At 44.0% G+C, this 69992-nt stretch overlaps 4 protein-coding genes across 10 annotated transcripts in view; 2 read left to right on the plus strand and 2 right to left on the minus strand.

Moving 5' to 3' along the window:
* Window positions 1–296: 296 nt before the first annotated feature.
* LOC111159669 (testis expressed 52) lies at window positions 297–6363 on the minus strand. The gene is made up of 3 exons (XM_022522224.1): window positions 6292–6363; window positions 4657–5207; window positions 297–597 (listed from the first exon to the last, which is right to left on the minus strand). Exons 1-3 carry the CDS (start codon window positions 6361–6363, stop codon window positions 297–299), a joined length of 924 nt encoding a protein of 307 aa, XP_022377932.1.
* A 679-nt stretch (window positions 6364–7042) lies between these two features.
* On the minus strand, window positions 7043–19958 carry LOC111159814 (forkhead box M1). 5 transcript variants are annotated; one of them, XM_022522437.1, is made up of 9 exons: window positions 19898–19958; window positions 17127–17675; window positions 16402–16547; window positions 13989–14180; window positions 13092–13220; window positions 12372–12416; window positions 11659–11728; window positions 11296–11471; window positions 7043–9052 (listed from the first exon to the last, which is right to left on the minus strand). In XM_022522437.1, the coding sequence occupies exons 2-9, from the start codon at window positions 17626–17628 to the stop codon at window positions 8030–8032; spliced, it is 2283 nt and encodes a 760-aa protein (XP_022378145.1). In that variant the 5' UTR covers window positions 17629–17675; window positions 19898–19958; the 3' UTR covers window positions 7043–8029. The 5 variants fall into 5 exon arrangements, with proteins under 5 accessions (XP_022378145.1, XP_022378144.1, XP_022378147.1 ...); XM_022522436.1 differs by having other exon boundaries at window positions 11659–11731; XM_022522439.1 differs by having other exon boundaries at window positions 16396–16547.
* Window positions 19959–20206: 248 nt separating this feature from the next.
* Window positions 20207–27826, plus strand: LOC111159767 (RAD9-HUS1-RAD1 interacting nuclear orphan 1). Of its 3 annotated transcripts, none has more exons than XM_022522357.1 (3): window positions 20207–20266; window positions 24888–25139; window positions 26639–27826. In XM_022522357.1, the coding sequence occupies exons 2-3, from the start codon at window positions 24972–24974 to the stop codon at window positions 27236–27238; spliced, it is 768 nt and encodes a 255-aa protein (XP_022378065.1). In that variant the 5' UTR covers window positions 20207–20266; window positions 24888–24971; the 3' UTR covers window positions 27239–27826. The 3 variants fall into 3 exon arrangements, with proteins under 3 accessions (XP_022378065.1, XP_022378067.1, XP_022378066.1); XM_022522359.1 differs by having other exon boundaries at window positions 24888–25097; XM_022522358.1 differs by lacking the exon at window positions 20207–20266 and adding an exon at window positions 20885–20978.
* A 38410-nt stretch (window positions 27827–66236) lies between these two features.
* Window positions 66237–69992, plus strand: part of LOC111159750 (tubby like protein 3) — a 30422-nt gene continuing 26666 nt past the window's right edge. The window contains exon 1 of the mRNA XM_022522334.1: window positions 66237–66286. Coding sequence (XP_022378042.1) covers window positions 66254–66286 — 33 coding nt within the window. The 5' untranslated portion in view covers window positions 66237–66253. The remainder of the gene's footprint in view (window positions 66287–69992) is intronic.

Here is a 69992-nt window from a genome sequence, read left to right on the forward strand (position 1 = left end):
ACTTCTTCCTCCCCACTCCTCATTCTGTCCCTAAAAACTTGATCTCCCTCTGCTGTCCCTGCTCTACCTGACTCAATCCTCCCTTTCGCTATGAGAGAGTCCTCCAAGGAAGACAGAGACTAATTTAGGGTTTCAGTAGAGTTTCCAGGATCCTGGGGGACAGAGGTGGCTTGTAGTTGGAGGGACGGTGGTGAGGCTCTATGCCAGTCCTCCAGCCACCCCAAAGGCTTCTTGCTGAAGGTACGCAGGCAGAGAGCACTGTTGCCCTGCACGGTCCTCGCCCAGCTGGAGGCTCTTTAGATCTGTCCGGGCCTTCTCTTCATCTTCCTTGCTTCTTTCCTGGTTTTATCAGGTGGTGCCTTGGAGAGATGACAGAGGGGCAAGGCAATCCGGTTCTCTATCAGGGTTTGATACTTCCTCACAAGGTCCTGGCTCAGGGGCGCACTGGGCAGCAAGGCCAGTTTTAGCGCTTTTTCCTGGTAATGAGGCAGAGGGTTCGGGCAGGGCCAGCCCCTGGCAAGATCACTGGGAAGTGGGTTGGGCAGGAGCTGGAGGCCTCGGGGTTCAAACCTTCCACCAGCTGACATGTGCCGGTACCTGTCGGGGGGAAAGGGGTGTGCAGAGAACAGAGAGGTCAAAGAAGAGGGGCAGGCGTTGGTGGGAGGAGTAAGAAGGGAAACACGATGCTCTTCTGATAGCTTAATAAAAGCTTATGTTCACAATGCTACAAAGGTAAGCCCTCCCAATTTATAATTCTTCGTGATCTTCTCAAAAGAAAATTTTTTGAAAAGCCTTCGTATTAAACACCAAACTGTGCTTAAAAGTTCTATAGACTTGGGGCACCTGGCTGGCTGTCAGTAGAGCATCCCACTCTTGATCTCGGGGTTGCGAATTCAAGCCTCATGTTTGGGTGTAGAGGTGACTTTAAAAAAATTCTGTAGGCTTTTTAAAAGATCAGAATTATTTCAAATTATAATGATGAAATGCCAACCAAGCAAGGTCCCAAACTATTATTTTTCAAAATAAGAAACTATCATCCCTGGGATCCTGCTGTTTTATTTTATTTTATTTTTTGAGAGAGAGAGTGAGAGTGAGCGCAAGCGAGGGAGGGTCACAGAGAGAGGGAGAGGATCCCAAGCAGACTCCGCGCTCAGTGTGAAGCCCAGGGTGGGGCCGGATCTCACAAGCCCGAGATCATGACCTGAGTGAAGACCAAGAGGCAGACATTACTGATTGAACCATCCGGGGGCCCCAAGTAGGGGGAACCTGTGCATTCTGATAGTGGTAAAGGCTGACCAACTGTCGTCATTCACGTCCGTGCCGTAAGAAAAGAACGCGTTTATGCCCTGCAAGCGTATTTGTCATGCACATCTTGGGACTGAGGTGTAAAGCCATGTTTAGCTAACATTTTTCTGTTACTCTAACATAAGCTAGGGAGTGAGCTGGTGGGAGGGAATCCCCTCTGTCTCTCTTTATTATTGGATATTGGTCTATGCCAGAGAGCGTGCACACCGTGTGAGTGTTGGGCATTAGGATGGTGAAATTATGTTGTTTAGGGGGTCAATCTCCTATTCCTCTTCTTCTTCTTCTTTTAAATTTATTTTTCAGAGCGGGAGAGAGAGAGAGCATAAAGCAGGGAGAGCGGCAGGCAGAGACGGAGAAGCAGACTCCCCACTGAGCCTAAGGGTCTGCCTTAGGCTCAGGTCATGATCTCAGGGTCCTGGAATTGAGTCCCGCACCAGGCTCCCTGTTCAGCGGGGAGCCTGCTGCTCTCCTCACGCTGCTCCCACTAGTGCTCTCTCTGTCTCTCTTTCTCAAATAAATAAAATCTTTAAAAATAAAATAAAATAAACAACAACGGTTGAATGGTGGCAAATTTCCTGTGCTTCAACATACTTTGCAGCTCATCCAGCAGATGCTTGCTGTCTTTGGTTTACAGCAGACATACTCAGGCCTGGCTGCACATTAGAGTTATTCCTAGGGAGCTTTTTAAAAATCCCTGTGCTCAGGCTGCCCCTCCACCCAGGCCAACTAAGTTAGGATCTCAAGGGTGGGGTTCTAACCACAACAATTCTTTTTAAGAGGCCCAGGTGATTGTAATGTGCTATCAGAATTGAGAACGACTGGGTTTATGTATCAATGTTCTATTTCTCAGCAATGTCATGGGCGTCTTAAAGCTTAGACCTGTCTGAAGTCTTTTCTGGGTCTCTCATGCTCAAAATGTGCTCTCTTGCTGATCTAGAGACTTTTTTTTTTTTTTTTTAAGATTTATATGAGAGAGAGTAAGAGAGAGAGCAAGCATGAACAGGGAGAGGGGCAGGGAGAGAGGAAAAGAAAATCCACAACCACATGCCATGCTGAGCACAGAGCCTGACATGCGGCTGGACACGGGGCTTGGCCCCAGGACCCTGAGATCACGACAGAGCTGAAACCCAGAATTGGCCCCTTAACTGACCTAGCCAGCCAGGCACCCCGCATGTAGTGACATTTTATTTTATTTTTTAAAAATATTTTATTTATTTATTTGTCAGAGAGAGAGAGCACAAGCAGGCAAAATGGCAGGCAGAGGCAGAAAGAGAAGCAAGCTCCCCCCTGAGCAAGGAGCCCGATGTGGGACTCGATCCCAGGACCCTGGGATCATGACCTGAACTGAACGCAGCAGCTTAGCCAACTGAGCCACCCAGGCATCCCTCTAGTGACATTTTAAAATGTATTTTAACCCCTTAAAAGGAACCACTCAAAAGGAACAACAGGACGAGATGGGCCCTTGCTCTCACCATTCCGGCTTGTTTCCACCTGGTGAACTTGCACACATTCTTCAAGTTTCAGCTCAAGGACCATGTCCTCCATGAACAGCAAAACCTTGTCTGGGTCTCCTTCCTTCCTGGCTCCAGGGACTGGGCCTCCAGCAGCAAACAGAGGGAAACAAGGATCCTCCTCTTACGGGGATGATGGACTAATGACACGACTTACTGAGCCCCCTCTCTATGCCAGACACCATGCTTTTGCATCTTCCAACAACCCTGCAAGTTACCAGGTACATCTCCTGTACATATTGGGGAAAGTGAGGCACAGAGAAAGTCAAGGTGGTGTGGCAAGTTTGTGATGGAGCTGGGTAGATTGCTACCTAGATCTGGGTGGCTTCTAAGTCCTCACACACACTCACTGACTGCCCGGCATTGCACTGAGCTCTCTTTGTGGATAACTGTGTTTCTCTTATGCTGTCTTTATGGAACGTTATATCACATCAGAAGTAGCGGTGAACATGTCCCATTCCCCAGTCGGGCAAGAGCGCAAGTGGTTGGGAATGCAGCTCTGGCTCTGAGCTGTCTAGGTTCGAATCCCAGGTCCCCCACTTTACTGGCCGTATGAACTTGGGTGAGATAAGTGACTTCCCTGTTTCAGATGCCCAATCTGTAAAATGGGGTTGTTAGTAATAGCTTCGATTCGGGGTCGTGGGAGGTTATAAATAGTATAGCTCAACTGATTACAACATCTGGCACTGTCATTTCACTGAAATTTATTTTTATTGTTAGTTTTGGGGGGAGTGATCCAAGTCTCAGCACCTTTGTATGCCCTAGTGTTAGTTAGCACATACTAGCAATCAACAGTCCGTCCCGCAAGGGCTGCGGACAGAAGCCAAAATGGTTGACATTTTTTGAAAGGATTAAAAATCTCCACAGACTCCCCTCCAACCCCTCACTGCTTCTGTTAATGCCCTTGGGGTTGGAATTTGAGATACTCTATCCTTATTCCCTGCCCCCTTTCCTGCCTTATCCCCTTGGGGACTCTGTACAGGAGATAATCATGCTACGAGTTCCCAGTTCCCACGGTGGGCAGGGCGGGAGAGCTGCCGGGCACTCCATTAACCCCTTCCGCACTCCTGTCTCCACTCGGACCAGTCAACCCTCCATGCCCTTCTTTGTATCTTTCTGAGGGCTTCCTGCCCGTCCAGTCTTCTCCTGGTACCTGCACAAAGCCTTTCTGCGGGGACGCTCCAGCCCACAGCGACCCCTCCCTCCTCTGCATTTCTGTAATAACATCTTGTTTTTTGTGTGGTGCTTTCTTAGCTCCGTTAACCCATTTTATCTTCTCCCATCGAGGCAGATGTGGTGTTTACGGCCCTCATTTTATCAGTGATAGAATTGGGTCCAGAAAAACTAAACACATTGCCAAGTCTGGACTTCAGTCCAAGACTCTGACTCCAGCTCTCAGCTCTTTCCACTAGTAACTGATATTCTTACAACGCTCGCTGTCTCTGTCACACTTTGGACACGTGGCGTGCGTGGGCTTGCGTGGTCAGCTGATTTTCCAAGCCTGTGGGTAGGTATCTGCCTTTCCTAAGCTCCCTGGAGGGAAGGACTGGATGACATTTGTCTGTACACCCAGGGCCTCGCAGGTGTTAAGCACCTAAGTGTACTTGGTGCATTCTAGTGAAATGGCTAAGCGACCACCCCTAGCTGTCCTTCCCTTGCCTCCACACCTTCCAGCTACATTCAGAATGGATGACCAAAGGTGGGAGGGCTAGAGTACTGAGGTAGACATCAGAGACAGGGACCAGAGAGAGAGAGGGTCACCTGAACATGAGTAGATTAGGTGAGGCCACTCTCACCGCCACCCACCCCCCCACCCGGCCCAGGAAGGGGCTCCTCTTACTTCTTGAAGTTCTTTGGGGGCAGGATGTTGCCCTTGGTGTCCAGTGGGGGTGCCCTGACTTCACTCCTCAGCTTGAGTTTCTCCAGCTCTCTCAATTCCTGTACCGTCCTGACAATCACCTGGTTCTTCCTGTTCTCATCCATGAAGATAGGAGTACAGTGGATGAAGGTCAGGAAGCTGTTCTGGCCCATCCAGGTGGGTGGGGGGATGGGGGGCTCTGCTGGGGGGCAGCCGTGGGCCCTGGAGTCCGTCAGCCAGCGCCACACGTTGCTATCATAGGGCCTGTCGGGCCTGGTGGGAAAGGTGGCAGGCAAACGGCCCACATCAAGCCACGTGTGAAAGCCCCACGTGTGCTGTGGGGCGTCCTTCCAGGGGTAGATGAGTCGGCGACGCACCTCAGACTTGATTTCTGTGCAGGGCGGCGGCCTCAGCACCAGCCGGTGTTGGGCCTGCTGGGTGAAGCCAGGACACTCCCAGGACTTGTTGGGGATGAGGAACTCACGTTGAGCCCACGTTTGGGGGGGCAGGAGGGGCTCGCTGGCATGGGCCATCTAGGGAGAGACAAAAGGGAGCCTGGGGGACTACTCTGCTTCTCTCTCCCAGGAGCGGCCGCAGAGACAACAAGAGGCCGACCTCCTCAGGCCCCGGATTCTCATCAGGAGCCTGGTGGTCTGGCCAAAAACTTTCTCCATTCCTGCCCTGCCTCAGAAGTTCTGTCTGCTCTGTAGGAGTCCCCTGGGTTTCTCATCTTCTGCTCTCCCTCCCACCCTCTCTCCTCAGCTTCTGTCTTCCTGCCCTTCACTCTTTACCTTACCCGTCCTCTCCACTCTGGCTGCCCGTCTCCCCCACCTCCCCAGCTCCTGCCGGGGACTTGTGCTCCTAACAGGATACACCAGGCCTGAGGAAACTGTGAGGGGGAAATGCCCCTTACCAAGCAACGCGGAGAAGGGAAATCTTTCTCCAGAGAATGCAGCCCAGAGGCTCCTCTCTCCCGGACTCGTCCTGTTACTTGTCTGTTGTGGGTGCATTTCCCTCACTTCTCATCCAGACACAGGCAAGTATGGAAAACATCTAGAAGGCTGGTTCCTTCCCTTTCCTGTGTCCCACCTCCCGTGAAATGAACACAGTAGCAGGTGTGTCCTGACACTGTGCTAAACACATCCACAACTCAATTAACCCTCATGATCCTAGAGCAAGTGTCGTTAACTGTCCCATTTCAAGGAGGCAAGAAGCAAGACACAATGTGGGTAAGTAACTCACCCAAGGTTGCCAGGTCGGTGAGTGGCAGAGCTGGGACTTGAGCCATCAGCCTGCACTACTCAAAATGCCTCTCCCTCCTTTCCACCCTAGGACTTTATTGATTCCCAAAACTCACCTGTCTCTCGGGCCCACTCCGCTGTCATTTCTCCATGACCACCCCAGGAGGTGGGGCTGGGAGATGTGATAACCAGGCATCTCCTTTTCTCTGGGCTGAGCTCTGTGTTCACAATACCATAGGGCTAAGAGAAGAAGACGGTAGGAGAGCTCTGGGCCGATCTACTGACCAAAAGAAAGTATGGCCCACCCCAGGGGGACAGCCCTTAGCCAAGCAGGGTGTAAACAGAGAGGCTGTGGAGATGGGGCCCCACCTCCTACCTGCAAGAAAGGTTTTTGGACATGGGGTGGATCTTTCTGCCCTCTGGGTTGTCTTTGTGGGCTACTGGCCATTCCTCTTGTGGGGCCGATTGCCAGGAGGGGCCGCTTTGTAAGGAAGACTTTTCCCAGCAGCATTGTTTGCTATTGGGGTTGCTATGGTGATGCTTCCTGGGTGATGACACAGGAGGAGGACTTACCCCTCCACACCCCCTCCACCCCCGTGGGAGGGACTCATCAGTCCCTTGGGCCCTGGCTGCTCTCAGGGAGACAGGCAGGGGGATAGGACTCCTCCATTTTTAGCAAAAGATGGTGACCAGAGGAGCTTCTGGGGAGGGAGGTGTCTAGGAGGGCAGGAAGAGAAAAGCAGGGCAGGCTGGCCTCCACGCCCTGGATTGGGGTAGAAGTCCTGAGCCACCTATATCTCTGCCCATTCTTCCCTACTGCTCCGGGAGGGGAGGGCCCTGCCCCTCTATAGGCCTTTCCTTACAGAGAACGCTAAAGGGCCAAGTTAACCATCAGGTTCAGAGGTGCTGAAGAGGCTGGCCATACAGGACCAGGTTCTGTGCTAGGAAGGATGTGTGCCTGGGCAGGGAGTGCCCTGTGTGGGGCAGGCAGTGCTCTCCTTCACGCACTTCGTGCTGGCTGTGGGCCTTACCTCTTCCCTGTCACCACCATCTCCATTGTCTCCCACAGTCTCCTCCAACCCCTCCCTACGCTTCAGGGACCAGACACCGACACACCACAGAAACCACACTTCCACTCTGGATTTTATTGACAGTCATGGTAGTGTTCTTGAGCTGGCTCACATGCATGAGGTCAGCTGGGGCCTAGGGTGGCTCGTAGCAAAGCCGAGGTGTGAGCTAAGGAAGCTAGGCAGGGCAGGGCCCTTTCAGTCTTCTCAAGCCTTGGGCCAAGTTCTTGGCAATGGCTAGTCTCTCTGGCATGATTAGGGACATTATCAGAGAAACGTCTCATGGGAGCACATCTGGGCACCCATTCTTTGCTTCAGATGCATCCACTCCCCCACCCCCAATTCAACTCCTGACCCATGACAAGAGACCTTTTTATTGGGATTTCTTCTTGCAGGAAAGCGGACTTGGAAACATGGGAAGGTGGGAGGGATGGGCAATGAGACCCGAGGAAGCAGATCTGCTTGTCTGGGTGCCTACAGTAAAGGGTCCTTGAGGCAGGTCTCCTGGGCCTGGGAGAAACCCTGCACGGCATGTCCTCCCTTCTCTAGGAATTAAAAGCAAGGAACAGAAGCAAATTGAAATCCCTTGTCATCCCACCCATCTTCTGGCAGTCTCTAGATAATGATCTAAGGAAATAAGCTTACATTTATAATTAGAGGATAATTTGGAGAATATATACTATTTACAAGGGCCACGCTGCAAGGAGCAGAGAAGGTGGGAGACTGTTGGGCTCAGGTGTAAACAGTCTGGGGGGTTTCCTAATCTTTTTTTCACCCTTGTTTTTGCTCTTCCCACCCTTCAGCTCCTAGCAGGGAGAGTGAGGAACTGGATTCTCTGAGGGAGCATTGGTGGCACAGTGACCAGTCACCAGGACCTCGCTGCTTGCAGAGGGCTCAGTAGTGGCCATGGTGTGACCAGGTGAAGTGGAACTAGAGGAGTGGATGGTCCCTGCCTGTTATCCTCACTCCCCATGAGGCTTGGATGGCCCAGCCACACGAGCTCCTGGAAGTGTGGACAGCTTGGGCAGCAAGGGTAAGGCCAGGCCTCTACCGCAGCTCAGGAATGAACTGAGCCCAGTTGATGCTGTCAGGGCCCAGAGGATCTTCCTCCAGGCCAGGAAAGCTGATGTCCAGCAGGATCTTGCTGAGGCTGTCATTCATTGTGTCCAGAACCAGGCCTTCTGTCAGAGAACGGTTGGCTACAAGGCTGGTCACCTCTGGCCCAGGGGAGTCTGGCTTGGGGACTTCCATATCTGAGGGGGAAGAGGTGCTGAAGGGGTCAGAAGTGAGGTCAAAGGGCTCTGAATTGAGGAGCTCTCGGGGTGAGTCAAAGAGGGGGATACTTTTCAGCGGGGTGGTGCTAAAATCCGTCAGCCCCAGGGAATCAGGCAGGGGGCAAAAGGCAGCCTGGGTGGCTTGTACTGGGCTGAAATCTAGCCCCCCTACTTTGGCTGGGGGTGTGAGCCTCCAGGATTCAGGGGTCACGGGAAGGACAGATTTGCTCGGGGTGGAGGAGATGGGCAGCATCTCCTTAATGGGTGTCTTAAAAGGTCCTCCCTCCTCCTGGGAGTAGCCAAGCTGGGAGGCAGGCCCAGAGGACTCTGCAGGCAAAGGGAGATCTGTGGCTCGCTGGGAAGCCCCAGGGCCCTCGAAGAACAGCTCAGGCTCGTCCAGACAAGGAGGCAGAAGGTGCTGTTTCCTTCGAGACCGGCTCATCTCCCTCCCCTCCCTTCGTTTAATCACGAGCATTTCCGAGACACACCGGGCTGGGGACTTGAGCCCACCGTAGGACTTCTTGGGCCTTGGAGTGGGAGAGTGGGACGAACCCTCCCAGGAGTGAGACGATTCCTCTTTGACAGACGGGTATGGTGAGGGCCACTCCTCCAAGGGTGGGCTCTCTACTTTGATGGGTCTCCCCAAGGGTAGCATTTCCTCCCCAGGCTGGGGTTCTTCCTCCTTGATGGACGGAATTGGAAGCAGAGGAGACAGCCCTTCTCCAAGCAGGAGCTTGTCCTCTTGCACAGGCCCTGTGGTGGGCAGAGGGGCCACCCCTTCCTCGGCTAGCAGCACCTGAAAGGAAAGCAGGGGTGTGGTGAGAGGGAGCTCTCCAGGCCTTGACACTCACCCCAGTCACCAGGTGGGACACAAGATCATGACTAAAGTAAGCCACATGTTGGTACTGGTCCTCTCTTTTGTCTTTTTAAAGTCTTACAAATTATGAAATCTGAGAATGTATGATGAAGGGCATAGTTCAATTCTGGGGGTCAAAGGTAGAATGTTGTTTAAATATGGCGTTGGTACAACTAGTACACAGCTGAGAGACCATAAAATTGGATGCCTGTTCCATACCATATACAAAGACTTCAACAGAAAAATTAAAACCATACGAATCCTGAAAGAGAATCTAGGAGACTACATGTACAATCTGAGGGTGGGGGGCGAACTTCTTAAGCAAGACTGGAAACCCAGAAGCTGTAAAAGAGAAGAGAGACATAGTTGACTATATAAAAACTTAAAATCTTTTACTGTGGCAAGAGATTCCATAAACCAAGAGATAAACAACGAAAGTTAAAAAAAAAACCCAAAAAAACAACTTCAGCACCAAGGACAGAAGTTAATATTTTAATAACAAAGAACTTTCACACATTATTAACAAAATCCCCTAGAAAGATGGGCCATGCCTCAACATAACAATCTCGTGGTGAACCGTTCTAAGTGACCCAACATAATGAGAAGGTACTGGCACTTACTGATAAGCAAAGGAGAGATAAAATGAAACAAGGAGATATCATTTACACATAGCAAATGGGCAAATATGTAAAAGACCATTAATACCAATTGCCGGCAAATATACGGATCTTGTCACATATTGCTGGTAGAAATGTAAATTGTCATATATTTTTTTGGAAACTGTATCTAGTAAGATTTAATAAAATGGAAAACACCTTTCCCCTGGGCAATCTCTTGGTTTTCTAGCCCACAGAAATAAAAGCACTTGTAAGAAAGGTACCTGCAAAGACATTTATTGCTGTGTTGTTCATAGGGCAAAAAAGCCAGAAACAAAATGTACCCATAAAAGTGGAATGCTGGAACATTTATGGCCTAGGCACACGGTGGATTATTATGTCACCATTAAGAATCAATGAATTAGAGCCAATGTCAAGTAACTTGGAAGACTCTCCCTGTGGCAGGAAAGTGTAGCGTGATCCCATTTTGAATGTTCTGGGTGTCGTATGTGCATATATAAAGTGATTATGGCTGTGTGTGTACCTATAGTACGTGAAGAGCAAGGACATATGACAAAAGCAAGCACACTATGCAGTTAGCAGCGGGTATCACAGGCAGCAGGGGGATATGAGTGAAGGTCGGGGAGGGGAGGCAGAAAGAAGAAAAGGGGAAAAAAAAAGACTGTAAATAAAACAAAAACAGTATATGGGCTATAGTCACATGGATACATTTAGGTAAAATTACATATGGTGGTATGTATAATTTTATGTATATTTAAAAAATATTTTTTCAATTAAAAAAAAATAAAGCAAACCCAAGTCTCTCTAAACTCCAGAGCCCATGCTCTTTCCATCTCAGTGAAGGAGGCAAGGGGGCCCTTTTCTCTGCTTTGTTATCAGTCGGCTCTTGCTCACAAACCCTTCTCTCCAGAGTCCAGACTTGGTAGCTCATCACGAGATGGTCTTCACTTAACCCTCCTCACTTTCTCCCCAAAATAGGTCACTGATGCTCAACCAAGGGGTGCTAACCCCACCCTCTCATCCTCTAGGGGACATGTGACAATGTCTGGACATGTTTTAATTGTCATACTAGGGGAGGCTCCTGGAATGTAGTGGGAAGAGACAAGGGATACTGCTAAAAGATCCCTCAGTGGGTAGGACCTTACCTGTCCATCCCCAACAAAGAATTATCTAGCCCTGAATGTCAACAGTATGGAGACTGAGAACCTCCAGAGCTAGACTGACCCAATCGCTCTACCGTTACTATGTATAAACTGGCATCTCCTGCCTCCACGGCACTGCCCATCAGAATGCTGTTGCTACACCTGTTTGCTTACCCAAAGGTAGTTCTAATAAACTCATCAGGTGTCCATGGGCTTCTGACATCGCTTACACCGTAATCCAAGTTCTTCTTTAGCTCTTACAATGCTCTTGAATTCTCCTTTGTCATACAGAGGGAAACACCTTGTCTACCCAACTAGATTTATAAACTTCTCCGGGAACACTTAGCAGAGGGCTTGCAAACTATAGGTTCAACACTTTTAATGGACTGGAGTGTCTCCTCGGAGCAAAACGGAAACCACTCACCTTGGGGGCGATACGGACTCGCTTGCTGTGGCGGGCAAGCTCCGAGCTCATGAGGGAAGCTGCCAGGGGCAGTGGCACCTTGACCGAGGGCTGCAGCACCAGTGATTGGTTCACTGGGAACTGGATGGGTACCAGGTATGAGCTGACCCGTGGGAGCAGTGGCTTCATCTTCCGCCCTAGGAGGACACGGGAGAGATCAGGAGCAGGGGTCCAGGAATACAGCCCTTCTCAATCCCAGGAGCTCGCTCTCCTTCTCTGGGCTCAGCGCCCTTCAAGCTTGGCCACAGACTCCCGCAGCCTGGTTGTCTTTAAAATATGCCCCCAGAGCAAGGACTAGCTTGATGCCCACTGTCCCATACTAACGTGCGCCCAGTGGGAGTTCAGTTTTGATGGTCACATTCCGGCGGAGTTCAGGATTGGGTCGTTTCTGCTGCTGCTTGTGGCAGAGAGGGAGAGAAAGAAACCTGGGTTAATGAGGCAGGGGGAGAGGGCAGGAGAACCCGCCAGCTGCTCTGGTACGGTGCACTGAGCTAACCGACAGCCCAGAAAGTAAAGGCCGGTCTGGGGTGGATGCAAGTGAGCACTGTCTCCAGAGCCTGGTTAGTGGGAACAGGTGGATGGCACACAGACCTACCATGGCAGGACGGTCCTACCACCTCATCCATGTGTCCTCGCCACCCCCAGGGGATGCTAAAGCATGGAGCTCTACTAGTGGCAGAGAAAAGCCAGGTAGGAAAGGAAGAGGGAAAACTGCTGCTTGCCAGGCCTACACCATGCACTTGAGGTTGCCGTCTTGCACGAAGCCTGTGGCACGTCCTCTTGCCACACCGTGCTCTGCTCCATGACCTTCGTTGTGCCCATTGTGGGGGGTAGGAGAAGTGGGCACGAGCTGGGAGGAACGGGGGGATGAGGTGGCGGCCGTCAATTTCCTTACTCCCAGGAGCTCAGGGTGCTCTGTGTTTAGGGCTGGCAGTCACACAAGCCACATAGGCTCCCTTCCCCTGTCCACTAAAGCCATGCTGCACGGTGAAAGGAAAACAAGGCCAAGCCCCGAGCCGGGAGGAGAAGAATCTTACTGATTCCAAGTGCTCAGGCGATTGTGGAGACCCTGGGTCCAGTGGCTGGTGGCGGTCAGGCATTGTGGGAGAGAAATGAGATGAAGTTACCACCAGCGTGGTCAGTCTGCCCAGGTTGGGAAAAACAGCTAGTCCTGTTGGATGCTGAGGGTCCCAGGGGACAATGTGCCAGCCCAGGGGAACAGGGATAGCTTGCAAGCTGCCTTGTGGGGACTCTGAAATCCCCAAACAATCACTTCTGAAAAGATGTTCTGGTAGCTGGTTTCTGGTCTCCAGGCTGAAGAAGGGCTCTTTCAATGCAAGGTTCCTAGACTTTCTCTGTAGGAATCACCTGAGAGGCTTGATAAAAATGCATATAACTGGTCCCATCCCAGACCCACTGAGTCAGAAGCCCCACGATCAGGGCCTGGGATGCTCTATTTTAACAAGCAATCTGGGCAATTCTTACCCACAAAGCAGTTAAGGAAACACTGCCGGGGGAAGTCATCCATTTGGATCAGAGCAGCCCTCCCCGAGACCTGGTATAGCCTAAAAGTGTGTCATTTGGTGTATGCCAACCGTATTTAATTCGGCTAGTTTTATATAGTTCGTCTCCGGGCTGTCTGGCTTCTAAGTCTGCCCTGGCCAGGTAAGCGCATCACAAGGACAACTTGTTTCCTTTTGAGATGGATACTAGGACAACCAATTCTGGCCCTATTTAGAGGGAACCAGGATACTCACCTTGAACACCTGGTCCAACGTCAAGTAGCGATTGGCACTGGGGTGGATAGTCCAGAAGGAGACCTTGCCATTGGCAGACGTCTCCCGAACAAACATGTCATGGAGAGAAAGGTTGTGGCGGATGGAGTTCTGCAAGTACAGAAAGACAACTACTAGTCAGCTACTTAAGCTTCAGAGTCGTTCCCTTTGATGTTCCCGAGGGGACATCAGCCTCAGGCCTCCCCCGCTGTAGCCAGCAGTGTCCTTGTCCTCACAGTCTTGCCTAGTGGAGCTCTCTCCCTGCCGTTCCACACCGAGGAGCTGCCAACACGGGCCATCAAGCCATCAATCCAATGGCTGGTGGTAAAAGAGAAGACCCGGATGGGTCTCAGCAGCTAGGAAAGAGGACTGAGGCTGCGAAGCAATCAGTGGCAAGACAGGCGAGTGAAGAAACTAAGAAACCAGGAAAATTCATTGAGGTAAGAGTGTGAAGAGTTCTACCACGGAGGAAACAAAACAAAACAAAAGAAAACCCTTGCTTGGAGCTGTGTGTCTGTCAGAAGCCCAACGCTGTGGCCCTGTCAGTTAGTATGAGCGACAGCGACTCCAAGGGACCTCAGTGTCCCCACAGGTACAATGAAGAGAAAATCTCTGCCTCCTGGAGAGGACATGTGACATTAGAGGAGGTGAATCTTGGGTCATGGACAGCATTTTTTTTTTCATTAAGGTCTTTTTGTAAAGCTACTTAGTCACTCCAGCTGCCATTCAAGTTACATCTTAGAAACATACACTTGTTAACAGTTCCAGCTTTCTCGGCATTGAACTGTTCCTCAGAGCACCGGACACAAGGCCGCACATCTGTGTAGACAAATTGCTGGGCCAGAGGGACCTCGGCGGTCATCGCTACGGGTTATGTACCTTCCAGCCTGGCTTGGCAATGTGCTTGAAATAGGGGAAGTGGTCCTCGATCCAAGTATAGATGTCCTTCAAGGTCATGCGCTTCCTCTCGGTGCTATTGATGGCGAACTGTATCATGGCCATGTAAGAGTATGGCGGCCGCTCAGACACAGAGTCCTGCCAGGATGCGGATGCTCCCGGGGGCTCCTCGACCTGCGGGTTACGAGACGCCAAAGGCAAGGAGAAAAAGAAATGACATGGAAGAGTTCATAAGACCTCCCCGGGGCCCCCTCAAAGAACACCCCTAGAGAAACCTTTTAACTGATGGAATTCTGCTAGAAACCTACTCATCTGAGACAACTATTCCATAGAATAAAATTTTAGGATCAGGAAGTGTAGCGATGATCTGGTCCAGTCCCTGGACAATGTGGAGCCACTTCTGTGTCATTGTTCATTTTGTTGAATATGTTGTCCCATAATAAGTGGAGGTCCAGTCTGCTAGTGGAAACCTCTCAGGAAAGTTTGGGTGTACATCAGGATTTTTTAAAAAAAATATTTATTTATTTATTTGATAGAGAGAAACAGTGAGAGAGGGAACACAAGCAGGGGGAGTGGGAGAGAAGCAGGCTTCCAACCGGGCAGGGAGCTCGACGCGGGGCTCGATCCCAGGACCCCAGGATCATGACTGAGTCAAAGGCAGACGCCTAACGACTAAGCCACCCAGGTGCCCGTACATCAGGATTCTTCAACCATTGATTTTATCCTAAAATCACGCTCATTTTTCAGACCTGAGAGTCAAGAGACCAACATCTTCATCTGTTTTCTACTACCGATGGGATGTGAATAAACCCATGTCTTTTGGGGGTTTGTATGAGATATTTTCAGGAATATAGGATGGACAAATGTCTGCAAAGCATACATTTGGCTAAGCCTTAGGCAAAGAGCTGATAGGTCACAGTTGAAAAAACTGAGCTCTGGGCTGCCTGGGCGGCCTGGTCAATTGAGCCTCTGACACTTGGTTTCAGCTCAGGTCATGATCTCAGGGTCATGGGATTGAGTTCCGGGTTGGGCTTGGCCCTCAGCTTGGAGTTGGTTTGAAATTGTCTCTCTTCCTCTGCCCCACCCCCGCCCCTCCGCTCGCCCAATCTCTCACTCTCTCTGGAATAAATAGATGAATAAATCTTTAAAAAAAAAATAGGAGTGTCTGGGTGGCTCAGTGGGTTAAGCCTCTGCCTTTGGCTCAGGTCATGATCTCAGGGTCCTAGGATCGAGCTCCACATCAGGCTCTCCGCTCAGCAGGTAGCCTATTACCCACCGCCCCCCTCTGCCTGCCTCTGTGCCTACTTGTGATTTCTCTCTCCATCAAATAAATAAATAAATAAATCTTTTAAAAAGATAAAGAATTTAAAACCTGAGCTCTAACTTTAGAAAGTGCACAAGTTTTAAGTTTTACTTATGCACACATTCATGTAAATTGTCACTTTTAAAGGCTGAGGAATGATGGATTTAAGGGCGTATGCAGCAAAATAGTAAAAAACAACCCCAGGCCACATAGTTGGGTCAAATTGAATCTGCTTGCCAGACTATTTAAAATTCATACCTAACAACTTTATTTGCTATTAATGTATCTTCTAATAAAACTTTTTTTTTTTTTAAAGATTTTTATTTTTTTGACATAGACACAGTGAGGCAGGGAACACAAGCAGGGGGAGTGGAAGAGGGAGAAGAGGCTTCCCTTGGAGCAGGGAGCCCAATGCGGGGCTCGATCCCAGGACCCTGAGGTCATGACCTGAGCCGAAGGCAGGCGCTTGACTTAGCCATCCAGGCATCCCTAATAGGACTATCTTGTTAAAAATCCTCTATTCCTGGGGCGCCTGGGTGGCTCAGTGGGTAAAAGCCACTGCTTTCGGCTCAGGTCATGATCCCAGGGTCCTGGGATCGAGCCCCACATCGGGCTCTCTGCTCAGCAGGAGGCCTGCTTCTCTTCCTCTCTTTCTCTGCCTGCCTCTCGGCCTACTTGTGATCTCTGTCATATAAATAAATAAAAATCTTAAAAAAAAATACATTAAAAAAAATCCTCTATTCCTTTCATACTGTTGGGCTGCCTCTTTAAAGCTCAATCTTTCCCAACTAAGGAAAGATTTCAACTTCATCATTTCCCGAGTATCTACCCAGTACCTGCTAAGGGCAGAGTACAAACTTAGCGCTCATGGAATACACAGTGAGCCAGGAACAGCCACCCTCAAGGAAATGTCACAAATGGGGCCAAAAAGATGCCAGGCGCAAAGGTAGCTCAAATGTTATGCAGAATAGCGCTAAGCAAAGGGCTAATACCAGAGCTTGGAAATTCTGCTCCACAGGTCACTTGATCCATTTCCCTTTTTAGAAGGGCCCTGCCCTGTCCCCGACTTCCCTAGTGAGAAGTCACCTTTACCTGATTCTGTTCCAGGTGACGATTCTCCTTCTCCTCCATCTCTTGCTTGATGCTGCTGGAACCCAGCCCGTCAGAACTCATCTTTCCAAGCCACTGGATGTTGGTCAAGCTGTTGTCGAGAATGCAGCCTGCCGCCTCGCTGCCAGCTAGAGAGTAAACAACCCAAGATGCCACTTAGCTGCCTGATCCCAGTGCCTGGCAGGCCCATCAAAATTGGTGGGTAGGGAGCATCTCTCCAAGACCTCTACCCGTAGGGACCGGGAACACGTGCTGTATCTACTGTGGTCCTCAGGTACTCTGCCCCATTACAGATCTTAGGAGAAACTCCGGAGCCACACTGAGCCTGAGAGATCAGTCAAGGCAACTTTACCAAAGTTAGTATTTGTGCAAACAAAGTCACTTTTCCTCCTCATGCTTCCGTTTTCTCCTTTATTAAAATGGAGAAAGATTCCTATTTCCTTATGGTCAACGGGAAAGAGAACAGCAAGAAGAAACAAATCCTTTCCTAATATAAGGAAAAATAAGAGAAATGCTAAATTATAATTTGGGTACTTTCGACGGTGCCCAAAGGATCTGGGTCAAGGATTTGGGATGAAGAAAGACAAGACTTTCCCCTGGTTCAGGCTAGGTGCCTGTCTGTTAAGTACCAATGTGACAGACTGCAGTCCTTTCTACCAGAGAGGAAAGGCTGGGCTCCTCACCCCTTTGCCTTGCAGACCACGTACCACAGCTCTCCCATCTCTGCCCAGGAAGGGCTCCAGGTGGTCTAGGAAGATTCACATCCCTAGCTGCAGGCTTTGGTCCCAGGGTCTCGGTGACCACTTCTGTCCTCTTGGGATCATTGCTGGTTTGGGCTTGAGGCTGGGGTCCTGGAGGGTGAGTGGGGGCTCCCCCACAGCTGATGAGGATGAATTTGTTGGGGCCACTGCTGCCACTCTCTTTTCCTTTGGCGGTCAATGCTGTGATGATGCTCTGGATATTGGCATTGTTCGGGACGGCCACCACTTGGGTGTTGGGCATGGTGGGGTGGTTGATGATCTTGATCCCAGCTGGAAACTTGCAGGAATTGGACTCTGCCGCCTCCTTGGAGGTCTGTGCTTGACCAGGCTCCTGTTGGGCAAGGGGCCTCTTAGGTTCCTCTCCTGATGTTTCACCTGGGGCATTTTGAACAGGAAGGGGCAGCCTCCGTCTTTTGAGAATCAGTGGCCGACGGGGGCTGGTTTTCATTATGAATCTGTGTTTTCACTCTCCATTGAGAATCACAAGCACGGGCCCTGGAAAGTGCAAGGAACAGCAGGATGTCAGAAATCTGTTAGGCTGAGAAGGAGGTACTGCTAGAGAGAGGCGTTCCTCTTTCCATAACCAAAAGCATGAGCCCACGGGCCCAGGTTAATGATCCCTGGGCCTCTGTAAAGACCTCAGACAATAAGGAGATGAGTTCTATGACAAAAGAAAGCTAAAACTGAAGCATTTCAAAAGGGGAAAGCAGGGTTGAACATAGGTCAAAATGACCAAAGGTCTTCCCGAAGCTTAAGAATGTTTGGCTACAGAAATGAATAGGACAGTTACAAAAATGTGGAAATTTCTATGATTGCTTATTATAGTACAGATCACTTTCAGTGACTCTAGGGACAGGAATGCTGGAATAGGAGGACATTTGGCAATTTGAGGACCAAACTCTGATCCCATAATGTATTTTAGGATTGATAAAGCCTGTATATTTTTATATCATCTCAGTCTATAAATAAAAGGATAAGTGTCCTAGGATCAGAGGAGAAAGGCAGATTGCACTACTGTTCCCTTGCCATCGTCTCCCACTTCACAAGACCTCAAAAGAAAACAGAAACTGCTCTATTCAAAGCCCATGGTGCTATTCATCTCACAGGCTATTATCCTTGCTGGTAAAAGCAAGAGTACACTTTTCTTTCACAATTTGCAAAGTATTTCTATAGCGACATTTTAGTACTTGCATGTGCTTATTCATATTTTAACTTTTTAAGCATGTCACTCGATTGCTTGATTTCTCTTCCAGAACCAAGACTACATTCCCTATCTCTCGGCCAACAGAATGTGCGATCATCAATATGCTAAGTTGGCTTTGTCATGTTAAGGAAAATAGTTTTATCTTTTAAAAAAATGTGTTGGGGCGCCTGGGTGGCTCAGTGGGTTAAAGCCTCTGCCTTCGGCTCAGGTCATGATCCCAGGGTCCTGAGATGGAGCCCCGCATCGGGCTCTCTGCTTGGCAGGGAGCCTACTTCCCTCTCTCTCTCTACCTGCCTCTCTGCCTACTTGTGATCTCTGTCTGTCAAATAAAATTAAAAAATAATAATAATAATAATAAAAAATAATAAAAATTAAAAAATAATGTGTTTATTGGGCGCCTGGGTGGCTCAGTCACTTAAGCATCTGCCTTCAGCTCAGGTCATGATCCCGGGGTCCTGGTATCGAGCCCCACGTTGGGCTCCCTGCTCAGCGGGGAGTCTGCTTCTCCCTCTACTCCTCACCCCGCTCTCGTGCTCTCTCTCTCAAATAAATAAAATCTTAAAAAAATTTTTTTGTGTTTGATGATTTTAATAGATACACGGAATACTCCGCCATCATGTAAAATCATGTAATCCTCTTTAAAGGCACTTTGACAGAAAAATGGGCTGTCTGTGTTAGGAAATCCAGTATCTCCTAAAAATGTCTGTCACAGCCCAAAGACATTTGCCACCTGCTTAGAGTTCACAGGCTCTCTCCACTCGCCCCCTTCCTTTCCTTTATAACTAGGTTTCCTCTACTTTCAAATCTCAGTTTTATTTCTACCTCCTGTCTCTTTGGGCCTGCCTCCCTCCCTCCCTTCCTCCCTTGCCCACCAATGAGGAAATACTATTATTCCTTCCCCATCCCCAAAAGGTATCTTCCAGGTCTAAGGCTTAATTTTGCTTTCAACTCTCTGACCAGTCTCTTCCTATCATGGCCAACTCTTTAAGCTAGGGGACTTCCAGAGTGACTCCTCTGACACCACTGCCCATCCTGACCAGGGAAACCTTGCAGGTTCTCAGGAACCAGGAGAAGGGCCCTGGAAAAGGATAGGGTGGAGGCTGTGCTGCTCAGTGGTGAGAGCGCTTGGGAGGAGCGGAGGGTGTGGACAGTTTTGTCTTTGACTTAATGCAGAATAAGCTCAATCTTCACGCCAGCCACGGTCGGCCTAGAAAAGTAGGCCACCCCAGCAGCAGCCCCGAGGTTGTGGGCAGGGCACAGAGGTCAAAATTCCAGGGAAGGCCAAGAGGTGGTGTGAGGAAGAAGCGAGGAAAAGGCCAGGAGGTTGGAGGCAGAAAAAGTTTGCTCCCTCTCCCAGCCCTCCTTCCCGTGGGGCCCCAAACCTCCACTCCAGTCCTGCGCCCTGCCGCTAGACCCCCTGACCTCGGCGCCCGAGCCCGGGCTCCCTGCCTCTGCCCCGGCCCCAGCTCCGACTCCATTCCTCCGCACCCCGCCCCCGCCCCGCTCCGCTCACCTCGCGTCTGCAGCCGCCGCCGCTGCTGCTGGGCTGTGGCTCCGAGGGTGGGCTCCCGGCTCCTCCAACCTGGGGGCCGAGCCAGGGGCCCGGACAGGGACTCGCGCCAGGCCGGCCGGGTCCCCGGCGGTGTGGGAGGGGTGGGGAATCCCGGGGGATCCCGGGAGGGGAGGGGTCCCGGGCCAGGGGGTCGGGGGTGGGGTCGGGCACCGGAGCTTTCAGTTTGTTCCGCTGTTTGAAATTGGCGCCGGCGGAGCGTTGCGGTCACGTGACGGAGCGTCGCCAATCGGCGGCCGTCCTTGTCTCAGCGTTCCGGGCTCGAAAGCCGCGGCGGCCCAGGGGAGCCGCGGCCGGGACGCTGCCGGGCGGGTAAGGCGGGCCGGCGGCCGGCTCGTGGGGAGGGGGGCGGCCGGGGGCCGCCTGGAGGGCGCAGGAGGGGCCCCCGCGGCGGGGGGCGGCCGGGCCGGCCGGGGCGGCGGGGAGATGGCGCTGCCCGGGGCCGGCGCCCTCGGCCTGCGCTCCCTCGCGCGTTCGGGGTCGCTGTCCTGCGCCCGCCCCCGGCGCCGCTCTTCCCGCCTCTCTCGCGGTCCTCCGGCCTTTTCAAAGCCTCCCGGGTTTGGCTTCCCTCCTGGGGGGAAACGACTCCTTGCCCCGCCGACGAACAATCGTCTGGCCGCCTCGACTAGTCGACCGGCGTGACATCTTGTTTAAGCTTCCTCCATCTTAAAGAAAACCACGCCATGATAATACTTGATTAACTTGGTCGACACATTTTGATGAGCACCTACTATGTGCCAGGCCCTGCTAGGGTACCAGTGGTAGTAGGGGAGGTTCTTTCCTTACCCCGTATACAGTCTGACGGGAAGAGAGGAGACAACAGCCATTTCTGAAGAATCGAATAAGCAAGAGGAGAATTATAGCTGCGAAGGGATAAATTAGAGAGGTCATTGATAACTGAGTATCTACCATAAGATTTTGCCTTCGGTAGGTCGGGAAAGACTTTTCTGGACAGAAGCTTGTTCTGAGGTCTGATGCCTTTGTGCAAAGAAGGGAGTGGACGCCGCAAAGCAAAGGGAAGATGGTGTGCAAAGGCTGTGTGGCAGGAAGAAGATTGGGGGTGTACAAAGCCTGAAGAATAGCAGGAGCCAGGGCTGAGAGACCTGAATAGAGTGTGGTGTGAGACGAAGCTGGAGCTAGAGGAAATAGGATCTTAGCCATAACTGAGGGAGTTTGGGCCTTATCCAGAAATCAGAAATTTTAAGCTGTGAGTCAAGATCAGATTTGCATTTTTAAAAGCTTCCCCTGCAGGGGGTGCTGGAGCGGATGAGGGTAGACCCGTTTAGGCTACTGCAATACTCCAGATCAGGACTGTTGGAACTTCAAAGGTGGTGGGGAGAGAAAGAGCATGAGAGAGGGGCAAAAGGGGCATTATTGAAGACATGCTTAAGAGGTAAGGTTGTCAGGGCTTGATGATGTTGGATGGGGACAGAGGTGGGACATGTCAAGGTTTCTGGCTACGTAACTAGAAGAATGATCATACCATACCCCGAGCAAGGGCCTTGGAAGATAATCACCTGTGGAGCAGGTGCAGGGGAGAGGATCATGAATTCAGTTTTAAATATGTTGAGTTATGGGGCGCCTGGGTGGCTCAGTGGGTTAAGCCTCTGCCTTCGGCTCAGGTCGTGATCTCAGGGTCCTGGGATTGAGCCCCGCATCGGGCCCTCTGCTCAGCAAGGAGCCTGTTCCCACCCCCCCTTACCCCCCCCGCCCGCCTGCCTCTCTGCCTACTTGTGATCTCCGTCTGTCAAATAAAGAAATAAAATCTTTAAATATGTTGAGTTTGAGGGCGCCTGGGTGGCTTAGTCAGTTAGGTGTCTGCCTTTGGCTTGGGTCTTGATCCAGGGGTACAGGATAGATCCCTTCATCTGGCTTCCTGCTCATCAGGGAGTCTGCAACCTCTCCCACTGTCTGCTACTCTTGCTGCTTGTGGGCTTTCTCTCTCTCTGTCAAATAAGTAAAAAAATAAAATCTTAAAAAGGAAAAAAAAAAGATATTTAGAGTCAACTGGAAAATTTAAAATATATAAATAAGTTGAATTTCAGCTGTATTTGAGACATCTAGTTGGTGTCAAGTAGGCAGTGGGTATGTGGGTACTGAGTGTAGAGAATTCTAAGCTGAGCGTATAAATATTTAAGTCATCCACTTGTAGGTGTGAGCCGATGATTGCCTCTGAAAGGTGTGTAAAGTAAGAAAAGCTCCAAAACACAGCCAGACGGAAAGGTTTTAGAGAGCAAACAGGACTGACCTGCGATTGTAGTATGAAGAGAATGGATGCAGATATATATAGGTTTGTATGTTCGGTATCTGGAAAGTGAGAGTATTTTCTTTGGTGTCTCTTGCATTCTCTGTGAAGTAGGAAGTAAGGTCATTTGTTAAGAGGGATGGGGAGTTCTAAGGTTTTAAGAAAGTGGAAATATCTTAAGATAATCTGCAGATAATGAGTTGATGAAGGAAACGTAGTAGGATTACTGCCTAGCAATGTCATGTCTATTGGAGGCTGGCTAATGTCAACACTTTGGAGTCATTGCTATTGCTGTCCTCTCTCCACGGGACTCCTGCAGCAGCCCTTTAACTGGGCACCCTGCTTCCTTTCTCCACGCCTGCTCTCCCAACCCACCTGTTCTTACAGACTGTCTGAAGTTATCATTGTAAAATATTAATGTCGCTTCGCTGTCCAGAGCCTTGCCGTGGCTTCCTGTCACACCAAGAATAATTAAGTCCAGAGTCCTTCTCCTTGCCTGTGAAGCCCTGTGTCACTTGAACTGGTTCTCATCTTCTCTTTCTTCATTTCAGGTCTTTGCACAGATATCACTTTTTCAGTTACCTTCCCTGACAACCCTGTCTAAAAGAGCACCGAGTTGGGCCAATCCCTTATCCTGTTTGTGGTTTTTCTCCATAGACCCTTCCCAGCTAGGATGTAAGCACCATGAGGGCAGGGATTTCATTTTGTTCTCTGGTTTATATTTCCAGCCCCAGGAACAGGGCCTAGCACTGTGGGCACTCAGTAAGTGTTGACTGAATGGCTGAACGAACAGACAAACAGCTGGGTATATTACCTGTGTTCTCCCTAAAAATGTTAGTTCCTGAGTTTTGTCCTTTCTTTTTCCTTTACCTGTATCTCCACTGCCTAGTGACATAAGTAACATAAGAGTATGCTACTTTTTATTGTTGACTGACTGAATGAATCATGAATGTGTGGTGGGACCTATCTGCCCTGTTGGGGGACTTTGCCAGATGCTCAGCTGCACCTCCCATGCAACTCTCCGTTGCACGCAAACTTCTCTCCCACGCTTCCACTGATGAAGCTCTTACTGAAGTCGATCTGGTTACTAGATCTGGCCACTTTTTTCAGACTTTTTATTACTCCATGGGCCTGTTAGTCCTGCTTCTGTGTCTAGCCCCCATTTCCACTGACGTAGCCCAGATTCAGGCCTGATCATTTCTCACTTAAGTAACCTCCTAAAACCTGACCGCCTACTTCGAGAGAACTCCCTCTCCTTCCACGCTGTTGCCAGGATGACCTGTCTAAAAGACAAAAACAACTAATTATGACATTTATGAAACAATTGAAAATTTGAACAGGTCTAGATATTTGATAATACATTTTTTAATTTGTCAGAGAGAGCACAAGCAGGGGGAGTGGCAGGCAGAGGGAGAAGCAGGCTCCCCGCTGAGCAAGGAGCCCTATGCGGGACTCGATCCCAGGACCTTGGGGTCATGACCTGAGCCAAAGGTAGAAGCTTAACCCACTGAGCTACCCAGGCATCCCTGCATATTTGATAATATTAAGGAATATACATATATATATATATATATATATATATATATGTATGTATAATTAATGGAGATGATATAATGGTTGGCAATATCATCTTCATAATACAGGAGTAGGGGAAGTGGATGAAGGGTGTGATGGATCCGGATGGCTATGGGTTGATGGTCGTTGCAGCTGGGTGATGAGTACTTGGGGGCTCATATTATTCATCCCCCTTTTGTGTATGTTCAAAATTATCTGAAGAGAAAGTTAAAAAAACAATCTAAGTGTGATCACATCGTTCTGCTTGAAAATCTTCAGCGACAACTTAGGCTAGAGTCCAAACACGTATGGCACACTTGCTTTTTTCCTTTTTCTTTTTTTTTATTTTTAAGATTTTATTTATTCACTTGAGAGAGAGAGAGAGCACACAAGCAGGGGGAGAGGCAGAGGCAGAAGGAGAAACAGGCTCCCCTCTGAGAGCCTGATGTGGGGTTCGATCCCCGACCTGGAGATCATGACCTGAGCCGAAGGCAGCCGCCTAACCATCTGAGCAACACCCCAGTGCCCCACACCTGCTTTTTCTGACTTGACCCTGACACGGGTCCAGCCTCTGAGGTCTTGCATCTGTCTTTGCATATGCTGTGTCCTGCTGCATGGAGTCTATGAGACCTTGAATTCTCAGTCTTGTCTCCGGGCCTCTGTATGTGCTGTTCCTCAGCCTGGAGGCTTTCCCTAGCCCTTCTGTAACTAGGTCAGGTATTACCCTCTCTAGAAAGCCTCCCCCGCAGTACGTGGAAGCATTCTTTATCATAATTTTCTGTCTCTCTCTGCTAGCCTCTCAGTTCTTTGAAGACAGGCACAATCTTACCTTTGTGTCCCTACAAGCACTTGGCACTTGATAAATGATCGTAGAATCAATGGTTATGCATCTTTAAATTCCCAACGCCCAGCATGGCATCCAGCACACGCTCGATCAGTGTGCATTGAATGAACGTTGTTGAACAGGAACTCCTGTGTTTTTACTTGGTGGTCGTAGGGATAGGAAGCTGTGCTCCCTGCAGTGTGGAGGTAGGGGTGGTAGTTGATAGTAGTACTGGTTGACAGAGGATGAACAAGAGCTGGGGACGGAATCATCAGAATTGTCTCCCACCTTTTGTTTTTTCCCCTCTGCAGGCATGGGTTGGAATCGGAGCCTGAACTCCCGCCTGACTACAACCAGCATCATGCGGTTACTAACTGCTCTTCATTCACCTATTGATGCCTCCCAGAAAAAAACGCCGCCAGCGTTCCCAGAAAGGCCAGCTGCTATTCCAAGAACCACCACTGGAGGGCCCCAAACACCACTATGGCTCTCCCCAGCTTACCATCACCCACACTAGACAGGTGCCCAGCAAGCCCATTGACCATAACACCGTCACTTCCTGGGTAGGCCATGGGATTCTTACTTTGACTTTTGCTCGGTTAGGCTTTTCAGAATGCTGCCACTTCTGCCCCTTGAGCCAGGGCCTCCAAAGGTTCCTGGGGACTGGGATAAGGAGGCAATGTATTCTTTTTGTTATCAGCCATCTTTGTATATTTTCTTTTCTTTTTAAAGATTTTGTTTATTTATTTGACAGAGAGAGAGATCACAAGTAGGCAGAGAGGCAGGCAGAGAGAGGGAATAGGGGAAGCAGGCTCCCCGCTGAGCAGAGAGTCCGACAAGGGCCTTGATTCCAGGACCCTAAGACCATGACCTGAGCCGAAGGCAGAGGCTCAATCCACTGAGCCACCCCGCGCCCTGTATATTTTCTAAGTTCAAGCTGAGGCAAAGGCTGGTTGGAGTAGGAGTCTTTCCCTCCACATTCTTCTTAAAGAGTTCAGTATAAAAGTTTCATTACCCAGTAGGTCACTGAAGCAGCCAGATAAATGGCAGAATGAGTCAAAAATGAGACTGTTCCCCAAGCTTCACTTGAGAGGTAAACTATTTAACTAGGTATGGTATTTACAGTTTAATAGAGTGAACCTGGGAAAAAACCCACAGAAATGACATATCATATTTTGACAGTTTCAAGGCTCTAGGAAGAGAATACAGCTACTGTCAGGGCAGTAGTATAGCCAGAGGGCCAGACAAAAGCATAAACTTAAGAGTGCTTAATAAATATAGCTTGTTCAGGATTGCTTGGAAGAAACAAATACTTGCTTAGGAATTGTAGAAGAAACTGAAATGTTAGAATCCCGTGGGTGAGGAGTGAACATTTAGAGAACTCTTCATGTGTCGGGTGTTTTTTTTTTTTAAAGAAGAGTTGCGTGGGTTTTTTTTTTTTAAGTTTATTTATTTATTTGACAGAGAGAGAGATTACAAGTAGGCAGAGAAGCAGGCAGAGAGAGAAGGGGAAGCAGGCTCCCCCCTGAGCAGAGAGGCTGATGTGGGGCTCAATCCTAGGACCCTGAGATCATGACCTGCGCCGAAGGCCGAGGCTTAAGCCACTGAGCAACCGAGGCGCCCCCATGTGTCAGGTTTTAATGCTAGCTGCTTCCCATACATGATCTCATTCCCTATTCTTGAACTCAGCATTCACTCCACTGGGGGCCTTCTTCGTGCCAGGCACTCTGCCAGGTGCTGGGCATCAAAGTGAGGAAGATTGCTGGTCGCTGCCCTCAAAGTTTAAAGATTGTTAAACAAGTTGTGGTGTGATAAAGTAAAGGAGGCATTGTCCCTTTTCTTAAACACGAGGAAGCCGAAAGCCAGAGAGATCGAATTACTTGCCCAAAGCTCATATCCCTTTATTTTAATATCCTGTTAGAAGGATATTTTGTTCTGTGGCCATTACTATAGTGGGCCCCCATTTAGAATTCTGGTCCTTCGGTATAGTTTCCACCCTCAGGTTCCTACTTGGTAGCTGGCCTGCCTCACTTCTTTTTGGTTTTTGTTTTTGATCCTTAAGGTATCACCTCAGTTTGATATGACAGCAGAAGGCTGGTTCCCAGTGAACCAGAAGCATCATCGTCGAAACCAGGCAAGACATTCAAGTCGAAAATCCACCACCTCCAAGTTCCCACATCTAACATTTGAGAGTCCGCTGTCTTCCTCCAGTTCAGCTGCACTTGGGGCGCCCTTGACCAGGGAATGTCCTGGTCAGTCAGAAAAGCGCATTTCTGGAAGGTCCTTAGTTCCAATGCTCAGTCCTCAAAGCTGTGGGGAAGTGTCAGCACACGTGCTTCAAAACTTACCTTATGTATTCATTCCACCTGATATCCAGACCCCAGAGTCATCATTTGTGAAGGAGGGGCCTGTTTCCCCCGATCAGAGGGAACGTAGCCTTCTGAGCGGCTCCTTCCACACTAGTACTCCCAAGAGCCCAGAGGCTGGGCCTGTTCTAGTTAAAGACACCCCTGAAGAGAAGTATGGGATTAAGGTCACATGGAGGAGACGATGCCACTTGTTTACTTACCTCAGGGAGAGAGGGAAGCTGAACAAAAACCAGTTCCTTGTGAAGAACTCACTGGATTCCTCAGACTCCAACAGTCTTGAGAAATTTTCATGAAGTTGCTAAAGTACTTTTCTGGCTTGCAGGAGAGTACATTAGGAGAATAAAACAGAAATAAAATCAATAACCTCAATAGAAAAAAGATGTCTTAATCAGAATTTTGGAGTCATAAGGGAATTCAATTCCCAGATTTGCTCTTTAAAATATCTTTTCCTAGAAAGTTTTTAGTGTCAGAAACAGTTCATATTTTTCTTACATTAACTGTTTAAAATTTTAAAGTATCTTGTAGTAACTATTTAAAATGTATGTAAATAAATGGTTGCAGAAAGGTTTTAGAGACCCCTGCTTCTGATTACCAATCACTCAGCAATACTGCCTTCTCCACAAAAGGTCTGTCTTCATTGTTTTTTAAAAACCACTAATTAATCCTCTAATCACCTCATTCAAACTAATTCATTCCACATTTTTGAGTACAAACTCTGTGTCAGGCTCAGCAGCAGCTTCCTTTATGATATGATGGGCAGGGAAAAATTAAAGCAAACTTAAAGCGACTTTGTAGCTGAGCTGTCCCCTCTGCAACCTTGCTCCTCTGCTCAAAGGCCAAGGTGAGGAAAGGCAGCAAGCCCTAACTGAATACAATGGGGTCAGGGGTCATAAAGGGGATGTAGATAAGTTGCTTAGGTTTGCCGTATTTTGGTTTTTTTATTTGCAACCAAACTAATCTGTAAATATCAAATAGGGTGGGAAAATGATTTCTTGAAATGTATGTAATTAAATATGGAAACTTGTCAGAGAAGACTACTTACTGTGACTAGAGCACGTCTGCCCAGTCAAAAACTGCCTCGGTTGCCCTTTCACCAATACAGATAGCATCTCTTTCAACTGCATCCGTTCAGTTTTAAGCAACTACTCTGTCCGGTCTAGCCGGAGCTAAACAAGCAGGGATTATTCTGTTTATTTCATAGATGGGACTCTGAAGCCCCCATAATCAACTGTGTTTAGGGTCCCCCAGAGAGCGGAGGCTGACACATCAAAGGGATGCTCTGCTCTCCCAGCTTGTGCCAACTTCTGTGCCTCTTAGAAAGGCAAACCAGTGTGGAAACAGCTGACCTCCGAATGCTATAAAGACAACATGCGGTAACTTGTGCCAGGGTGTTTTGTAGGGGTTACAATAATACGTGTACGTTGGTGGTGAGAAAGGAAGTGGCGACAAAATTTATTGGAAATGAGAGTACATATTTGGATAGGGAATCTCGTGGGATATGGATGTTTGAGGATCATCCACAGAGAGGTAAATGGGAAAGGTTCTTAAAATCTGTAGAATTGATCCAGCAATGCTGTAAAAGCTTGGGCTGGAGTAGGGAAGGCTGAAGGAATTTTGTGCAGATGGAATGCGATACCAGATAACTATGAAAGACGCATTCAAAGGCAATGACTGCTGGAGAGGGTGCAAGTGTGCTTCCCGAAAGGCTCTGGTGTCGGGAGGGCCCGGACTGTGAGGGCGCCGGCAGAGGTCTATGAGTGAGTCCTAACATTACAGACCTCCGGAGAGCGCTCTGGGTGGTCTCTGGGTACAAACGGCGGCGACGCGGGGAGGCAGCTCAGTGGGTGGCGGTTAGGGGGATGCGCCGCTCCTCTGACAAACTGACCCCCCCCCCCCGCCCCCGCTGGGAGCCAACGCGACTGACGCGAACACATCCCTCCGCCCTCCACCCCATCCCATGCGGGAGAAGCGCTCGGGGGACCCAGCCTTACCCAGCGTGTCACCCGAGTTCCGGCGCAGGCGCCTTTAACTCCCGGCGCCTCCGCCCCCTAGAAACCCTCCCGCATCGCCGGGCGGCAGCAATAGCCAATGAGAGACGAGCGATGGGCACGAGGACCAATAGACGGAGGCAACAGTGCGGGGTGCGGTTGCCAGGGGGCGGGGCCCGGTCGCCGGCCAGGCTTGCCACCCTAGCAGGGGCGTCGGGGGTTCTGGACTTGGTTGCCACTTCCTGAGCCGTGGGGATGGAGGCGTCGCGCTGCCGGCTCGGACCCCGCGGGGACAGGTCCGAGAGGGGTGGTGGCTGGTCTCGTCTCGAGCGGGGCGGAAGGACTGAGTGAGACCATGGCGATCCTCTCTGGGAGCTCTGAAGAGAGGGTGGTGGGCTCGGGTCGGGGAGGGAGGGACGGATTTGGCGGCAGGAGGCGAGTTTTGGGACCCCCGCTCTGCGGTGGAGGGATCCCTTTTTCCCGGTGAGCGGTAGGAGGCAGCGGCTCTGCAGCCTGCACCGAGAGCAGGGACTTTGTGTTGAGGTCCCTGCTTGGGAAACTCTTGGAGTTTTCGTTATGAGCTCGTCTTGCGCTCTGTGGGCCTCGCTTACTCAAAATGCGTTAGCGCCGCTCCTCACGCACTGCCCGGCAGGATCATAACTGAGGTGGATGAAGTCCTTCCCGGGAGTGTTGAGGCGGAAGGTTGTGGGTGATACTTAATCATTTGCTCTAATGCCATTGCTTTTGGCAGGCGGTGCTGAATTCTGGAACGGAGTCCCAGGGCTGAAAGTGCAAAACTAATCTTTCGCTTCTATCTGCTTCATAGTAATTGTCTTTTATTTAGGATTGTTCGTCTTATTTGCAGTTTACCATACCCCTTGTTTGCGCCCCTCTTTCCTGCCTCCGCCAGAGGGGGAGCCTGGGAAATAAAACAATCCGAAATCTCAGTCTGTCAATTTCTGGTTAGCTAGGTTAATGGAAAGTTAAGGGGGAGCGGCATGAATTCATTGGCTTCAAACTTCGGCATTGTCGGAGAATTGAACTCATACACGCCAACAGTATTCCCCGCTTTTTATGCCATTACCATGGCAAATAAAGATGTAGCATGTAAGGATTTAGTCTGATATTTAGATTAGTAGATATTTAGACGATTCTAAACCATTTAAAAACGTCACAAGGAGGTGTTGGGCATAGAGAACCCCTATTTTCCCCTTTCATCAGATTTTATTTATGTGATAGCTGCTATCTGAAAGATTTGTTCACTGCACTTTCTTTTTCTCAAATTGAGAGAAAATAACCCACGTTTACCAGTATAACCATGGAAATGCTAGGAGGACGTAAAGATAAAATTCAGCGTCTTTGTTGAATTCAGATGGTGTATGTTCAGTGTGGTCATTCAGTAAATTAATTGAATGAATTTATGGCAATAAATTTCTTGGGTACCAGATATTTGATATATGACTCGTGATTTTTGGGGGGTGGGGCGAGGAATTGACTTTGAAACTGAGACCAGGAGGCAAAGTGGCTTTTAATCTATTGGATCTGAAGTTTAAAGGGATGATTTTAAAGTTTTCCCTTCTTTTTCTTTGCAAAGAAAACAGCTCTTTAGTTTAAAAAATGACATCAAAGGAGAGCGTGAGTCACTTAATGTTTCAACTGCCCTAGGTAATATTAAGTGCAGTTTCTATGACTGTTTAACTCAGTCGTTGCTGAGAAGGAGTGGAATGTCTCTTCTATTTTGGCTTCAGGTTGCGTGTTTAATGTTTTTGGTGAAATACATTGATACAGTTTTTGGTATTAATACCTTTCGATATGAAGTATAACATCTGACTTAAGTTTCCTGTGATTTTTTTTTTCCTTTGAATTTTACCATGTTTCCTTTGATTGTTTACCATGAGGAAGATTTCAATGAAGTGGAAAAATTACTAACAAACTTCAATTATTTTTCCTATTTCTGAAATAGCGGGTGAAAATTGGGGATGGAATTTGAAACATCACTCTCAGGACCTTTGATGAAGCTAGGCATTTTGTATTATAGATTCCCTGGAAATGACCATGCCTGGCTAGTGCTAGAACTTGAGCTTTCTCTGGCCTTTGTCCCTGATAGAGAATTGAAGGTATGGTGAGAGATTTCTCCGTGTGATGTGACCTTGTGACCCGGTTGACTAAGAATGTTCTAGCCTGTGGTTTATCCATGCTTTCTCATTAGGAATAAAAACAGTCATAGTAGCTGGAGGTTATGTATTGTCCAGGCTTGTTATCCTCTCTCACGTTCTCTCTTTTTGAAGATTTATTTATTTTAGAGAGTGTATGTGCACGCGAGAGCGAGCGAGCACGGGGAGGGGCAGAGGGAGAGAATCCTGAAGTGGACTTCCCACTGAGTTGGATCCCTGGACTGAGACTACGTGAACTGAGACAAAATCCAAGGGTCAGCCACTTTACCTTCTGCACCAGCCAGGTGTGCCCCTTTCTCTTTTTTGAATGGTTCATCAGATCAGCTAATTGTTGGCAAATAGACTTACCCAGTGCTTAAATATACTCAGAATAACTAATCAATGACTGCAGTATGTTTGGCAGATATTAAAAGCTCCTAATAACATCAAACATGCATGTATTTCTCCAAATGCAGACCTAAAAAGGAGAGACTAATCCTCTGCAGTAAATTTTCTTTTTTCTGAGACCCTTCTGTTCCAAGCAGACAGACTCAGACATTTTTTTGGAATAGTTTTCATTTCTGACTTCGCTTATTCTTTCCTATGGAAACTCTGCTGTTTTTCCTGCATCTGTGCCCATTGAAAGAAAATGCTAACATTTGTTCTTACTAAGGGGAAATACACGCTTGAATTACTCGGAGGCAGAGTTGAAGTTGCCTTGCTTCTCCGTATTGGAGGACTTTGGGACGAGAAGGGGCCTTGATCATTCCTTTCGTTCTCCTTTTTGAGAAGAGTGGAATTATTATGGCTTCTTTCAAACTAGAATTTCCTGTGCTCTGCTTTTGCTTTATCTCCTTTGAATCCATTCACTAGAAATAAGCTCTTTGTTCTGCTAAATCTATTCTGCCTCATCAGATGTCCTTACTGTCAGAAATAATGAAGGCTGCAAAATTTTCCTGGCCTGGTTAAGGCTTAAATCCACTTATGCTTGAGGGAAGACGCCATGGCCACATGCTGATTGATGTGCTGTCTTTATTTACTCATTTTAATACCTGCCGTGAGGGCTTGATAATGAGGATTGCCTTCTCTGTCTCGCTGCCTTAGTACTTCTGCAAAAACATAAATGATGAGTACTGTGTCATGTGAGTCACAGAACCCCTGGAAGACCATGGTTCTGAAGAGGGTTATAGTAATACTTTTATTGTTTATAAGATGGCATTTGCTGTTTTACCACATGGCATTGCGGGAGACACTGGAAACTTCTACTGGGTTCCTGAGTTCTAGTCCCAGCTTTTTTACTCTCTGGCAGTATGATTTGAGCAGCTCATATACTTTTTTTTTTTTTAAGATTTTATTATTTATTTGACAGAGATCACAAGTAGGCAGAGGCAGAGAGAGAGAGAGGGGGAAGCAGGCTCCCTGCTGGGCAGAGAGCCCAATGCGGGGCTCGATACCAGGACCCCGGGATCATGACCTGAGCCGAAGGCAGAGGCTTTAACCCACTGAGCCACCCAGGCGCCCCAGCTCCTCTACTTTTTTGGCTTTAGTTTTCTCCTCTGGAAAATGAGGGCTTCTTTGGATTCCCTCAGAGATTTATAACAAATTTATTAAATGACATATATATTTTTAAATAATGCATGGCTCAAATTTCAAAAGATACAAAATAATATTCAGTGAAAAATATGTCTTGCTGTCTCTGTGTCACCTTGTTCATTCATTGCTGGACATCCTAGGGGACCTTCCAAAGATATTGTGTTAAATAATCTATAAATATTCCTTTCCCACTCCTAAAGTTTGATTATTTTGAATTTTAAAGGTAAAATAGAACACTTTAAACCCTACTGTCTACTTTCATCATTGACGAGGTGTTTTTAGAATATGAACTATAGTTCCTGCAAAATTTTTTCTGTGTAATTAAAGTATAGAAAATAAGACCGTAAGAAGAAAACAAGTATTATTTTTCAGACGGGCTCCTAGAAGAATAAATCTTGGTATTCAGTGTTTCAGGAAAAAACTTCAGTACATCTGTAGTTTGCCTTTGATTTTAGGTTTTAGAATGCAACCAATTTTTTTTAAAGATTTTGTTTATTTATTTGACAGACAGAGATCACAAGTAGGCAGAGAGGCAGGCAGAGGGCAGGGGGTGGAAGCAGGCTCCCCACTGAGCAGGGAGCCCCTTGGAGGGCTCGATCCCAGGACCTTGAGATCATGACCAGAGGCTTAACCCACTGAGCCACACAGGTGCCTCTAGAATGCAACCAATTTGATAGACAGTTGACTTGTTTCACTATTGAAACAGTGTAGGGGGCCTGGGTGGCTCAGTCATTAGCGTCTGCCTTTGGCTCAGGTCATGATCCTGGGGTCCTGGGATTGAGCCCCGCATCGGGCTCCCTGCTCAGTGGGTGGAGCGAGGTGCTGCTTCTCCCTCTCCCACTCCCCCTGCTTGTGTTCCCTCTCTCGCTCTGTCTCTCTCTCTGTCAAATAAATAAATAAAAATCTTTTTAAAAAAAGAAACAGTATGATTTTGTTATGGCAATGCCATATGAACTATATATAGATAAGGTAGAGAGGAGTTTTTTGGCTGAGTAAAGGTCTTAAGCTGTGCTGTTTTAAAAGGGAAAATCTAAAAAAAAAAAAAAAATGAAAGGCAAAATCTGAGGGGCACCTGGGTGGGTCAGTGGGTTGGGCCTCTGCCTTTGGCTCAGGTCATGATCTCAGGGTCCTGGGATCGAGCCCCATGTTGGGCTCTCTGCTCCGCAGGGAGCCTGCTTCCCCCTCCCCCCCACCCCGCCTGCCTCTCTGCCCACTTGTGATCTCTCTCTCTCTCTGTCAAATAAATAAATAAATACATTAAAAAAAAAAAAGGGAATATCTGTCAAGATAAAATATTCAGTAATAAGGCTTATGTTTGAGTATCCTTTGTTGCCCTCATAGCATCTCACTCATTTGATCTCTCTTAAGCTTCATACGTCCAAAGAAAGCAGGGCTGGTATTGTGATCTTCATATTATAGATGGGGAAGTTAAGAATGAGAAAGGATGTGATATACCTAAGGTCACATGACAAGTAAATGATGCAGTCAAAAGTAAAATTCAGAAGTAAAATCCAGGCTTTTGATTTCTAGTCTCCGTTTCCGCCCCCCACCCCCTGACCATGTATTATCAAAGTATCTATTCCAAATATTCTGGATGCCATTTTTACAAATAAATGATGACAGTGGATACTGATTACATTCTAATTGTTTTTAGCATGAGCAGTTGAAGAAATCAGACATTTTCGTGAAGTATTAATTTCATCCAATGGAAAGGGAGTGGACATATTTCCTTGGTATTGTTAGGCAAACAAGTGCACTTTCATATTTATCCAAGAACTAGAAGGAGAGTAAGAAATATTCCTGAAGAGAGAAATGTAACCCTGAGGAAAGGAGAATCAGGCAAAAGGCAGAATGAACTTAGATTCTGAGTAACATTCGTTTTACATCCAGAAGAAATGAATTCTTTGACTTCTGACTCAAATTATACATTTAAAATAACCTTTCTGTTTGGTTCACTCAAAAGAATGTTTTTGCTTTTACTCTGTGGGACATGCAAATGAAGAGGGTTTCACTGTAATTTTTCTTGCTGCATTATTTGGGGCCAGATGAATGATTCAATCAGTTACCAACTTTTCCTTCTTATTGCCTCTTTCCCCGCAAACAGTTCCTCCTTTCTGAAGAAAAGAAATAGGCCCACTAAACGGGCCTCTTAGGAAATGGATTTTCATTCCCGGGCTTCAATTAAGTTAGTTGCAGATTGTGGCAGTCATTCAAGTAGAAAAGGGCTGAGCCTAGAATACTAACATTTGTCCTCAGATGAGGAAGGATAGGTTTCAAAGGAGTCTTTTCTGGCAGTTCTAATTTGATCTTCCTAGATGCCTTTTCCCAGGAGCCGTGTTTCGTGCTAGCCAGAGGTGTTCTCGGCCTCTCAGTGCATGTGAAAACACAGCCTTCTAGGACTGACATTTGGGACTGGGACAAAGTAACTGTTTGTCAATTGACTTAGAGGAGATTACTTTAGTAATAGCTATTGCCCTACTTACCTGACACCAGAATCAGTCGAGACAGTGAAACCTGATGACTCCTTTTCACTATATACAACTAACCAACTCCTCTCATGGGTTTCTTCAGAATCCACTCACTGGCTTAGAAATTCTGCTACCCCAAAATACCAAATGAATGGGCATCCTGACTGAAAAGACTCTTGGCAGACTTGTTGAAATACCATAGTAGTGCAATTCCAGACTGCTGACTGCTGAAGTGTGTGTGGTCAGTGGCGCAGGTTAGCATGCTAAGTTGTTCCACTTTTTGGCTATTTTTAATAATGCTGCTGCGGACATTAGTATCCAGGTCTTTGTGTGCACATATATTTTCATTTCTTTTACATATATACCTAAGTGGAGTTATTGGGTCATATGGTCACTCTTGTGTCTTACAACTTGAGGAACTAGCTGACTTGTTTTCCAAAATGGCTACAACGTTTTACATTCCCTGCAGCGAGGTGCTGGGTGGGCTTCCTTTCTCTACCTCCTTGCCATTACTTGTTATTGTCTGTCTTTTTGATTATAGCCTCAATGTGAATGTGGTGTGAAATAGCATCTCACTGTGCTTTTGATTTGTATTCCCTTAATGATGAATAATTGAGCTTTGTTATATGCTTATTGATTGTTCCTATATTTTAGAGAAATATCCATTCATTTCCTTTGCCTGTTCTTAAATTGGATTGTCTTTTTATTACTTAGTTGTAAGAGTTCTTTATAGGTCTTCTGGTACAATTCCCTATCAGAGAAATGATTTATAGATATTGTCTCTGTCGGTAGGTTGCCTTTGCACTTTCTCCATGGTGACTTTTGAAGTGCAGATGTATTTTATTCTGATATAGTCCAATTTACTAGTTTTTCTTTTTATCTCTTTTGTTTTGGGGGTTGTTCCTAAGCAATCATTGCCTAGTCCAGGTTTATAAAATTTGGTCAGATGTGTTTTTCTAAGGTTTTTAAACCTTATATTTAGGTCTTTGATTCATTTTGTGTATGCTCTGAGGTAGGGGTCCAAACTCATCCTTTTTGCATCCTTTTTCCCGGATATCCGGAACCATTTGTCACTATTTTGAACCTATTTTTAAAACTTAAGTGTAATAAACTACTTTCCAACTTTGTACCTCTAGATCTACCTTATTCTTTTGAATAACCACAAAGTATTATTTTCACAAATGTATCTTATTAATTGCTCACCTGTTGACCAACATTAATATTATCTTAGGGGGGTTCTATTAAAAACAATGAAAAATAGAATCCTTGTTACATGATGTATTTGGCCTAGTCTTTTGTAAACTTTGTATGTTTGGGGATGCAGAGTTTAATTTTAGTAGAGGCTGATAAATTTCCCTCCAAAAAAGGTTATGAACTTTTTCTTCAACAGACTGTGAATGCTAATTTTTTTTTATTTTAAAAGATTTTATTTATTTATTTGACAGAGATGACAAGTAGGCAGAGAGATAGGCAGAGAGAGAGAGAGAGAGAGAGAGGAGAGCAAGCAGGCTCCCCACCGAGCAGACAGCCTGATGCGGGGCTCGATCCCAGGACCCTGGAATCATGACCTGAGCCGAAGGCAGAGGCTTAACCGACTGAACCACCCAGGCACCCCTGAATGCTCATTTTAAAGTGGAGCAGTTACCATTCTTTCTTGTTGCTTAGTCCCGTATGTGTACAGGTTGATTACATAGTAGGCGCTCAGTAAATATTTACAGGCGATAAAGATGAGGGTGAAATTGAGGAGCTGCCTGCAATTTGCATCAGAGTCACTCTAAGCTGGTCATTGAGACAAAGAATATAAAGCCAACTAATGCAAAACTCAACAATGAAAAATCTACACATGAAAGTAGGAACAAAGGTAGCCAAGATTTCGTAGGTACTATTATGTTCTTTACAAATGAAACAAAGCATATTGTTTGTGGAGTCCAAAATGTTTACTGGCAGTTGCGATAGGGAATTGCCACAAAAACTGTTCCAGAAGTATATTATAAAAGAAATTTTGATTGACAGGTATAAGAGTTGTAGTTAGCAAGTGTGATGGGAAGATGTGTCACCTTGGAGGTGCTAAGATTATTAATCATTGTTTGTCTCTCAAATGTGGTTTGATAAGAGAATTATCGGTGTAAGTTCAAACTTAAGAATCTATTTAAAAATCACTGCTTCTAGCTTTTCCGATATGGAATAATGATCTCAGATCAACTAATCTTGGCTAACAGAACTGAAGGTCGATAATGTGACATAAATGATATTATGGTATAGTGTCAAACGCTGTCCCGTGTAAGCTCATAGCTGACACAGAAAATAAAGGAGAAAACCAAAGAACAGAGCAAAAGTCTCCATCATCTTTGGTAATGTGTTTGCCAATAAGGTGGATCTATTTTATTAAATCTGTGAAAGGTACATCCACAGTTTTAAACTAAAAATAAAGTTTTTTCTTTAAAAAATGATTTTAGGTGTACAGTAACTTCTGTTCAAATTATTTCTCATAGTTAGGCAGTGATCTTTTATCGGTGTCTTCATTATTTTCCATAGCCATACAGCTATAAAATGGGGACAGTACTATCTAATTTTTACCTACTTTGGAAAGTCCAAAAGTAAGGGATAATGAATTAAAATATTTCTTTAAGGCATAAGTCAAAGGACTTTTTTTTTCCACCTAACTTTAAAGTTCATTTGTTTATCAGACATTTGTTTCACATCTTCCCTGTTCTAGGCATCACGTGCCATGAGCAGTGGTGAGTAATGTTAGAAAGTACTGATGTTTGTTAAGTTTCTTTTGTAATTTTGCTTTTCTTTTGAGTGTTAGACGTTTGTCTCAAGAGTCATAAAAGAAATGACGATGCACGTCACTTGGCTTAGCAGAGGCACTGTTTTGGCAACTGCTCTGTTGTAGTGAAAGCACGAGAAGCCCCAGAGAAGCCTAGAGTACATCTCCTGACACCACAGCTATGGCAGAAACGCCCTATATAAGACACCGATGTGGATACATTTAGCTTCATTACCCACAGGCTTGCACTTGAACGAGAAGTATGCACATAGTCCCTTAATAGATCCCTCCTCAAAGGGTTAGAACTAAGCAAGTTGCTCCTGTGGGTGTTCCGGGGGTTCATGTTGCTAACCCGGATAATGGCGTCAGTTTTGATTTCTAGTTGAAAAACAATCAACAGATGTTCTCAGGGTTGTGAATTCAAGACCTACATTAGGCATCCAGCTTACTTTAAAAAAAAAAAAAAATTTAGGGCCGCCTGGCTGGCTCAAGTTGGTAGAGCATGCGACTCTTGATCTCGAGGTTGTGAGTTAGAGCCCCACATTGGGTGTAGAGATTACTTAAAAATAAAAATAAAAGGGGTGCCTGGGTGGTTCAGTTGAGTGTCTGCCTTTGTCTCAGGTCATGATCTCAGGGTCCTGGGATGGAGACCTGAGTCCGGGCTCCCTGCTTGGTGGGGAATCTGCTTCTCCCTCTCCTTCTGCCTCTCCCCCTTGCTTGTGCTCACCCACTCTCTCTTCTTTCTCTCTCAAATAAGTAAAACCTTTTAAAAATTCTAAAAAAATAAGAAAAATAAAATTGACAGTTTTCCCCCCTTATTTTATTTAAGATGTTATTTATTTATTTGACAGACATCACAAGCAGTCAGAGAGGCAGGCAGAGGAGGGGGTGGGGGGAAGCAGGCTCCCTGCTGAGCAGAGAGCCCGATGTGGGGCTTGATCCCAGGACCCTGAGATCATGATCAGAGCCGAAGGCAGAGACTTTAACCCACTGAGCCACCCAGGCGCCCCTCCCCTCATTTTAAAATGCAGCCATTTAAGAGCCTTCACGTGCTTGCGTCAGCAGCACATATACTAAGCCTTCAAGCCTATTTCGAGTGAGCACATGTAGCAGTTAGTGGAGATCAGATAAGTGTACTTATAACAGACATTGGGTTGATTAATCCATGGCTCCTATATTGATTTCAACCATTTATAGTTTCAACTTGTTTTATTCTTAGTTACAGTTTTTAAATTTTTTTAAAGATTTTATTTATTTGTTTGACAGACAGAGATCACAAGTAGGCAGAGAGAGGGGGGAAGCAGGCTCCCCGCCGAGCAGAGAGCCCGATGCGGGGCTCGATCCCAGGACCCTGGGACCATGACCTGAGCCGAAGGCAGAGACCTAACCCACTGAGCCACCCAGGTGCCCCCATCTTTAGTTACATTTAATGGGCTAAGAAGTTGACTTTTAATATGTGTATTTTATGTCTTTACATGGTACTGTTCTTGAAAAAACTCAGCTTTTCCTTTCAACTCAATTCTGACACCACACTAGTATGGGATCCCACAGGTTAAGGGTTGGGTCCCATAAGACTGCCTCTCCCCTGCTACCCCCATTCTTCAGACATCATTCACAAGCCTGGTTATCACCTGTGTTTCTGACCAACTGGCTGTAGACAGTAGGTTTAAAGATCCCCTTCTCGGGTTCAAGAGCAGCTCACAGAACTCAGGGGAACACTTAGCATTTACCAGCTTATTAAGGGATAGGATAAAGGATGTGGGAGAACAGCCAGATGAAGAGATACATAGGGCAAGGCCTGGGAGGGTCCCAAGCACAGGCACTTCTGTCCGCCTGGAGTTGGGGTGTGTCACCCTCCTGGTATGGGTGTGTCTGTCAACCTGGAAGCTCTCCGAACTCTAGTGGGATTTAATGGAGGCTTCATTGGATAGGCATTATCAGTCATTTCCAGCCTTCCTTTTTTCTTTCTTTCTTTCTTTCTTTTTTTTTTTTAAGATTTATTTATTTGACAGAGAGAGAGAAACAGTGAGAGAGGGAACACAAGCAGGTCCTGGGAGTGGGAGAGGGAGAAGCAGGCTTCCTGCCGAGCAGGGAGCCCCATGCAAGGCTCCATGCGGGGCTCGATCCCAGGACCCTGGGATCATGACCTGAACCGAAGGCAGATGCTTAATGACTCAGCCACCCAGGCACCCCGTCAGCTTCCCTTTTCAAAAGAATGGGGCACAGGGCTGAAAATTGCAGGCATCTTATCGTGGTTTGATCTTTCAGGTGACCAGCCCTTCACAGGTACAAAATTCAAAAGGATTGGAACAGTCTGTAATGAAAAATAAGATTGCTTCTGGTTCCCCTACCTATTTAGTTTTTCTCCCTGAAGGTAACACTGATATCCTTCAAAGATACTCTGCATTGTAGATGAAAGATACGTATATATTTCTTCCTTTCATAAATGGTAGTAAATACTCCCCAAATACCTGCACCTTGCCTTTTTCAATTAGTAAAACATCTTGGAAATTGTTCCAGATCAGTATCTCTATATTTCTATATTCATGTGTTAGTGATTTTTTTTTTAAAAACAGCTGCAGGATATTCCATTGTGTGGATATGGTATCAGTCCCTCTTGATGAACATTAGAGTGTGCTATCTTGGTGTTATAAACAGTGCTACAGAGTCATGTAAAGTTTATAATCGTATGGGGCGCCTGGGTGGCTCAGTCAAGAGACGACTATTGATTTCAGGTCATGCTTTCAGGGTTATGAGATTGAACCCTGTCCTGTATGTCAGGCTCTATGGCAGCCTGAGTTGGGTTCCCCACTGACTGTGAAGCCTTCTTAAGATTCTCTCTCACTATGGGGCACCTGAGTGGCTCAGTGGGTTGAAGCTTCTTCCTTCGGCTCAGGTCATGGTCCCAGAGTCCTGGGATCGAGCCCCACATCGGGCTCTCTGCTTGGCGGGGAGCCTGCTACCCGCCCCCTGCCCCTCTGTCTGCCTCTCTGCCAACTTGTGATCTCTGTCAAATAAATAAATAAAAATCTTTAAAAAAAAAAAAGATTCTCTCTCACCCTTTCTCAAAAAACAAAATAAGTTCATACTCATACGGGACAGTTGGCTAAAGTTAGGAAATCTTAAGTTAAAAAATTGCCTAAAACTCTTTAGAGTTAAAGAATGTAAAGAACATAAGTTGCTTTCATTAGTGATCAGAAATTTTATATTTCATACCAGCGTATTTTTAACATTTCAAAAACTAATGTTAGAGCAAATATGTGATGATTATACACGACTGAACTAATTTGTTGAGAATAAAGATAAAATGAAACCGTGGGAGCTATTGGAAGGTTAGAGTGGAGAGAGTGGAACTTGTGTTTGTTACTTTTTTTTTTCTTACTTCATCGATACTATTTCTGATAATTCCTTATGGAAGTTTCACTGTAGAAATCACTGCCTCGTCTTTGATGAATGATGCTATGAGAGGCCGCGCATCTTATTTGTAGCCACTTGAATGTATTGGGTGCCCATTATTATTTTATAAGTAGTAGGCCATTTTATTTTGACACAGATTTATTTAACATTTATTAATGTGTCATTAATATAAGCTATTTGAGCAGTAACTGTATCTCTCTTACATAACACATAGAAAAGGTAGAGATTCAGAAAACAATACAGATTGAATGCATGCTTACTATGTACCTGACGTTATTCTAATCATCTTCTTAATTTCTTCAAATGTTATATAGTCATATGAAATTATTTATGCTGTGTGTGGTGGGCAGAGGTTAAATACCTTGTCTGAGAGAGAAAGTAAAGGATCCGGGTTATTAAAAAGCCAGGGAACCTGGATCCAGAGCCTGTCCTTGAAATTATTCCTCTGTAAGGTTGATTAACTTTACTTTCATTCTTAAATGTTTTATGAGATCATTATTAAGATCCCTTTTGTTAGGGAAGGAAAATGTAGAAAAGTAGGATTGTTTGTCCAGAGTATGTTTGTGGAAGGCCTAAAGTTAGAGCTCTCGGTGTAAGGGTATTGATAGGCAAAGATGCTAGTGAGGAGAGGATAGATTTTATCTCCTGGACTTGGAATGGCATGGCTATTGAGCAATCATTGGTTTGACCGTGGTTAAAGAGGGCAATTTGTATGTTTTACAAGTAAACTGTTCTTGTCCTTTCTATTTACTTTATCTGTCGACATAGTGGCTTTTTTATCTTTACATAACAAAACAATTCACAAGGAAGGGTGTGTTGTTTAAAAATAAAATAGAATTGAGGCAGCAGGAAACAGGAGTGAGTATTCCCTCTGCTCTGTAGGGAGAGATTGTGTTAATGTGTCTGTGTCAGTGCCTGAAGTTGCAGGAGTCATGAACCGTACAGTCTGCTGCACTTACTGCATTTCACTGGTTTTTAAATTCAATTTTAGGATTCTTGTAAATACATTGTGGTCTTGCAATGCCCTTTCTTTTTGATATTTTGTCATCTGACATCCATAGGAAGGGGTGAAATTCAGAATGATGTTCTTTGAAAGAACTGATCAGAAAGAAACAAAAGGAAGTCTCAAGAAACAAAGAGCAGGCACTATATTTGGGGGGGGAAGGAATCTCTTCATTGGTGTTAGTAAAGTTCTGCTATTTATTATAGTAAATCTTTGCTGAACAACTCCAGGGATGTGGGTCAAGTGGGGACTTGGGGGTAGAAACATGTGGGGAGGGAATGCTTCCCTTTTCCCTTTTCATTGACTTTTCTGGTCTCTGATTCATCTGCATCTTTTCAGCATTATCAATTCACACCTATATTCACATTTATAAATGTTTATCATGTGCATATAAAATAATGAAATAGCTTATATGTAGTTAACTGAGGTTATTCTGATTTCTTTATGAAAGACGCTTTGTGACAAATCTCACAGGTACACATGCCAAAATTTCTTGGCAGTGGGAAATGAGAAAGTGAAGAATTTCACAATATGACAAAATATTATGACTCAGTGATTGGGAGTAAATGTATTAAAATTTCAGGTGCATTCCCTTGAAAGGCATATCAGAAATTAAGGCTTTTCGGGGCACCTGGGTGGCTCAGTGGGTTAAAGCCTCTGCCTTCAGCTCAGGTCGTGATCCCAGGGTGCTGGGATCGAGCCCCCCTTCCAGCTCTCTGCTCAGCAGGGAGCCTACTTCCTCCTCTCTCTCTGCCTGCTTCTCTGCCTACTTGTGATCTCTGCCTGTCAAATAAATAAATAAATAATCTTAAAAAAAAAAAAGAAATTAAGGCTTTTCACAGGCATTCTAGAGGAAACATTTTTAAAGGCAGTTGTATTTTGAAGGGGTCTTTAAAAATATGGAATATGAAACATTACTTTGCACTGGTTGGTGGTATAGTTGAAGGGTATGCTAAGAGGGTAAAAGGCAGTGTCTTTTCTCCTACATAAAGTTACCTGTTTATGGAGTGTTTATATGCATTCATATTTTTTTCTTAGATCCCAACTCTTTGTCCTTTCTAAAAGAAAGTTTGAATTAGAGTTGGCCATTGTAACTAACCTATCGGTTTGTGTCAGTATCAGCTTTAGGTGTCCTAGTATTCTTGGTCCCATATAAAATGTAAAGCACAGTATCCCTCATATAGTAATTGAGAGTATACACTTTGCAACTAGATTTCCTGGGTTGGATCCTAGCTCCACCATTCACTGATTGTGGGACCATATAACTTAGCTGTGCCTTGGTTTCCCCAACTGTAAAAAAAAAGTTGAATTACTTTACTTCAACTTCCTGAACTCAGATCTCAGATCTCTCAGAGCCAATTAGAAATCCCAGGAGAGTTTGATTACTTCCTCTTATATCAGTGTTTACAGCAGTCTGTTAGTTTATGGCCACGGAAACAGGGCCATCCAAAATAAGTAAGATGTATAGATATGGTCCAGACTTTTCATCTTCTCAGAGATAGGGGATTATTTGGGGCAAGGCAGAAGCTTAAAAACACAGTATTGATACTGTCTTTTTTTTTAATGAATAGATTTTATTTTTTAGAGCAGTTTTAGGTTTATAGAAAAATAAATGTAAGTACAGAGAGTTCCCATATAGTCCCTCATCCACCCCTCCCCACTGTGTCCCCTATTACTAACATTTTGTATTAGTGTGGTACATTTGTTGTAATTGATGAGCCAGTATTGATATGTTATTATTATTTTTTTAAAGATTTTATTTATTTATTTGACAGAGAGAAATCACAAGTAGGCAGAGAGGCAGGCAGAGAGAGAGGAGGAAGCAGGCTCCCTGCTGAGCAGAAAGCCCGATGTGGGGCTTGAACCCAGGACCTGGGATCATGACCTGAGCTGAAGGCAGCGGCTTAACCCACTGAGCCACCCAGGCGCCCCTTGATATGTTATTATTAACTAAAGTCTGTAGTTTACATTAAGATCACTCTTTGTGCATATATTCTGTGGGTTTTGACAAATATATAGTGGCATGTATCTACCATTACAGTATCATGCACAACATGTGTCATTGCCATAAAAATCTCCTGTGCTCTACTTACTCGTTTCTCCATAGATTTTTTGTTGTTGTTTATTTTTTTTAAATTTTTATTTATTTTTATTTTTTATTTATTTATTTGACAGACAGAGATCACAAGTAGGCAGAGAAGCAGACAGATAGAGAGAGGTGGAAGCAGGCTCCCTGCAGAGCACAGAGCCCGATGCGGGGCTCGATCCCAGGACACTAGGACCATGACCTGAGCCGAAGGCAGAGGCTTTAACCCACTGAGCCACCCAGGTGCCCCTGTTGTTGTTTATTTTTTTTAATCCAAGTATAATTAACATACAGTGTTTTGTTAGTTTTGGGTGTACGATATAATGAATGGTTCAACAACTTCGTACATTTCTCTGTGCTCATCAAGATACATATACTTAATCCCCTTTATATATTTCATGCGACCCCCCCATCCACCTCCCCGCTGGCAACCACCAGTTGGTTCACTGTATTTAAGAGTCTGCTTTTTTGTTTCCTTTTTTGTAGTTCATTTGTTTTGAGTCTTAACTTCCACATATGAGTGAAATCATACGGTATTTGTTTTTCTTGAACTGACTTACTTCACTTAGCATCAGACCCTCTAAGTCTGTTTTTACTATCTCTATAGTGTTGCCTTTTCCAGAATGTCATATGGCTGGAATCATACAGTATATACAGCTTTTTTAGATTGGTTTCTTTCACTTATCGGTATACCTTTAAGGTTCTTCCATGTCTTTTGTGTGTGCGTGTGTGTAGCTCTTTTCCTTCATCACCGAATAATGTTTCATGGAATGGATGTTCCACGGTTTGTGTATCCATTCACCTATTGAAAGACATCTTGGTTGCTTCCGGCTTTTGGCAATTAAGAATAAAGCCACTGTAACCACAATGAAAATATTCATGTGCAAGTTTCTGTGTGGACAAAAGTTTTCAGCTCTTTGGGTAAATACTAAGGAGCACAACTGCTGGGTCATATGATGAGAGTGGGTTTACTTTTGTAAGGAACTGCCAAACTGTCTTCCATAGTTGATGTACCATTTTTTGCATTTCCTCCAGCAATAAATGAGATTTCTTACTGCTCCACATCTTTGTCAGCATGTGGTGTTGTCAGTGTTTTGGATTTTAGCCATCTAATAGGTATGCAGTGGTAACTCATTGTTTTTTTCTTTTTTTAATTTGCCATTCTGTAATGGCATGTGATGTGGAACATCTTTTCTTTTTTTTTTTTATTTTTATTTTTTTTTAAAGATTTTATTTATTTATTTGACAGAGAGAGATCACAAGTAGGCAGAGAGGCAGGCAAAGAGAGAGGAGGAAGCAGGTTCCCTGCTGAGCAAAGAGCCCGATGCGGGGCTCGATCCCAGGACCCTGGGATCATGACCTGAGCTGAAGGCAGAGGCTTTAACCCACTGAGCCACCCAGGTGCCCCGTGGAACATCTTTTCATGTGCTTATTTGCCATCTGTATATCTTCTTTGGTGAGGAGTCTGTTTAGATCATTTGCCCATTTTTTAATTGGCTTGTTTTATTATGGTTGACTTTGAAGAGTTCTTTGTATATTTTCGATAGGATTCCTTTATCAGATATGTGTTTTGTAAATATTTTCTCTCAGTTGACATTGATTTTCACCTCCCCTGGCCTCAGCTTTTCTTTTTTAAAGATTTTATTTATTTGAGAGAGAGAGAGAAAGAGAGCACAAGCAGGGGGAGAGGGAGTGGGAGAAGCAGCCTCCTGGCTTAGCAGGGAGGCCAATGTGGGGCTTCGTCCCTGGGATTATGACCTGAGCTCACGGCAGATGCTTAACCAACAGAGCCACTCAGTTGCCCCTGGTCTCTGCTTTTCTACAGTAATTTCCTAGTTGGCAGAGCTGCACATGCATTGTCGTTTTTGGTCAGTGAGGTTCAGTATCACCAAGTGATGACACATAAGCTTCCCAGCAAGATTCTCACATATGTATCATAGAATATAGGAAATTGTACACTTGCTTTTTCTAATATTCTCACCCCCCCCAATATTAATTATTGCACAGGTAACAGAGGAACAAGAAAAAAAGAAAGGCTACCCCAAATTCTAGTACTTGTTCTTTTTTCTGCATTCTCTTTACTTGTCCATGTGGGAAGTAGTTAACTTGATCACCTTTTGAGGCTACCACAACAATTTGCTACCTTTAAAATCGTTAAGAGTTAAATAAGAGACCCGTGTTTTTATGTTTCTCTTAGTAAGAAAATGGACGTTTGAAAAATAGTGGAACTCAGTAAATCAATAGTTGAGTAGAAAAGAGCCCCTCTTGTCTCTTGTCTCTTGTCTACTTACTATTCTGTTTTCAAGTCTTTTAGAATTACTGCTACTGTTACATTAGCACCCTATCCTTACTGTAAAATGCTGATGCTGTCTGGAGTGGGCTATATTGCCATCATAGCCTAGGACAATCTTTTTAAGCCCTAACTTTGGTACTTGAGATGTCTTTATAAGGATACAGTTAGTTCCCCAATTTATAGCTGTACTAATATTCCAAATGTTGGTATGAATTGGTTGTTTGGCATTTAGGATGTTTTCCCAAAGAAAAATCTTTGCCTTTTTCCTGATCTTAGAGGAAATGCTTTCAGTCTATCACCATCGTGTATTATGTTTGCTGTAGGCTTTTCATATATGACTTTTATTATGTGGAGGTAGTTTCCTTCTATTTCTATTCTGTTGAGGGTTTTTATCTTGAAAGGATCTTGAATTTTGTCCAGTGCTTTTTATACATCAACTGGTTTTGTTTTTGTTTCTTTATTTTGTTGATGTGTGCCTGTTTTTTTTTTTTTTAAAGATTATTTATTTATTTATTTGACACAGAGAGAGAAAGATCACAAGTAGGCAGGCAGAGAGAGAGGAAGGGAAGCAGGTTCCCTGCTGAGCAGAGAGCCCGATGCGGGGCTCGATCCCAGGACCCTGGGATCATGACCTGAGCCAAAGGCAGAGGATTAACCCACTGAGCCACTAAGGTGCCCCATGTGTGCCTGTTTTTGAGAAGCAGGGTGACAGAGGGAAAGAACAGGGACTTCAGTGTCTTACTTATAAAAATGTGGCTTTGTTTTTCTAATTTATATGACCTTAAGCTTGCTTTAGTAAATTACTTAAACTCCTGGAGTCATCCTTTTTCCTCGATAAAATAACTAAAATAATAGCAACCTTACATGGTTCAAATGAACAGTGAGTAAGATTTATATGTATAAAAGCCTAAGCATTCTCCCTAGCAAATAGAACCTTTTTCTTTCCTTTTATCTCAATGACATGTGTTTATTATTATTGTATTTCTGTTGTTGTTAGGCTTTGCGTTCATATTAATATGATTGGTTGGGTTCATATTAATATTACTTTTTTTTTACTTTTAAGGAGAATTGTAAGGAAACTTGCAGTAGAATTAAAAAAGAACAAGATAGTTAAATTTAAAGCTATTTTATTTATTTTTTATTTTCTTTTTTAAAAGATTTTATTTATTTATTTGACAGAGAGATCACAAGCAGGCAGAGAGGCAGGCAGAGAGAGAGGAGGAAGCAGGCTCCCTGCTGAGCAGAGAGCCCGATGCGGGGCTCGATCCCAGGACTCTGAGATCATGACCTGAGCCGAAGGCAGCGGCTTAACCCACTGAGCCACCCAGGCGCCCCTAAAGCTATTTTAAAAGACAAAGGTAAAATATCTGTGGTGTTAGAATACATATGATCAAGGGATAACTAAATTATGATAATTTATTCAGAATATGACTCCAGTATATCAAACAAGCAAAGGATTTAGATTATTAAAGAGAGACTTTGGACGTTAAATTGTTTTTTATACCCTTGAGCAGGTTTATCTAAGTGGACTACCAAGAGAGAGAATTTCCACTTTATATATGATCAGCACTGATCATACTGCTGGTGGAAGTATGAATTGATCTAGTTTGTTTGGGAAGTTAATTTGGCAATAAAACTAGTCATACCCTCTGACCAGTCTTCTTCCAAAAAGGATTTAGATCTACCCTTAGTAATCCTATTTCTGGGAATCTGTCTCAAGAAGAAACCTTGAAATGCAGATACAAGCTTTATTTAAGTTTATTTAATTATTATTGAGGTATTACCTCTATACAGTAAGTGCAAAGTTTGATGACTATTTTATATATGTATATATCCCTATGATACAGCTATAGAACATTTCTATCACCCAGAAAGTTTCCTTGTGCCTCTTTACAATTTTATCTTTCCTCTACCCTCCGCCGCACAATGGTAACCATTATTTTGATTTCTATCATCATAAATGCTTTTGGTGGTTCTTGAACTAATACAAGTGAAACCATACAGTATATACTGTTTTTTTTTTTTTAAAGATTTTATTTATTTATTTGACAGAGAGAGATCACAAGCAAGCAGAGAGGCAGGTAGAGAGAGAGGAGGAAGCAGGCTCCCTGCTGAGCAGAGAGCCCGATGCGGGGCTCAATCCCAGGACCCTGAGATCATGACCTGAGCCGAAGGCAGCGGCTTAACCCACTGAGCCACCCAGGCGCCCCCAGTATATACTGTTTCATGCAAAGCTGTTTTCTTTCTTTCTTTTTTTTTTTTTTTTAAGATTTTATTTATTTATTTATTTGAGAGAGAGAGACAGAGAGAGACAGAGATAGCAAGAGCCAGCACAAGCAGGGAGGAGAGGGAGAAGCAGTCTCCCTGTTCAATCTCAGGACCCTGGGATCATGACCTGAGCCAAAGCCGGACGCTTAACCGACCAAGCCGCCCCCATGAAAGGCTGTTTTCAATCAGCATAATGTTTTTGAGATTTAACCATATCGTTGTGTTTGTTACCAGTTCTTTTTATTGCTGAATAATATTCCACTGAATGAATATACCACAGTTTGTTTTTTTGTTCTTCTGTTCATAGACATGTGATTCGAGTTTTTGGCTTTAAGAACATTCTTGTACAACTTTTTGTGGGTATATGTGCTAATTTCTTCTGGATATAAATCTTATTGTTATTAAATTAGTAACAACTATGAGGGGTGCAGAGCATGAGAGCTGTGGTGTACAGCCAGGGTGCCCTGGTGCACCCTGCTGGCTCTGGCCTTGGGGGGTGGGGTGGAGGGCAGGGGTGGATGGCAGGCCCGGTCTGACCATCAGCGAGCTGCCTGCAGCCTCCTCTGCTCCACATGCATAAATTCATACACAGACATGAATGGATAACAAGAGAAAATAGTTTTGGAACAGTGGACATCAGAAATTTTACACAGGAACCTTTGGGAGATGTTGTGATGTAGTTTACTGTAGTCTGTCTAAAGTTGGGACAGAATCGAGCAAATGATGTGAGTTTGGTGCTTTGAAAAGTATGAAAGCTGCTAGTGAGCTCTGTTCTCTATCAGGAGAAATAACTGAAATTGATAAAGCCTTCCAGAAAATCCAGGACTTGCCAACAAATCGTGTTATGAACATGGTTGGCTGATCAAGATAAACTCAGTAGTCCTTCAGAACTGGATGAATTAATAGTGAAGAAGCATCTGAGAAATCCATCAAATCTACTGAGGAGTGAAAATGGAACCCCTAAATAAACTACTATGAAATAAAAAAATAAATGAATTAGCAACAGCATAAATATCCAACAATAGGGGAATAAATCGGTATAGATAAAATATTATGCAGCCACTAAAAATTGTGCTTATCAAAACAAAGGAAGGGGGGCCTGGGTGGCTCAGTGGGTTAAAGCCTCTGCCTTCGGCTAAGGTCATGATCTCAGGGTCCTGGGATCGAGCGCCACATCGGGCTCTCTGCTCAGCGGGGAGCCTGCTTCCTCCTCTCTCTCTGCCTGCCTCTCTGCCTACTTGTGATCTCTTTCTGTCAAATAAATAAACAAAATCTTAAAAAAAAAGAAAAGTTTACGATATATGACTTGGAAAAAATAATATATTATTATTATGTAGTTTAATTTATTTTAAAATTATCCCATGATGGGAGTAAGTTACTTTCCTAATAGAAAAAAAATACACTTTAAAAATCTGAGTGAGGATCCTCGTGCTTTAGATTCTGTGAGCTTTGATTATGTAGACAGTAGAGGGTAGTCAAGTTGAACTTCTTTTGTATCTTTCTTGTACGACTTAGCTTATATGATTTTTATTTGAATTACAGATGTTTCCCAGTTGTGGATCAATTATGTATATCAGATGGAATAGTCGTTCATTGTGTGGTAAAAGATTCCTTTCCATTAGTAATTAAAAACATGCAAGTAAACAACTTTAAGTTACTTTTTAAAAAAGATTTACTTATTTTATTTTGGAAAGAGAGGGAAAGGGAGTGAGCACAAGCAAGAGGGGCAGAGGGAGAAGGAGAGAGAATTCTAGCAGACTCCATACCCAGCGCGGAGTACAACGTGGGCTTGATCTCGCTTGAGATCAGGATGGTGAGATCAGAACATGAGTGGAAGCAAAGAGTTGGCACTTAACTGACTGTGCCGCCCAGGCGCCCCTTAAATTACTTTAATATATCATTAACCTAACAGAGATAACATCCCAAATTGGCCAGAGCGTAGAGAAATAGATTTTTAACTTGCTGGTAGCAATGTAAATTTATAAAGTTCTATTTTAGGGAAAAACAATTTAGAAGAATTATAGGTAAGGACTCAAAATAGTATAGCTTATAACTTTTGACTTGAAAATTCCACTTTGAAGAATTCATTGCTGTTCTATAGTGACACAAAGAAGTTCTGCATTCAACAGAAGGAACAAGTCCATCTTACTAGTGGGGTAGGGCACTTTAACCATAAAGATACGGTGTGTATATGAATTTTGTCAATAAAAGTAGACATATACATAGATAAAATAATTGAAAAAAAAAAAAACCAAAATGAGTTTTCAGAGTGATCACTGGCAAATCTGTGCATGTGTTGAATTTATAGTGCACTTTAAAAAGTCAATTTTACTGTATGATGATTTTTAAAATTACTACAGACAAACTCAGTTTGAGGAAAAGAAAAAAGTAGATGAAGGTACTGACAAGAATTAGAAATTGATTGTGATGTGAGAGTTTATAGTATATTGGGATTTTTTTCTGTAAAGTTTTTTTTTTAAAGATTTTATTTATTTGACAGAGAGAGAGAGATCACAAGTAGGCAGAGAGGCAGGCAGAGAGAGAGGGGGGGGAAGCAGGCTCCCCGCTGAGCAGAGAGTCTGATGCGGGGCTTGATCCCAGCACCCGGAGATCATGACCTGAGCTGAAGGCAGAGGCTTAACCCACTGAGCCACCCAGGGACCCCTGTAAAGTTTTTTTTTTTAAATACTTTAAGAGGGGGCGCCTGGGTGGCTCAGTGGGTTAAGCTGCTGCCTTCAGCTCAGGTCATGATCTCAGGGTCCTGGGATTGAGTCCCGCATCGGGCTCTCTGCTCAGCAGGGAGCCTGCTTCCCTCTCTCTCTCTCTGCCTGCCTCTCTGTCTACTTGTGATCTCTCTCTGTCAAATAAACAAATAAAATCTTTAAAAAAAAATAAATACTTTAAGAGATCACCTATAAATATGTATGTATGTATTTGTATTATGTGTGTGTTTGTGTGCTAAATCACATTGAATCATAAAGTTCTTACTCTTTGCCAGTTTTTGAACATCACTGCTCTAATGGAGGATAGGAAACTGACATAAACATACTATCAGGATATTCAGGGTAAGTATATTTAAAAATGTTCAGAGCACTGTTGAAGTAGAACAGAGGAAATTATTATGGAGAAATTGAGGACTTTTTCATAGAAAAAGTGAGAATTGAACTTAGGGGTGTGTGGTTTTGTTTTAGGTTTTGTTTTTTTTAGATTTCCAGGGGCTGTTTATTCAATGTTAGGTCATTTATTCCCATAGAGAGGATTCTTTTTACAATGACATTTTTAAAGAGATGTTTCATTTATCACAGATTTACTGTGTACCAAGATATTTATTTATTTATTTAATCAATATATATGTTTTATTTAAAGAGCATTATTCCATAGCACTTTTATAGGCTTTGGAACACAGCCAAAGTGAGAGCTCAGTGTAATAAGTAATGTTCACCACAAGATTCCTAAGTCAAGAAGGGAAGCATGGACTAGGCCCTCTTATTAAGGCAGGGATATACTTAAAACTTTTTTTATCCAGAAAGCGGTTCCTCTCTCTTCATGTTTTAAAAAATAGTTTTCCTCCCTGTTCTTCAGTTTGGATAATTTCTACTGATATATCATGTTTTTCCTTTTTCTTTGGAAAAAACAAATTTCTTTAGAATCATTTTTTAAATATATTTTTTAGAGATTTTATTTGTGTATTTGACAGAGAGAGAGAGAGAGAGAGAGTACAAGCAGTGGGAGAGGGAGAAGCAGGCTTCCAACTGAGCAGGGAGCTCAATGTGGGGCTTGATCCCATGACCCCAAGATCATGACCTGAGCCAAAGGCAGATGCCTAACCCACTGAGCCACCCAGGCACCCCAGAATAATTTTTTATTGTGTTCTGAACATTATGCACAGCACATTATAAAGACTCTGGATTCTGTTATTTTTCCATGAAGGCTGTTCATTTTTTGCAGTTGGTTTGTTTAAAGATAGATCACTTATTTGATCTCTTTAACTGCAGACTGGGCTAGAAGGCAGCCCTGAGATCTCAGTTTGGTTCTTAGTCTTACCAGGATTGGTTGGAGTTGGTCCCATGCATGCTTTGTTTGAGGTCAACTAGATATTAGGGCTAAATTTAGTGTGCCTGCCAAAGATAAAGATTTGGGGTTCTCAGTCATGGTGATAGATAGGTGACATAGGCTAGGCCTGTAGATCAGCATGTAATCCCAGCTGCAATAATGGTCAACAGAAGAGGACGGAAAGTAAAGGGGTGTAATTATCGTGATGGCTGGGACTAATTCCTTGTTCATTCCTGTATCCTTAGTGCCTACCTCAGTGCCTGGTATGTAGGGCACGCTTAAGGGTTGCTGACTGAATTTAGTGAAAGGAACAGTTAGGAAAGAGTAGAACCACGGGGATTTCAAGAAAACAAGAGAGGAGAAAATTTCAGTAAGGAACTGGTGGTTATTTTTGTTAAATACTTCAGGCAAGTCAAGCAGGAATGAAAGGTGAAAACAAGCTATTGTTTTTGGCAATGGGAGGAAGAGTTTCAGGAGAATGAGGGAATAGAGCCAGACTGCAATGAGTTGAGAAGTGAATTATAGTTGGAATAGTGACAGGGAGTGTTGATTATCCTGAAGTTATTTGATGATGATGGGAAGTGGAGATAGATTCATAGCTTTATAGATAGATAAGGTCTGGGAAGGGAGCTTTTTAAAGAATAATTGTGAGCTGAGGAAAGAAGCTACTAGAGATGGAGAAGCTGGAGAGGGAGGAGCAGTATTCATTGTAATTCTAGGGAAATGGGCCAGAATCAGTTTGCCAGTATCAGAGTTTACTTTATGGGGAGGAACGTCTTCTTTTGTGATAGGAAGAGAGAGGGAGCACGTGTATTTTTATGAGTACGGTTGGAGAGGAGAAAAGGCCTCCGTGTGGCCCTTGGGCCCTCTTGAGAGAGGAGTAACAGAGTAGCTGAAACCGAATTCATATGATATGTTTTATTCTCCAACTCACATGCTTTTTAAAAAATTTTTTTAAAGTTTATTTATTTAAGTAATCTCTACAACCCAATATGGGGCTTGAACTCATGACCCGGAGATCAAGAGTCACATGCTCTTCCAGCTGGGCCCGCAGGGGCCCATCCAACTTGCATGCTTGTTTATTGTGCATATTTTTGAGGCAAGCCTGATCTTAGATCTTTATTTCCAAATATTTATAAAAGGCCTGAAGAATGTGTGTGGGAACACATTGCAGTTAGATTTAACATTGAATATGTTGGAGACTTTTCATCATTATAGTTTGTAAAAGCTTAATATATATAGTTTGCGTTGGTGTAACATTATGTTGACACTCATGCTGTAGTCGGAACTGGACTGAATTATTGTTTAACTCCCTTTGTAGGTGGATTTAAAAAACAGCTTTATTGAGGTGTAATTGACATACATCAAACCTCACATTTAAACTGTACATGTATGGGGCGCCTGGGTCGCTCAGTGGGTTAAAGCCTTTGGCTCAGGTCATGATCCCAGGGTCCTGGGATCCAGCCCCACATCAGGCTCTCTGCTCAGCAGGGAGCTGCTCCCCGCCCCCCCCCCCACCCCGGCCTGCCTTTCTGCCTACACTTGTGATCTCTGTCAAATAAACAAATAAAATCTTAAACGGTACATGTTGATGAGTTTTGACATATGTATACCCCTGTGAAACCATCACTACAGTCAAGATAATGAACCCCCAAAGTTTCCTTTTGTCCCTTTATAATCCGTCCTTCCTTCTCACTCTCAGATACCCCCTGCTTTTTGTCACTGTTGATCAGTTTGTGTCTTCTAGAACTTTACGTGAGTGTCATCCTACAGTGTGTTCTCTTTCTTGTCCTCAGCAGAATGGTGTTGGTATTCATCCGTTTTTGTCATGTGTATCAATAGTTTTCTCCTGTTTAGGGCCAGATAGTATCTCTCATAAAATTTATCTGTTCATCCAATGATGGACATTTGGGTCACTTTCACATTTTGGTTAATACAAATAAAACTGCTAAAAAAAATTAAAAATAAAGCTGCTTTGAACATCCATAGATACATTTTTTCTTTTCTTTCCTTTGTGTGTGTGTGTGTGTGTGTGTGTGTGTGGACGTACGCCTTCATGTCTCAGGTGAATTTCGGAGTGGAGTGCTTGGATCAAATAGTGGGTATATGTTTGACAGTTTTTCGAAAGTAGCTAAAGAGGTTGCACATTTTGCACGCACCTGCTGGTTGATCAGCCATGTGAGTTCAAGTTGCTCAACATCCTCACCAACACTGGTGGTCAGTCTTTAATTTCTAGCCTTTCTGGTGGTTATGTATTGACATTGCATTGTGGTTTTAATATACATTTTCGCAATGACTCATCATACTGAGCGGCTTTCCTTGTACTTATTGACCATTCGTATCTCTTCTTTGGTGAAATCGGTGTTGAAACCTTTTGTCCCATTTTTAATTGGGTCGTCTTCTTAGTAAACTGGTAAGACTACTTTTGACTTTAAATATAAATCCTGTGTTAGATACATATTTTGCAAATGTTTTCTCCTTGTTTGAGGCTGGCGCTTAAGTTTCGTACAAGTATCTTTTGCAGAACAAAAGCCACAGATGAAAAGAAAATATGTTTTACTGAGGTATGATTGATATATAACATTATATTGGTTTCAGGTATACAGCATAATGATTCAATATTTGTGTGTATTGTGAAATGGTCACCATAGTCTAGTTAATGTTCATAACCATATAGTTATAAAATTTGTTTTTTCCTGTGATGAATACTTCAAAGATCTCTCTTAGCAACTTTCCAATATGCAGTGTTATTATTAACCACACATTACATCTCCATGACTTATTTATTTTATAACCTTTGACCCCATTGACCCATTTTGGCAACCCCCCACCTGCCTCTGGCAACCACCAGTCTGTTCTCTGTATCTATGAGCTTGGTTTTTTGTTGTTTGTTTTAGATTCCACAGATAAGTAAGATAATATAGTATTTGTCTTTTCTCTGATACTTAGTATAATGCCCTCAAGGTTCATCCATGTTGTCACAAATGGCAAGATTTCATTCTTTTTATGGCCGAATAATATTCTACATTACATCTTTATCTGTTCATCCATTGGCGGACACTTAGGTTACTTCCATGTTTGGCTGTTGTAAATAATGCTGCAGTGACCATGGGGTGCATGTTTTCTTCAGATAAATACCCAGGAATAGAATTACTGGATCATATAGAAGCTCTATTTTAATTTTTTTTAAAGATTTTTATTTATTTGTTTGAGAGCAAGAGAGAGAGAGTAAGTTGGGGGAGGGGTAGAGGGAGAGGGAAAAGCAGACTCCCCTCTGAGCAGCAAGCCTGACATGGGGCTCGATCCCAGGGACCCTGAGATCATGACCTGAGCCAAAGGCAGACACTTAACGACTGAGCCACCCAGGCTCTATTTTTCATTTTTTGAGGAACCTCTATACTGTTTTCCACAATGGCTGCACCAGTTTACATTCTCACCAGCAATGCACAAGGGTTCCCTTTTGTCCACATCCTCAACAACACTTATTTCATCTTTTTTTTTTTAAGATTTTATTTATTTGAGAGAGAGAGAGAGAGAGAGAGCATGTGCATGCACAAGTTGGGGAGGAGAAGCAGGCTCCCCATTGAGCAGGGAGCTTGACATGAGTCTCCATCCCAGGACCCTGGGGTCAGGACCTGAGCTGAAGGCAGACATTTAACCAGCTGAGCCACCCAGATGCCCCTCTTGTCTTTTTGATACTAGCTCTCTGACAGGTGTGAGGCGATATCTCACTGTGGTGTTGATTTGCATTTTTCTCATGATCAGTGATATTGAGCACTTTTTCATGTACCTGTTGGCCATCTGTCTGTCTTTGGAAAAATGTCTATTCAGATCTTCTGCCTGTTTTCAAATCAGATTCTTGGGGGAGTGTTTTGCATACGAGTTCTTTTTATATTTTGGATTTCAGCCCCTTATCAGCTATATGATTTGCAAATTTTTCCTCCCATTCAATAGGGAGGAATGTTCTTTTTATTCTGTTTTATTCTGTTTATTGTTTCCTTTGCTGTGTGGAAACTTTTTACTTTGATGTAGTCTCACTAAAGCGTTTATTTTTATGAAGTCCAGTTTGTTGATTTTATTGATTTTTAGTATGTATATTTAAGTAAACATAATCAAACCTACAGTTTTTCTCCCAGAAGTGGGAGTGGGAAAAATAGAGCCTGGGTGGCTCAGTCATTAAGCGTCTGCCTTTGGCTCAGGTCATGATCCCAGGGTCCCTGGGATCGAGCCCCATGTCAGGCTTGCTGCTCAGAGGGGAGTCTGCTTTTCCCTCTCCCTCTACCCCTCCCCCAACTTACTCTCTCTCTCTTGCTCTCAAACAAATAAATAAAAATCTTTACAAAAAATTAAAATAGAGCTTCTATATGATCCAGTAATTCTATTCCTGGGTATTTATCAATACTTAAATCAAATCTTTGATTAAGTGTGAATAATGACTAGATTTAAGAATTAAAAAATGACATTGCTTTACATAATTACTTGTCTTCAGTTACTCAACCTTTTCCCCTCCATCTTTACTGTAATATCACCTTTTAATAATTCATTATCACACATAATACATGTATTTCTGATTGAGTTGGACCAGTTCATAAATTGTTTTTATTGTAACTTCATACAGGCAGCTAATGACTAAAGATTTACAGTTAGGAATTTCTCGAACTAAAATAAATGAATTGCCTTCCAGGTTGTCCCCTTTATCAATTCACATTGGCATTTATTGCATTTATTTAAATAAAATAGAGTAAGCCTTTCCTTCTCTCTTCTTAACTAATTCCTAAGACTAAAAAGTATCATTTGTGAAGTTATGAAGCCATAATATAATCAGTAAAGGAAGTGCTCACTCAAGTTACTATGAGAAAAGCCATGAGCTGCTCACAGCCTTCAGTTATGCAAGTCTTAGCAGGCTGCATTCCTGGCAGGGATGGTGTTTACTCCCTCCAGTACCACAGGAGGAGGCTGTTTCGCTTCCTGTTTCACTGGCCAAATTGCAGCTAAGTGCTGATTACAGCATCCTTATTATCTGGCCCCATGTAGGAGGCAGCAAGAAGCACCCCCTGACTGGATAGCAGCAATGGATTTTTGTGTTAGAAAATTTTATTCCTTTTTTTTTTTTTTTTTTTTTTGGCATGCTGAGAGAAATTGACAAGAATGTTAAAAATGTAGAGTAATCATAGACTCTAGTAGGTCATTGATACATTACTAAATGCTTCAAACTTGGGGCACCCTGCGGGGCTCAGTCGGTTAAGCATCTGCCTTCCACTCAGGTCATGATCCCAGAGTCCTGGGATGGAGCCCTGCATTGGGCTTCTTGCTCAGCAGGGAGCCTGCTTCTCCCTCTGCCTGCTGTTCCCCCTGCCTGTGTGTGCTCTTTCTCTCTCTCTCTCTGTCAGATAAATAAATAAAATCTTCAAAACAAAATGCTTCAAACTATTTGGCAACATGGTTTGTTGTGTACAGCTCTAGGCTAGCAATTCAGTGAATAATGTTTTAAAGTAAGCTCTAAGTGTCTTAGGTATTTGTCTTAGGCAAATTTGATTATTGTTCCGTATCATCTCCTTAGAAATTCCACACAAACTGTCTGTGCAAATTAGGCAGTAGATTAAAGGGCATGTGGATTTTTAAGTGTGCTCTGAAATGCACATTACACAAAATGTCTGATTCCTTGTTTTTTTCCCTCTAATTTCTTATTTTGAAAAAAGTTTAATATGCTGAAATCTAGAAAGAGAAGTAAATTGATAACCTATGCCCTTCACCTAGAGTTACTGCTTACTAACGTTATTTTTTAGTATATCACTTGAAACAATCTTGTAAATTAGATGTACAAAGAAGTTGTAAAAATGTAAGAGAATTCCTTGACCAAGTTTCCCCTGATGTTAATATCTTACATAATCATTGTAAGTTACCAAAACCAGGACATTAATACTGATTCAGTACCATTAACTAATCCACAGGTCTTTTTGGGGTTTTGCCAGTTTTCTCACTAATGTCTCTTTATAGTTTGGGATCCAAATCCAGAATCCTGTAGTCTACTTACTTGTCACATCTCTTTAGTATTCTCCAACCTCCAACCTGCGTTGTGTCTCAGTCTTTCTTTGTCTTTCCTGATCCTGAGGCTTTTTAAAAAATCAAAATATAGTTGACACACAGTCTTCTGTTAGTTTCAGGCGTACAATATAGTGATTCAACAACTCTGTGCTCTGTTCACCACCAGCATAGCTCCCGTCTGTCACCATACAAGGCTGTTTCAGTACCATTGACTCCATTCCCTATGCTGGACCTTTCATCACTTTGACTTACTCATCCCCTAACTGGAATCTGTAACTCCCACTCCCCTTCGTCCCTTTTGATCTTCACCCTTTTGAAGAGTACTGGCCATTTATTTTGTTGGCAGGTTTCTCAGATTGGGTTCCTCTGCTCTCTGCTCATGATTAAATTGAGGTTGTACATTTTTGGCAAGCACTACCAACATGATTCTGTGCCTTTCTTGCTACATCATATCAGGAGGAACATTGATGTTGTTCTGTCTTCTTACTGTTGATGTTAATCTTAATCCCTTAGTTAAGGTCCTGTCTTCCAGGTTTCTCCACTGTGAAGTTTCTAATGTTTCCCATTGGAATCAGTAATTATCTTATGGGCAGATACTTTGAGACTATGCAGATACCCTGTTTCTCATAGTATTTTCACCCACTAATTTTAGCAGCCATTGATGATTCTTGCCTGTAGTAATTATTACTGTGGTGTTTGACTTTGGTGACTTTTTATTTCCATCATTCCTTTTATCTTTTTTAATTGGATATTTTTTTTCTATAAGGAAGAGCTGTACCTTCTTCTTGGTTTATTTATTCATTCATTCATTCATTTATTTATCTGTATCATTATAGACTCATGGATACTCAGAGACGTGTGGCTCCCCTATCCATACTACCCAGTTCCTGTTCCCTCATTATTTCTACCTTATTCGCTCTCCTACAAGACCACAATACTATTATCACATGTGGGACACTTCATGTGAATATACTGATAATCCTGGTCTGATGTGCCATTCATAGTCAGATATCCCTAGTGCACCCACAGTAGTCTTCACTGTATGTTTTGATCCATAATTCAAAGATTCTGTATTATATTTTCTTGCCAGAAATCTCTTAAATCTCCTCCACTCTAACCTAGAGCTGTTTTTATTGTCTCTCTCGGTAAGGATGCTTTTGAAGAATCATGAGAGTTGTCTTGCAGAATTTCCCTCCACTTAGTTTGTTTCCTCTTGAATAGATTTAGAACAAACATTGTTGGCAGGAATGTTGCATATATCATATTGTATGTATTCTTTTCAGTACATCACATCAGGCAATACCATGTGTCAGTGTGTCCCCTCATAGCTGCTGTATCCCTTCATTTGGTTAAGGTGATACCTGCCAGATTTCCTCATTGTAATGTTACCTTTTCCTCTTTGTAATTAATATAATCTGTGGGGAAGATACTTGAGATTGTGTTGACTACCCTGCTTCACTCAGTGGTAATAGAATCCATCAATGTTTCTTGCAAGAGTCTATTATTAATATGGTGGTTATAAAGTCATGATAGTCTACTTCTATTATTCATTCTATATTTATTAGTTGGCATTATTCTGTAACAAAGATCTTTGTTATACCATTTATTTACTTAGAATTAGTATAGACTCATGGACTTTTTTTATAATAACAGCTTTATTAAATGTAATTCATATACCATACGATACACCCCTTTAAAATAGACACACTTGGGCGCCTGGGTGGCTCAGTGGGTTAAGCCTCTGCTTTTGACTCAGGTCATGATCTCAGAGTCCTGGGATCGAGCCCCGCATTGGGCGCTCTCCTCAGCAGGGAGCCTGCTTCCTCCTCTCTCTCTCTGCCTGCCTCTCTGCCTACTTGTGATCTCTGTCAAATAAATAAATAAAATCTTTAAAAAAATAGATACACCTCACTGGTTATTAATATATTCACTAAAGTGTGCAGCCATTACCACAGTTAACTTTAGGACATTTTCATCCTAAAAAGACATTTCCATGCCCTTTAGCTATCATCCCCCAAAGACTGTAAGCAATCACTAATCTACATTCTGCCTTTATAAATTTGCCTGCTCTGGACATTTCAAAAAACCAAATCATATAGGGGCACCTGGATGGCTCAGCTGGCTAAGCGTCTGCCTTCAGCTCAGGTCATGATCCCAGGACCCGTTTCCCTCCCTCTGCCTGCCCCTCCCCTTGCTCATTCTCTCTCTGTCTCTCTGTCAAATAAATAAAATCTTGAAAAAAAATGGAATCATACAATATGTGTGGTCTTTTGTTGATTGGCTTCTGTCATGTAGCATAATGTTTTCCAGGTTCTCCCATGTTTCAGTAGCTACTCCTTCTTATGGCTGAATAATACCCCATTGTATAGATAAACGAGATTTTGTTTACCTGTTCATTAGTTGATGGACACTTGAGATGTTTCTACTTTTGGGCTCTTGTGAATAATTCTGCTATAAAAATTTGTATGCAAACAACAGTGTAAATGTACTTAATACCACTGAACTTAAAAATGGTTAAAATGTAACATCTCATGGTACCTGTTTTTTTTTTTTTCTAAAGATTTTATTTATTTGACAGAGAGATCACAAGCAGAGAGAGAGAGAGAGAGAGAGAGAGAGAGGAGGAAGCAGGCTCCCTGCCCAGCAGAGAGCCCGATGCAGGGCTCGATCCCAGAACCCTGAGATCAGGACCTGAGCCGAAGGCAGAGGCCTAACCCACTGAGCCACCCAGGCAGCCCCTCATGGTACCTGTTTTTACCACAATAAAAAAATGAAGAAAAAAATTTATGAAATGTCCATGTGATAGACTATTATATAGCGGCTTAATATTATCTTTCAAAAACCTAAAACATAAAAGATGCTTATGATATAATCTTAAGTTAAAATGGTACAAAAAGCATAAATATTATTTCAAATATATAAAGCTTTATAAAAATATTCATTAAAGATGTTTGTTTCCTTGTTAGCAGGGATTGTATCTCAAGATGGTAGGATTATGAAGAGACTTTCATTTTCTTTATAAATTTTTTCAAAATATACAAAATGAGTATGCATTGTTTTTATAATCAATGAAGAAAAACACTAGCAAGAGAAAAAATCATACAAAAAAGGTTTGGCACCAACTATCTTCTTAACACATGTATTATCTAAAAAATCCTTTCAATTAAATAATAGGGTGAATAGGTGAAGAACATTCACAGATACAAACATCCTGTTATAATATAAGGCACGAGGATAAAAAGTATAGCATAGGGAATATGGCCAGTAATATTGTAATAATGTTTTATGGTGATGGATATGGTGACTATCCTTACTGTGGTGAGCCTTGCATTATATATGTTAAATATATATATTATGCTACATGATATTATATATATTATGCTCCTATACATAATGGAGACTAGTAGTTCAAGAGAATGATATTCTTTGGGCATAATTATGTGCCACACTCAAATGTTGGATCTGTTTTTCTAGCATGTATGTTTAGGATTTTCCCTGTTTGTGTCAAGTAAGCGGGAAATTTTCCATGAGAAAAATGGGAGGAAACATAGTAATTCCATTTCTTTTACTCTGTAGGGATTCTTTCTGTTTTGTGTTGATTTACTAACCAGGCTTGCTTAGGCTGGCTATTCAACAACTTTGTTTGAAAGAAAGGAGAGAGTACTAAAGGAGGAAATGCAAATTTAGTAAGATCATTTTCCAGGTTAGACTAGAAATTCTAGTTTAGATTAATATAAATATATAAAATATGTTATTTCTGCTAAATTATAATTGAAAGCTAGAGCTCAAAGAAGTGTAGCTTTGATGTATAGTAGGTATCTACATGTCACAATGATGTAGCATCTTTTTAGTGACTCTCTTGTTCAGGTCAAAACAAAACCTGTTTGTTTAAATTGTCTGTTCAGCTTGCCCAGGCTTGATGAAAGGAAGTAAGTGGTGTCAAGATAGGCATTGAAGATACACCTGGTTTCCTCACTATTAGAGGCCTCAAGAGAAATGTTTGAGGACTTCAGTTGTGTGTCAGAATTTACCGTGATTGAAGTTTTTAGCGTGTGTGTGTGTGTGTGTGTGTGTGTGGTTTATGGGCTAAGGTGGTGGGATAGGATGATTTCTTTTCCATGCCGGGGGATTTTGCAATTGTGATATAGTATTGAGAGCAGAGTGAGGTAGAGGAAAAACAAGATTCATAGCAGTAACTGTTGAAAATACTAGTATATAACAGTGCATTTTTATTCTACCTTACCCATTCCTGTATATTCATATTTTTTCCTATACATATGTATATTCATAATTTTTTGTCTTGTCATTTTCTTTAAAAAGAAAAAGGTTATTTTATTTTATATTTATTTTAGGAAGAGAGTACGGGGGGAGGGGCAAAAGGAGAGGGAGAGAATCTGCAGGAAGATTCCCCACTGAGTGCAGAGCCCCGATGTAGGCTAACAGGTTCTCACGACCCATGAGATCTTGACCTGAGCCCAAACCAAGAGTCAGACGTTCAAGCAACTGAGTCACCCAGACGCCCCATCTTAGTTGTTTTATGTAGAATTTTTTCAAATTTATACTGATGTCCACTGAATACTAATAATATTCTAGCACTGTATTCATAAAGCTAGGATTTTAAAATATGTGAATGAGGATTTAAAACACTAAGGAAAACAGGAACATATCTAGGGGAAAGGTTAGGAGCCCACAGAGTCAAGGCATGGTTATATCCTATCTGTAATTTTTATTTGTTTATTTTTCCCTTTTTTTTTTTTTAAGTAGGTTACACGCCCAGAGCAGAGCCCAATATAGGGCTCAAACTCATGCCCCTGAGATCAAGACCTGAGCTGAGGGGTGCCTGGGTGGCTCAAATGGTTAAGTGTCTGCCTTCGGCTCAGGTCATGATCTCCAGGTCCTGGGATTGAGCCCCGCGTTGGGCTCCTGGCTCAGCGAGGTGTCTGCCTGTCCCTCTCCCTCTTCGCCCCATTCATGCTCTCTCTCTCTCAAATGAATAAATAAAATCTTTAAAAAAAAAAGACCAAGCTGAGCTCAAGAGTCTAATGCTTAACTGATTGAGCCACCCAGGCACCCCTGTTTGTCAGTCTTTTGAACTGGGAAAAGGAGATGATTTATTTTGAATACCCAGCTTTTTTTTTTTAAGCATGTAGTTTATAAGGAAATTAATAGAGGGGAACTGTCAGAGAACCAGAATGTCATCTATATTTTTGTCTAAGGGGTTATTAAATCTGCTTACAGGTTAGTAGGCAGGAGGAGCCTTGGAGATAGTATGTATCTAAGTTGCTACGCATTATTGAAAATGCACCTTCTAAAATATGTGAAGGGAGTGGTAAACCATTAAGCCACGGATAGATGCTTTGGTATTTTTTACCTCAAATGCAGAAAAAGCCATGTTTCCTTTTGTAGCCATGGAATCTGTCTTCTTAAAAAGGACCTTGTATTTATAGTTTTTCTGACAGTAAGCTCCCAGTAAAAATTTGTAATACAAATCATAGTTATTACAAATAATAATAATTGAGAAACATTTCTGCCTTGTTTCATACTTTACTCTTTCCAAGAATGCTGAGTCACAAAATAAAATCTTAAATTAGAAATTTTTCAAAAAATAGAACTAGCTTCTGAGAGAGTTTTTGAAAAGTTCAAAAGGATTTGGAGACAGTAATTTGATTCTATTTTTGTCGTCATTGTTTTCTTCCATCAAACAAATCTGTTTCCTGGTGGTGTTAAGTCTTGTCTGTTCATCCATACTTAGAGTGTCTTTGCGTGACTGGCATCATGTTTTATTAATGGCAAACTTGAAAAGTAAATTAAATGACTTTCCTAGATCTTAAGGGAATCAGTGAGCTGTACTAAGATACTATACATAGTTGTTGGGGTAGGAGAGATTTTTACCCTGTCCTTCTTGGTTCTGCCGGCTGATCTCATAATTAAATTGACATAAGACAGATTAACAAGAGAAAAAAAAAATTTAATTTTGTACATATGGAGGTCTTGTAGATGGGCCTAAGAAATAACCAAAGCGGGTGGTTTATGTACCCTTTAGAAACAGAAACAATAAATTTGTGAAGAACTGACAAGACAAAGAAACTTAGTCTTGGGTGCTAATGAGTGAGTGTACACTGACTTCTAGGCTTCGAATTCTCTCTCTCTGGTGATAAGGAAGTTTCTTTACCTCCTGGTGCAGGGAGGGCACCTGTCACATGGGAAATTTATTTCCTGCTTTCAAGGGGACAGAGAAGAGGGTCAGAATGTGCTTGGACTGGTTGTTTCTCAAGTAAACTTTCTTTCAGAATTATCAGTGTGCCACTTTGACATATCTGGGAGCAGCCTGCTCCGAGCCCCATTGTAGTTCTCATTCTCTCTTTCCTAGAACTAGCTGCAAAAAAGAAGACAAATGTATTTCAATTTTATGTGGACTTTAAACTCTGGAAAGAGACCTGGATTATGGTCTCTTTCTGCTGTTTAACCTTATGCATGGCCCTCCAAGTCTGTTTCTCCAGCTTCAAAGTATGAAAAATAATGGTACCCAATTCAGAGGGTTGTTTTGAGGAATTAATAAAATAATGCATATAAGATACTTCACTGTGTCTGGCCTATAGTAAGTACTCAACATATGGTTTTTAAAAAAAAATCCCTGCATGCATGGGGGTCTGTGTCCTACATCCTTTTATTTATTTATTTATTTTTGGTTGTTTTTAAAGATTTATTTAATTATTTGGGAGGGGGATGGGGTTGGGAGAGGTGGGGAGAGAATCTTGAGTAGGCCTCTTGGCCAGTGTGGAGCCCACGTGGGGCTTGATCTCACCAACCTGAGATCATGACTGAGCTGAAATCAGGAGTCAGACACTTAACTGACTGAGCCACCCACGTGCCACACACATCTGTTTTTTTTTGTTTGTTTGTTTGTTTTTAACTCTTTGGGTACTTCAGTTTCCTGAGGTCCTCTGTGGAGTAAGCGTGGCATTAAGGATGGCAAGTCCTCCTGCAGTCGGCGTGGGTAACATCTAGACACAGATGCTTTCCCTAACGTAGAATCAGTTGGTTCCAAACAGCCCAAAGGAGTAGATACTTGGAAAAGGTGAAATTGACATCATCTTAACAGGATTTTCTCTTTACATGCTTCTTTTTTTTCTTTTTTCTTTTTTTAAACAGTGCCTTTGAAGATGAGACCATGAAGCTTCGACAGCTGAAACTAGATAATCAGGTGAGTAAATCAGGAGTCTCCCTCCTGTTTTGAAACAAGTGGCCAGCTGTACTGACTGTGATGCTGATGGTCTGGACTCTGAAGTCTTGGCAGGGTCCTGGAATGGGGGCAGGCAAGGAAAAGGCTTTGATGTTACTAAGGGGTGTCTGGAGGTTGTATTTGCTAAACCAAGGCCCTGGGCTCTGGCAAGACCAAAGTGCTTCCAGGAGCACAGCCATAAAACTGGCCTTGGATTTCTAATCACTGAAAATTCCTTGGCACCTTTCCTAAGAATTAGAAGAATGTTAACATTGTATTTTATGTAGTAATGGTCCTGCTGCCTTGCATACCTCTCTGCACTGTAATTTTGGTTAAGTACAAGATTTTTTTTTTTATTCTAAAATACAGATCTGAACATGCTGCTGGGCTGCTTAGAGACCTCAAGTGCTTACAGCACAATTTTCTTCACAACACTGGTCCCAATTTTCAGCTACACATTAATTCTGTTTTTCATGATTTGGTTTATGTTTGTTTCCTCCACTAGGCTAAGCTCCGTGAAAACAGGAGCCAAGTTTGTTTATGATGACCATTATATCAGAAGTTCCTAGCCCAGGGCTGGGCACGTACTAATCCTTCCCTAAGTATTTGAACAAAGGAAGAAATAAATGAACAGTCGTATGTCGTTATTTGCTGTGATCGTCATTGTTGGTCAGCTTAGAACCTCTACATCTCTTGCTTTCTTATTTGCAGTTTCATGTGCATGTTACCTAATTCAGGACGTTCTATAGCTCGAGTCTGTCTACGTAGGATCAAAGTGTCTAGGCTCTGTAGGTGCCTAAACATACCTCTAAAGTTTTGTCTTATTTATGCTAATGTTGGAATGACTAATGGGACTTGTAGTGTAATAAGTTGCTTTAAAGGTGGGAGAGAGGTCTGTGCCTGGCGGGCAGGGAGGTACAGGGACACCCTCTGTAGGGTGAGGCTGTGGCAGGTTGGAATGCCAAGCCTACCCTGGGAAGGCTTTGGCGCTCACACTCATGTGTGGCCGCCCCCGCATGGCACCTTCGAAGTCTTTCATGATGATGGCACTAATGTGGGGACTGTCACTGCGTTCCACTGCCACTCAAGTCACCAGCTGGTGGGGTCCAGCCTCCTCACCTGCGCCTAGAAGGGGAGTGTTACGTACAGGCCTCCCCGGTGTGCAAGTCTGTGCCACCAGAGGACACCTCTGGCTTCTAGGTGGCTGTGATGGCCTCCATCTTCCTGCTCAGGTCCCTGGCCCGCCTCATGTGTTTGTGGAGAGGAGCAGCTGCTTAGGTGTGGCTCCAGCTGCCTAGCTCTGTTGGCTGAAAGGTCTAAGTAACAGTACCAGTGGCCATGGCCAGTCTGGAGCCCTCTGGAGCTGCCCGGCTGGGCATATGACAATCACAGCTTCTTCCCCTAGCCCACCTCTCTGTGAGGGGCTCAGAGGAGTGGCCAGTGTGGACAGGGACCTGTGGACCCAGCCCTCTGGGCCCTAGCCGCCCCAGGCTCTGCCTGCATCCAGGTGACACATACAGGTAAGGCCTTGCCTGTCCATGAGCCCCTGAAGAAATGCCTGCACAGTCCAGTGTGCAAAGCCCACTCTTCATGCCAGGAGGAGCAGGAGCCCCCACCAGCCTGGCACCTGCATCTTGGTGTGTGATGAAATCCACTTCCAGGCTTAGGGATCCCCAGGGTGCTTGGGCTCCAAAGGCTGGAGACCCGGCATGGGTGACCCGTCCCAGGGGAGCCTGGCCATAGTGCTTTTATAGATAGACTTCCTTGAAACCACTGCCGAGGGTAACATAGCAGCCGTAGCCTCCCTCCTCCTGGCTTCCTTTAAAGAGACTGAGGGAGGGTCACTCGGGTGGCTCAGTTGGTTGAGCATCCAACTCTTGATTTCAGTTCAGGTCATGATCTCAGGGTTGTGAGATCGAGCCCCGCGTCAGGCTCCACGCTCAGCAGGGAGTCTGCTTGAGATTCTCTCTCTGCCTCTTCCCCTACTGCACTCTCTCTCTAAAAATAAATAAAATAAATAAAATCTTTAAAAAGAGACTGAGGGACATTTTAAGCCAATCTAGTTTTTCATAGCCTTGCAGGAAAATGGCAACAAACTTCTCAGCAATTATAGGTCTCACCGTTCTCCACAGGATGGGCTGCCTGTAAGCAGAGAACCATCTAGCGTTCTGCACACATTCTCTGTAAAGTTGTCAGGTGGAGGGTGTGAAGTAAACAATCCTTTCTAACGCTGGAAAAAAATAAAGGTGGCTCAGATATTTGGTAATTTTTATTCTTTTTAATGAGCATGCTACGTGTGATATGTTTATGGTATACGTGTTGGGATTTTGTAGGCCTTTTTATGGCACAGATTTTTAAAACTTATGTTTTTTTATGGGCAATAAAAGCATATGGTAAGGATTCCAATAATACTCAGAAGATATTTTATGAAAAGTCTCTCTTCCTCTCCTTGGCTTAGTTCTTTACTGGAGACTCACTGACTTTTTCCCCTGCTAAGGTTTTATTTATTTATTTGTCAGAGAGAGAGAGCGAGTGAGCTAGAGAGAGAGAGAGCACAAGCAGGGGGAGTGGCAGGCAGAGAGAGAAGCAGGCTTCTCACTGAGCATGGAACCCAGTGAGGGACTCGATCCCAGAACCCTGAGATCATGACCTGAGCCAAAGGGAGATGCTTAACCAACTGAACCACCCACGTGCTGCAGACTTTTTTTTTTTTTTTTTTTGAGGGAAGGAGTATAGGGCAGAGGAAGAGGGAGAGAGAGAATCTTAAGCAGGCTCCAGGTTCCATGCCTAGTGCAGAGCCCTATGTGGGGCTCGATCCCATGACCCTGAGATTATGACTTATGTGGAAATCAGGAGCCAGACACTTAACTGACTGAGCCACCCACGCGCCCCCAGAGACTGTCACTAATGTCTAATGTACTCTTGCAGAGATAGTTAATGAATATACAGATATAAAATTTTATAGAAAAAAAATTTTTTTTAAAGATTTTATTTATTTATTTGACAGAGATCACAAGTAGGCAGAGAGGCAGGCAGAGAGAGAGAGAGAGAGGAGGAAGCAGGCTCCCTGTGGAGCAGAGATCCCGATGTGGGGCTCGATCCCAGGACCCTGGGATCATGACCTGAGCTGAAGGCAGAGGCTTTAACCCACTGAGCCACCCAGGTGCCCCTAGAAATTTTTTTTTAATTAAAAAAAATCTGGGGACCTGCTGTGTAAATGCGGGTATTAACTAGCCTGTGAGAATACTGTGAGGGTCTGAAGCATGGTCTCTGCCTCGAGAAGGAGGTTGCTCAGGAGGGGGTAAGGGAATTTCCACAAACACAAGCTGAGCATTCAAATGGCCTGGAACAAAGGCAGCACTACAGGATGAACGAAAGGCTGGGCTGGGAAAGGCTGGGCTGGGAACCGGAAGAGTCTGGTTCCCTTCTGACTCTGCCATTAATTAGCTGGGTGATTTTAGGTAAGATTCTTAAACTCTGTGGGTCCCACTATTTCATCTGTAAAGTGAGGTCAGATAATAGAAAGTGAGGATCCGAGAGTATGGAAATTAGACCTGAGATGAGGTACACTGAGGAAGGCTAGGTTGCTGCTCAGTCTGGGCCTCAGAGGCCGGTAGGATCTTGCTGGAAGTCTGTCTCTCAGTCCAGGGCATGCCACCCTACCCAAGACCAGGCACTCTATATCCAT

This window comes from Enhydra lutris, unplaced genomic scaffold (genome assembly GCF_002288905.1).
Source record: "Enhydra lutris kenyoni isolate GAN:26980312 unplaced genomic scaffold, ASM228890v2 scaffoldscaffold69, whole genome shotgun sequence".
NCBI lineage: Eukaryota > Metazoa > Chordata > Mammalia > Carnivora > Mustelidae > Enhydra > Enhydra lutris.

What these genes read in the sequence shown, in the direction of transcription:
- LOC111159669 (XM_022522224.1), bottom strand. Translation starts at nt 6,363, where the DNA reads ATGGCCAGTAGCCCACAAAGACAACCCAGAGGGCAGAAAGATCCACCC. An exon ending in TCCAAAAACCTTTCTTGCAG is followed by an intron (nt 5,208 to 6,291) that starts GTAGGAGGTGGG and finishes GTCTCTCCCTAG; the next exon opens with ATGGCCCATGCCAGCGAGCC. An exon ending in CCCCCAAAGAACTTCAAGAA is followed by an intron (nt 598 to 4,656) that starts GTAAGAGGAGCC and finishes TCCCCCCGACAG; the next exon opens with GTACCGGCACATGTCAGCTG.
- LOC111159814 (XM_022522439.1), bottom strand. Translation starts at nt 17,628, where the DNA reads ATGAAAACCAGCCCCCGTCGGCCACTGATTCTCAAAAGACGGAGGCTG. An exon ending in CGCCTGAGCACTTGGAATCA is followed by an intron (nt 11,729 to 12,371) that starts GTAAGATTCTTC and finishes TGCCACAAGCAG; the next exon opens with CAGCAGAAACGACCCAATCC. An exon ending in TGAACTCCCACTGGGCGCAC is followed by an intron (nt 11,472 to 11,658) that starts GTTAGTATGGGA and finishes GTGTCCTCCTAG; the next exon opens with GGCGGAAGATGAAGCCACTG.
- LOC111159767 (XM_022522357.1), top strand. Translation starts at nt 24,972, where the DNA reads ATGCCTCCCAGAAAAAAACGCCGCCAGCGTTCCCAGAAAGGCCAGCTG. An exon ending in ATAACACCGTCACTTCCTGG is followed by an intron (nt 25,140 to 26,638) that starts GTAGGCCATGGG and finishes TTGATCCTTAAG; the next exon opens with GTATCACCTCAGTTTGATAT.